This window comes from Myotis yumanensis, unplaced genomic scaffold, assembly GCF_028538775.1.
Source record: "Myotis yumanensis isolate MYYU_CA2020_CCGP unplaced genomic scaffold, mMyoYum1.0.hap1 SCAF_1, whole genome shotgun sequence".
In the NCBI taxonomy this organism is placed as follows: Eukaryota; Metazoa; Chordata; class Mammalia; order Chiroptera; family Vespertilionidae; genus Myotis; species Myotis yumanensis.
In genome coordinates this window covers 93,180,491-93,252,579 of record NW_027223752.1, presented here as the reverse complement: position 1 = coordinate 93,252,579, position 72,089 = coordinate 93,180,491, and the positions used below count along the sequence as shown (strand labels likewise).

Genomic DNA, 72,089 nt, shown 5'->3' with positions numbered 1-72,089 from the left:
TGCATGTTTACAACAAGTCTAAAACAGGAATTAAAGACAAAAACTTCCAACTTGTTTTCAAGAATGGTTTGTCTTGAGAAAACCTGATCTTCTGAGATTACACATTTTCTAACCAAGTGTCAAGGTTCATCAAATGGACATGTATGGCAAAAGTTATGCAACCATAAGTTCAGTGAACAGTTTACTGTCTATTATTACCATTAGTGTCAAAGGACAAATAAAAATAATTGTGAATTTAAAAAATTGGGGCAATTAAAAAAAAAGAACTAAATTCTAAGTGATTGTATATATGGGATGATTTGCTTATAACTAGGCTAGATGAGATTTTGAATAAAATCAAGCCCTGGTATTTTGGTTCATGAGATAATTAACTTTTATGATACCTGCGTCATGTGATATTACAAAACCAATAGTCCTGCCTGCTCCTGAAGGAGCAGGTACAGAAGGGACCCTGTCTGGGTGGTGGTGGAGTGTTTTATGCACAGAGCGTCTATGTATTACTTCAAGAAAAGCACAGAAGACCTTTTGCACTTCCTTCTCGTAGCATTACTCACAAATCCACCAGCTCTGGCTTAGACCGTAAAATGAATGGGAAGAGGTGGTGGGATGTACCGTTTGCATTAAACCATGGTAGGTGGTCCCTTGAGAATTGATTGAATCTGTGCCCCTCATTTGAGGGGTGAGAATCCTGAGACTCAGAGTGGGGAAGTGTCTTACTCTGAGTTTCACACACTTACCAAGTGAGTGGCACACTAAGATGGCTAATAGAGAGTGAGACAAAAGGCGAAGCCTTAAAGGTGGAAGCCTCTTTGAGGGCCTAGTCATAAATCAGCAGGCACTCTCTCATCTTCTATTGGTTTTGGGCATTCTCTAATTCAGGACTTGCATAAGGAATAGTGTTCTGTAAATTTTGTTTTGTTTGAACTTGTTCCATGATAACAGCTTTATAGATATACTTTATGTACCCACTGATAAGAAAAATATAGGGTGTCTCCTAAAATGTATACACACAATTTGAATAATTATTAAGACAGTGTTTATTAAAATACAGTTCATTTTCAAAATTGAGCTATCAGCTGTTAAAGTGTGTATACATTTTTTTGGGAAGGACACCCCATAAATGGTGGGCAGGGACTCATGTGGAATGGATTCATCAATTTCTTAAGAAGCAGAAAACTAACTCCTTTCTGTCATATTTTGGGCTGCTTACCTCTTTTCCCCATTTGCAAATGTTTGGCTTTGTTCTTGTATTTCAATACATTTTATAATGTAAACAGTGAGCAAAATATAAAATTTAGGATTCTTTGTGCTGTGTATCTACTTATACAGCAATGTGTTCGAAGCAGGACCACTTCTCTCTTCAATTATATCCATGGTGGGTAAAAAAAAAACATCTTATTTTTAAATTATTTTAAAAATAATTTTTATTTTCCAATTACAGTTGGTATACAGTGTTATATTAGTTTCAGGATTAAAAAGAGGCATTTTAGGATTTATTTTCCTATTGGATGCTTTCCCTCAGTGTGCAGGATTCTGATTCCAAATTAGTGTGGTTGCTACATGTAGAAGGGAGATGTGTCAAGAGAATGTGGCCTCAGGAAAATGGAAATAACTTGGTGCATCCAAAGTAAGTACATTGATATCTCTTTTTGAGGAAACAAAAGACCAAGATATTATTTGGTTAAAAGATGACCCTAGAACAACCATGATGTTGACTTGGCTGGTGAGAGAAGCCAAGCAAACTTGTCACTGTGGTTCTCTTTTCCTTTCTTCTGCCAAGACCAGAGCATATCTGCTGGTCTAGGTCACCTGGCTGAAGGCACATCCTACACTCACCCGGAGACCTCTCCTTGGGCTGCCCAGGCAATGTCTGTGCCATAAAATGGGAACTTCTTTTCTGGGTGGAGTGAAAGAGGGAGGCCTTAGAAGCAGGAGGGTTAATCCCAGTGCCATCACTTACCAGCTGTGTGACTTTGGGGAAGTCACTCAACTTTACTCAGCCTCGGTTTCCACAACTGTAAAACTAGCATAATAATTTGTAACTTTCAGAGCTGCTGTGAAATTAAATGAGGCACAAGTTGTAAAGCATGTAGCAGTTCTTGGCCTAGCAAAGGCTCTCACTGCTGTAAACTCATCTCTATCCCACCTCCCCAACTCCCCTACTGGGCTGCTTCCATTCTGGCCAGGCTCTGAGAGCAGCCTGCTCTGTCCTCTTTGTCTGGTTTTCTTCCCATATCAGTTTCAGATCCTACCCTGGCATCTCTCCAAATCTAGTACTGTGTAAGAGCATCAGTCTAAAGTTTGAAGATGTTCCTATGCTAGAAATATCGTGGATGTTTTCTATCTTTTCTTGCTTCCAGCACCTTGCCCACTGCATTCTAGTTTAGTGGCTCTATCCATGATGATGGCTTACCTCAAATCCATGTCCTATCTTGGTTCCTTGGACCAGTCATAGTCCTCACTGTTCCTAGATCTCAGCTGTTAAGAGGCAATTAGGCATTTTGCAGAAGCAGCCTGTGAATGCATGTTAACATTACCTGCTTATTGAGCACCTATTGGATCTGTGTCTCTGCACCAGGAGATAGCACAGGAGGGCAAAGATGTAGTTTCCTCCATCAGGGACTCCTGGGTCAAAGAGGGTTCTAGTGCCAGGTACATGCATGTCATAGCTATAAGCAGGTATCACTGAAAATAGAAAGTTATCTTCATGTAAACACTATATCACCTTGGCCTTTAATGCTATCAGAAGAGCCAAGAATAAACCATTGGTGGTACTATCACATGGGAAAGGATAAAAGAAAGAAAGAGAGGAGGGGGGAAAGGAAGGAAGGAAGGAAGGAAGGGAGAAATAAAAATTTAAGAACAGAAAGGGAGAGGAACCATGAGGAAAGAGAAAGCAGAGGTATCCTATATAATAAAGAGGTAATATGCAAAATGACCCTCACACCCTCGCATCACAAGGTGGCCTCCTCCATGTCATCACAAGATGGTCACCCCCACGTCATCACAAGATGGCTGCCCCCATGTTGTCACAAGATGGCCAGCAGGGGAGGGCAGTTGGGGGTGATTGGGCCAGCAGGGGAGCAGTTAGGTGTCAATCAGGCTGGCAGGGGAATAGTTAGGGGCAATCAGGCAGACAGGCAGGTGAGTAGTTAAGAGCCAGCAGTCCACAGGGATTGGGCCTAAACCGGCAATTGGACATCCCCGAGAGGTCCCAGATTGGAGAGGGTGCAGGCTGGGCTGAGGGACACCCCCCCTTCCCCCCAGTGCATGAATTTTGTGCACCGGGCCTCTAGTGTACAATAAATGTCACCTAGTGGAACTCCCATCTAATGCTTGAGTTTCCACTAGTGTTTCCACCCAGCTGTGTTACACTTCTGCCTGAAAAGTTCCAGGGACAGAAACACTGATCAATATTCTTGGAGCACATTCCACACTGGACCAGGATAATTATTAGAATCACCTTTCTATCGTTTTCCCTCATTGATTTTTGGTTCCCTCTGGGCCCTAAAGTTAACGGTCACTTGTTGCCCTGGCCTTCATATGCCTCCCGATTTGGGCGTGTCTGGCTCTCGCACTTCTTGTGCACCGTGCTTGCCGGGGGCCCCCCCCTCTCAGTTCCTCTATCTTCCCCAGACGTGCCTGCCCAGAGCCTGCTGACTAGAGCTCTTGTTGGCTTCTTTTTGCGTGAGACACATGCACAGGCAGATGCACGTGAGAGCTTTCAGGTTTCAGCTCAAGTGCTGCCTTTCTAGAGGCGCTTTGCTGACCACCACTGCTAACATAACCCTCCCTTTGGAGGTAAATTTGATGACATTGAGAAGCGCCTATAACCCAAGTCAGAGATAAAGAATAAAAAACTAGGGGAAAGATTTGTATATTAATAGTACAGGGCTAATTTCCCTAAAATATAAAGGCTTTTTATAATTCAACTAGAGGCCCAGTGCACAAAAATTTATGCACTCGGGGGAGGGGGTCCCTCAGCCCGGCCTGTACCCTCTTGCAGTCTGGGACCCCTCGGGGGATGTTCACCTGCTGGCTTAGGCCCGCTCCACAGGGAATCGGGCCTAAACTGGCAGTCAGATATCCCTCTGGCAGCCCGGGAGCCCTGAGGGGATGTCCACTTGCCAGCGGGGGCAGGCCTAAGCTGCAGTTGGACATCCTTAGTGCTGCTGAGAAGGCGGGAGAGGCTCCCACCACCACTGCTGTACTAGCAGCCATCAGCCTGGCTTGTGGCTGAGCAGAGCTCCCCCTGTGGGAGCGCACTGACCACCAGGGGGCAGCTCCTGCATTGAGTGTCTGCCCCCTGGTGGTCAGTGTGTGTCATAGTGACCAGTTATTCCCAGTCATTATGCTGTTAGGGTCAATTTGCATATTACCCTTTTATTATATAGGATAAGAAAAAGACTAATTGGATTATTGGTCTAACATGAAAAAAAATGGACAAGGGATATGAACAGTTTACCAGAAAAGCAACCCACATATGCTGCCCAAACATATGAAAAAGTGCTTAAACTCACCTACAGGAGTGTGTTTCATCTATCAGATTAACAAAGATGAAACAATAATATTGTATCAGCAAGGGTATGGGAATCAGGCACCCTCATATCCCTCTGATAAGAGTGTAACATGGAACAATTTCTATAGAGAGTAATTGGATAATATTTATCAAAATTATAAACACAAGCCCTTTCACCCAATGATTTTTACTTCTAGAAATTTGCCTTACAGATATTCTTTCAAGCGTGGGAATTGAAATATGGTATGTACAAAGGTACTCTTGGCAGTGTTTTATATAATAACAAGAGTCTGGAAACAGTACACGGGTGTATCAGTAGGGGAATAGATAAATAGATTAGAGTGCCTTCACGCAATAAAGTAGCACCAGTGATTAAGAAGAGTGAGGCAGATTTCTTTGTGGCACTGAAGCACTTAAGGTGCATTTTGTATTGGGTTGCAGGCATTTTATATTTGCCATTTTGTAATATTTCCTTAAAGAGGGCCCCTGTAATTGTATCGGCTTCAGGCTTCACAAAATCTGTGTACACTTTGGGCCCCAACACACCTGGGAGATGGGCACATGCCGTTAGTCACAGTTCATACCCCAGTGAGGGAGGTGGAGGAGGTGTGGAGGGATGTGAGGGGTGAGTAGGATGGGGAACAGGGATGGATCAAATTTGAGAGCTTGGAAAAGTTTCACAGGTGATTCTAATATGCTTTACCTCCAATCCTGCACAGCCCCACAGTCCCCACCTTCTTCTTAAGCCTCCAAAACCACTCTACTCTCACACAAAGACTTACCTCTGCAGCTAGGTCCACGTGGCCTCCGTCCATTTCATGGCGCCCTCTGCCTTTGCCAGAGGGCGCCTAGTGCTCTCAGCCCTGGAGGGGCCTGATGGAGCTCAGAGCAGCCATCCTACCCCAGAGCTGTCCCTTCCCTGGCATTTCTGACCTCCGATTGGAAACACAGGTGTCCGTTTTTAACAAGAAGATGGCAACATAACATGAAGTTCCCAGATCACTCTCTGAGCCAGCGGTTCTCAACCTTGGCTGCACATTAGAATCACCTGGGAATCTTTTTAAAATCCTGATTTCTGGGCCTCATCCTCTGGAAATTCTGTTTCTTTGTTATGGGGTGGGGCCACAACATTAGTAACAAAGAAACAGAATTTCCGGAGGATGAGGCCCAGAAATCAGAATTTTAAAAAGATTCCCAGGTGATTCTAATGTGCAGCCAAGGTTGAGAACCACTGCAGTCTAAACAGTTCTTATCTTTTAAAAAAATCACCTGGGTATTCACCTTCTTTTTGCCAGTTGTCAAACACATGCTGCTTCCGGGAGTGGGGGTGGGGCGTGGGGGGTGGAGAAACTTTGAGGAGGGTGGGGAGTAAACCAGGCTGGCAGGAAAAATTACTGGCACATAATCAAGAAGTTATATGGTGTTTTTTTGTTTTTTTTTTTTTTTTTTTTTTTTTTTAATATATTTTATTGATTTTTCACAGAGAGGAAGGGAGAGAGATAGATAGTCAGAAACATCGATGGGAGAGAAACATCGATCAGCTGCCTCCTGCACACCCCCCACTGGGGATGTGCCCGCAAGCCAGGTACATGCCCTTGACCGGAATCGAACCTGGGACCCTTCAGTCCGCAGGCCAACGCTCTATCCACTGAGCCAAACCGGTTTCGGCTATATGGTGTTTTTTAAATCACTTTTTTAAAAAAAAAAGTAAAGGAGGCAGGGATCTTTGAAAAAGAGGGGGCAGACTGAGGAGTAGCTCCGCTGCATTCCATTTACTCTCATAACCCTTCCTTCCTTCCTTCCTTCCTTCCTTCCTTCCTTCCTTCCTTCCTTCCTTCCTTCCTTCCTCCCTTCCTTTGTTCCTTCCTTCCTTTTTTCCTCTTTCCTTCCTTCTTTTTAAAAAGGTGCTAAAAACACTCTACAAAGGTTTCTTTTTATTAGCATCATTTTGTGGTGACTCTCAGGTTCTGCCATCTGATTTGCCCTCAGACTTATAAAACGAGGCTACTTCGAGCAGTCACATACTGAAGATTCCAACTCAAATCCACGACTAGGATGAAAGCAATTTATTTTTAAAAAGTTGAACTGAACCCTGTATAGTTATATATTGAGAAGCGAACAAAAGAGATAGGGTAAAAACCAGCCATTCTCTGTCAGCCAAGGAAATTTTGTTAGAAACTCCAACCTCCGTCACCATCCACAGCCCCACCCTACTTCCCTTCCCTGGAGGAGCCAGTGCTGGGGAAGAAAGCCGGTGCACAGTGGAAGCAGCCACCAGACAGGCGGCGACTGGAGCTCTCCGGTTAGGGAAAGAGGCCGAGTTGCTATGGGTCACGCTAACATGACACAGGCCTGCTTCGGATAAAGTCTCAGCTCTTGAGCAGGTCAGCCCACGCAGGTAGGCTTATGTTTTGGGGTGGGGCCACAACATTAGTAACAAAGAAACAGAATTTCTGGAGGATGAGGCCCAGAAATCAGGATTTTAAAAAGATCCCCAGGTGATTCTAATGTGCAGCCAAGGTTGAGAACCACTGCTCCAAAGGATGGCAGTTCTGCGGTTATTTTATACATTTGGGATTAAATGAGGGAACGTAAGGAAGATTACATGAATCCATTGCAGTCCATAGAGATGGTGTGCGGGCAACAAGATAATGTGTTCCCTTGGGGGTGGTTACACCTCCAAGGGGCCTAGCATTTCAAAGCTGTTGGTAACCCAGATTCACAAGATGGACAGGGCTCGCTTAAGGCAAAGATAAACCCTCTACCATGGAAGTTATAGGCCTGGGCCGTCACTACCCCCATGATCTGCCCAGTCTGGAATTTATGATCCACTCACCCCATCACTGAGGTTGTCCGATTTATTATATAGCCTCCTTTTCCATCCCCAAACTGCCAGAAGTTCCTACTAAGTCCAGCTATTGGGCAGAAACACATTAAAGGCCTCTCAAATAAGATGATTAATTGGCTGGGAAGGCTCAAAAGGCATCTTTTTCTACTGAAATGAGCTGGACATGGCAAAAGGACACCTAAACCCCTTTAGGAGATAAGTAAGCCTGTGTTGTGGGAACTGCAGAAGGGGTGGCCTTTCAGGAGACTTGATGCTTCCTGCTCCCACACAAGTCCAAGCCCCATCAGTTCTCTGCCATACCCATCCTCCTCCCAACCACTCTCTACACAGCTGCAAAGTCATTGTGGGGGTCCAAAATGGGGCATCCCAAGCCATGCCACAGTGGTATGCTGATTGGTCTGAGCTAAAGGCAACTTTAGCTGCAAGCTCAAGAGAAACTTCTGCCCCTCCCTTTAACTACCTAAAAGAACTTGAATTGGGGGCCTTGTTCATAATAAGAGATTATCAGCAATAACCTTTTGGACCCAAGTCCATGGCAGGGAAACTTGTTTATTAAACATCTGCTCTTCTTACCGCCCTGCAGTGGCCCTTTGAGGCCCCTAGGTGCATTAGCCCAGCCCTAGCTCAGGATGTCTCCTATACGGTACCTCGAGCCCTCTTTCTATCTCTGAACCTCATGGTTATGTGGGGTCTCTGATTCTCTCATGTATGCAGGGTTCCCATACATATGAACGTATTAAATTTGGTTATTTTCTCTTGCTAATCTGCCTCATGTCTATTTAATTTTTAGACCTGTCAGAAGAAAGAACCTTCAGTGTAGAGGAAAGTTTGTTCCTCTCCTACATTATCTTTTTTGAAAGTAAAATAAAACTGTGCTCCCTCCACAGCTGAAAAGTCCACAACAGCTTTTGGTCTTATTTCATAAATAAAAATAAGTAAATAAAATCTAGGGATCAGTAACCTTTTCTGTAATGGGACACATAGTAGGTATGTTAGGCTTTGCCTGGCCTGTGCTGTTGTGCTGTAATGATGGCTGTGCTAGAACCAAGTGAAAGGAGACAGGATCTATAGCAAGCGGGAGAGAAGCCATAGACTACACGTAAAGAATGGGCATGACCATGTTCCATTATCACTGTATTTGGCCCACAGGCTGTATGCACCAAATTCTCATATCAGAGTCATTGCATTTGCCCTTGTCTCTTCTTGGAATGCTCTTTCCTCAGACTTTTGCATCAATGGCTCCAAGTAGTAGATAACTCAGTAAACAGATGAAACATATATTTGGAGAACCAGAAAAGAAAGGGCCCTGAAAATGAGAAAATAATTTGGAACAAATTTGATTTTAAATATTTCCCTCAAAGTATTTAAGCAGTTGTCATGGGTAATAAATCTGGCTTCCTTGATTTCTGCGTACAGTGAACATCTGATTTGTGTCAGGCACTGTGCTGGGCACTGGAAATACTATGAATACGTCCCTGCTCTCAGACCAAAAAAAAGCCAAGTTTTGACAAGAAAATAAACAAGGTGGTAAGGAGGATTTTTTTGAAAAAATAACATAGCAAATGATGAGAAGCTACCCTATAAAGGGTAGGGAAAGTGTATTCCAAGGTGAAGGTGCCACAAGCAATGTCACTGAGGTAGGAGAGAGCTTGGCCCGTTTCAGGAACGGGAAGAAAAGTGATGTGACTGGGTCCCGGAGAGTGAGGACAACAAGGCACAGTGATGAGATGGTCCCTGGGGCCTCATGGACCATGTTGATGAGTTTGGACTTTATATGCAGAGGTTTTGCAAAGGAGAGTGAGGCCACATTTGTTACCTCTAAGGAAGATTGCTCTGGCTTCTGTGTGGAGACTGGACTGATGTGGGGCAAGTGTAAAAGTAGGGAGACTTAAGAGCAGGCTGTTGCAGTAATCCACGTGGGAGAGGATGGTGGTCAGACTGGTGGTGGCAGTGGAGACAGGAGAGGAAAGGCTGGAATTACAATAGGCCGTAGAATTGAAAGGAGTTGTCAGTGAATTCGATGTAGGAACTGACAGTACGTAGGCATATCAGTTAGTGTCCAGTTGGGAAAACAGAAATCATTCTGGATATTTCAAACAGAGGGAATTTATCCTAAGAAAATTAGGTTATCTGTTAGAATGCTTTTAACTTCTAGTACAGTAAACCCTCAATATGGACCTTGATTTAACGGACTTGGAATTTAACGGACAAAATTTCGGGTCCATATGTCTTTTTTTTTTTTTTTTTTTTAATATATTTTATTGATTTTTTACAGAGAGGAAGGGAGAGAGACAGAGAGCTAGAAACATCGATGAGAGAGAAACATCGATCAGCTGCCTCCTGCACATCTCCTACTGGGGATGTGCCCGCAACCAAGGTACATGCCCCTGACCGGAATCGAACCTGGGACCCTTCAGTCCGCAGGCCGACGCTCTATCCACTGAGCCAAACCGGTTTCGGCTGGTCCATATGTCTTATATGAAAATTAACATCCTGTTAATTTAAAAATGCTTTTAACCAAGATTTGCTTATAGTTAAATTAACAGGTTATTTGTTGTTATTATTAATCCACTTTTATTTTTAATAAATTTTAGTGAATAGATCATATGTTGGAAAAAACACTGTAGTAATTTTGCCAATATAAATACATATTATATATCTACAACCATATTCTACATATTTAAACCCAAGAGTCAGGGCACCTAAACAATGCTCAGTGAATTAATAGCACGTGATCACACCACATGGTGCATGGTAATTGGTTCTGTTGTCTCCTGGCATGACTTTCTGCAGCAGTTTTAACACCCGTGGCTGATGTTTCCACGTGGGCTAAGCCATGCCTTGGCCCTGTGTATTTGTTTACTATTGGTGACTGGTGAATGAAAGCATTTACTAGAAGTATTCAGTATAAATTTAAAATTACTTTAATACATATAGAAAACTTGTTTGCGAAATTAAACTTTTCTTTTTTAAAAATTTATATATATATATATATATATATATATATATATATTTACACTAATAAAAGAGAAACATGGTAATTAGCATATGACCGCTACCCTTCCCATTGGCTAATCAGCATATCCTTATGCAAATTAACTGTCAGCCAAGATGGCGGCCGGCAGCCATGCACTGAAGCAAAAAGGGAGGCTTGCTTGCTCCAGTGATGGCGAACTCCAACGTTCCCCGCCTGACTTGCCGGCCTCTCAGCTGCAACTCTAAGCAACTATGTTGCAAATATAGAAGCTAAACAAAACCCCAGAAACCGGCTTTCAGTCAGCGGGGCTTCAGCCAGCCGGACCTCAACATTGTATGAAATACAGAAGGTAAAGGCCAGAAACCTGCTTTCAGCAGCGAGGCCTCAGAGCTAAAGCTGGCCCAGAATAGAAAAAAAAAAAAGAAAAAAAGGAGCAGTTGGGAGCTTCAGTCACCCGCCAGCCTGAAAATGGCCCTCAGCCCCTTAGCCAGACTGGCCAGGCACCCCAGTGGGGACCCCCACCCTGATCCAGGACACCCTTCAGGGTAAACCAGCCAGCCCCCACCCATGCACCAGGCCTCTATTCTATATAGTAAAAGGGTAATATGCCTCCCGGCACCGGGATCAGCGGAGCAGCGAGGCTCCCGGCACCGGGATCAGCGTGACAGGGGGCAGCGCCCAAACCCCCTGATCACCCTGCGGCTCTGTGAGTGACAGGGGGTGGGGCCACAACCTCCCCGTCCAAGACAGGGGAAGGCGCCCCAACCCCTTGATCAGCCCTGCTCTGTGCCTGATAGGGGGGAGCTCCCCAATCCCCTGATCGCCCTGCGGCTCTGTGTTTGACAGGGTGCGGCGCACCAACCCCCTGATCGGCCCTGCTCTGTGTGTGACAGAGTGCGGCGCCCCAGCCGCCCCCCCCCCCCCCACGGGCCCTGCTCTGTGTGTGACAGGGTAGAGCCATAACCTCCCCATTGGCCCTGCCCTGAGTGTGACAGGGTGCAGCACTCCAACCCCCTGATCCGCCCTGCTCTGTGTGTGACAGGGGGCGGTGCCCCAACTCCCCTATTGGCCCTACTCTGTGAGTGACAGGGGGGAGCTCCTCAACCCCCTGATGGGCCCTGCTCTGTGCATGACAGGGGGGAGCTCCCCAACCCCCTGATCGACCCTGATCTGTGTGTGACAGGGTACGGAGCACCAACCCCCCTGATGGGCCCTGCTCTGTGAGTGACAGGGGGCAGTGCCCCAACCCCCTGATTGGCCCTGTTCTGTGAGTGACAGGGGGTGGCGCCGCAACCTCCCCATCAACCCTGCCTTGAGTGTGACAGAGGGCGGTGCCCCAACCCCCCAATCGGCCCCACCCTGAGCGTGACTGGGGGTGGCCTTGCAACCTCCTGATCCGCCCTGCTCTGTGCATGACAGGGGGCAGTGCCCTAACTCCCCAATCGGCCCTGCTCTGAGCTTGACCAGTGGCTGCACCTAGGGATTAGGCGTGCTCTCTGCCACCCGGGAGCAGGCCTAAGCCAGCTGGTCATTATCTCCTGAGGGGTCCCAGACTGCGAGAGGGCACAGGCCGCGCTGGGCCCCCCCCCCACCCCCCCCAGTGCACACCCTCCCCCCCCCCATAGTGCACAAATTTTTGTGCACGGGGCCTCTAGTATATATAAATATATATATATATATATATATATATATATATATATATATATATATACACACACACATATATATATATATAATTTAAATTCTTTAATGCTTAAAGTATTAAATATGTCTCCTTTTCCCCCCATTGACCTCTCCACGCTGTTCCCATCCCCCAACATATGCCCTCACCCCCCTACTGTCTGTGTCCATGGGTTATGCTTATATGCATGCATACAAGTCCTTTGGTTAATCTCTTACCCACCTTCCCCTTCCCCTGCCTTTCCTCTGAGGTTTGACAGTCTTATCGATGCTTCTCTGTCTCTGGATCTACTTTTGTTCATCAGTTTATGTTGTTCATTATATTCCACAAATGAGTGAGATCATGTGATATTTATCTTTCTCCAACTGGCTTATTTCGCTTAGCATAATGCTCTCCAGGTCCATCCATGCTAATGCAAATGGTAAGAGTTCCTTCTTTTTTATAGCAGCATAGTATTCCATTGTGTACATGTACCACAGTTTTCTAATCCACTCATCTGCCGATGGGCACTTGGGCTGTTTCCAAATCTTAGGTATTGTAAATTGTGCTGCTATGAATATATAAGATACATATATCCTTTCTGATTAGTGTTTCTGATTTCTTGGGATATAATCCTAGAAGTGGGATCACTGGGTCAAATGGGAGTTCCATTTTTAATTTTTTTGAGGAAATTCCATACTGTTCTCCACAGTGGCTGCACCAGTCTGCATTCCCACCAGCAGTGCATGAGGGTTCCTTTTTCTTACATCCTCACCAGCACTTGTCATTTGTTGATGGTAGCCATTCTGACAGGTGTGAGATGGTACCTCATTGTTGTTTTGCTTTGCATTTCTAGGGTGATTAGTGATTTTGAGCATGTTTTCATATGTCTCTTGGCCTTCTGTGGGTTCTCTTTCGAAAAGTGTCTATTTAGGTCCTTTGTCCACTTTTTGATTGGATTGTTTATCTTCCTTTCGTTAAGTTGTATAAGTTCCCTATAGATTTTGGAGATTAAGCCCTTATCGGATATAACATTGACAAATATGTTCTCCCATGCAGTGGGCTTTCTTGTTGTTTTGTTGATGGTTTTTTTTGCTGTGCAGAAGCTTTTTTATTTTGATGTAGTCCCATTTGTTTATTTTCTCCTTAGTTTCCATTGTCTCAGGAGATGTGTCGGTAAACATATTGCTAGGACATATGTCTGGTATTTTGCTGCCTATGGATTCTCCTAAGATTTTTATGGTTTCCCATCTTACCTTTAAGTTCTTTTCCCATTTTGAGTTTATTTTTGTGTGTGGTGTAAGTTGGTGATCTGGTTTCATTTTGTTGCATGTATCAGTCCAATTTTCCCAACACCATTTATTGAAGAGACTGTCTTGATTCCATTGTATGCTCTTGCCTCCTTTGTCAAATATTAATTAGGCATAATGGCTTGGGTTGATTTCTGGGTTCTCTGTTCTGTTCCATTGGTCTATATGTTTGTTCCCGTGCTAGTACCAGGCTGTTTTGAGAACAGTGGCTTTGTAATATGGCTTGATATCTGGTATTGTGATCCCTCCAACTTTGTTCTTCCAAAATTATACTTTTCCTACATACTTAATTTTAATTACACAAAATATGTCTATGTAAGTAAAAGCAGGTAAAATAATTTGTTAATTTTTTAACATGTGTATTCAGAAAACCTACTTTATTATATAACAGTATTTCAGCTTTAACGGACACCCCCTTGCCCAATTAGTCCATTATATTGAGGTTTTACTGTAGTTACAAAACTGTTGGAAAGGTGAGAGAAATAGAAAGGGGAAGGTGTGGAAACCGAGAGGTGAGTGTCTGCAGGAAGGCAGGACCACTCCCAAGGCTGGAGGAAAAAAAGTGGTGGTGATGTTATCAGAGCCCAGAAGTGTCTGGCATCTGACACTGTGTGGAGCTGCGGATGCTGCTGGAGCTGGCCACTGCCCCAGCCACCGATGCTGTTGCTGGAACTGCCGAGGCTCCTGGAGCCCACAGCCGCTGTTTGCTACCACAGCCACTGCCAGAAGCTTTTAAAAAAAGGGTCTCTTCCTCATCCAGTTTCCCACCATTGCTTCCCACTGGCAGCATCTAACTGAGCCAGCTGGCAAAGGGGTCTGGGAAACTCAAGTCAGGATTCCAGCCACCTCCAACAGTGCACACAAAGGCGAGAATGGTATTAGCGCCAATAAGCCACTAAATCCCATATTCTTTACAAATACACATTTCTTTTTTTCTACAAAGGCAATATGTTTCCATTAGAGAATAATTAGAAAATACAAACAGGGCATTAAAAACTGCCATATTCATGCCCTGACTGGTTTGGCTCAGTGGATAGAGCGTTGGCCTGCAGACTGAAGGGTCCCGGGTTCGATTCTGGTCAAGGGCATGTACCTTGGTTGTGGGTGCATCCCCAGTGGGGAGTGTGCAGGAGGCAGCTGATCGATGTTTCTAACTCTCTATCCCTCTCTCCTCCTCTCTGTAAAAAATCAATAAAATATATATTTTTTAAAAAAAACAAAACTGCCATATTCCCACTTACCCAGAAACAATCATTAATAGCATCTTGGGGTCTCTCTCTCTCTCTCTCAAAAAGGGACTCTTACTCTACATTCGGTTCTATAACGCACTGTACAAAATTTTTGCTATAAAACACTTGCTGGACATTTACTTTGTTCCAACTAGTTCCCAGTATTGAATATTTATGTTCTACCAACATTTTCCTATTATAAATATAAAAAGGGAATTATTGCTTGAAAACAAATTTGCAATTTATAAAAACAATTTATAAAGAATATAATCATAATCTGTATTTTGACTATTATGAGATTGTTTGCTTAGGTAGAAAGAGAAAACTAACTATTTTAAACATAAGGTAAAATGCCAGGTCGTTTCCTATCCTGTTCATTTCTTTTGTTGGCGAGCAAAAAGCACTGTAGAATTTCCGAGCTGGGAATGCATGCAGGCCAGAGCCGGGGAGGAGCGTGATTTGCAGGCTGTTCTAGAACCGTCCTGCTGCCCTCTCTGTCTCTCTTCATGGAGTCAGACCTCTGATGAGAAAGCTGGTCCTCTGGAGGGTGCAGAAGGGTGACATGGAGACAAGGTACCTTTAAGAGTGGACCCATTACTATGGCCACTTGGCAACCATTTCTCATACGTTATCTGTTAGAATGTTTTTGACTACTAGTGGCTGGACTTCCATTGGCTTTAAAAGTGAAGAAATGTATTATCTCACATAACGAGAAGTCCAGAGGTAGGACAGGCTCCCAGAATAGTGAGATAAGCCATTCAGTGATGTCACCAAGGGCTCAAGTCCTTTCAACACTTGGTCCCGCCTTTCTGGGTGTTGGCTTCATCCCGAGACTGGCTCCCTTCTTGGTGACTAGATGGCTGCCAGAGGCCACAGAGCTGCCTGCTTCCTTTTCCACGTTTGGCAGGATATCAATTCTTTTCAGCTTAAGCAGACCAGTGGTTTCAATACTGTTGTACATTAAGATCACCAGGAGTGTTTTTGAATTATTTATGTATTAATATTATTTCATTTTAATTTTGTTTTATTTATTTATTTATTTATTTGCTATTGTATTTTTTAACTGCCTAGGCCTTATCTTTAATTTTTTAAAAAAATTGATTTGGTTGAGAGAGAGGAAGGTGTGTGTGTGAGAGAGAGAGAGAGAGAGAGAGGAGAGAAACATCGATTGGTTGCCTCCTGTATGCGCCCTGATTGGTGATTAAACATGAAGCCTGAGTATGTGCCCTGACTGGGAATCAAACGTGCCACCTGTTGGTGGTATAGGACGACACTCCAACCACTTGAGCCACACCGGCCAGGACCTTGGCCTTATCTTTAGAAAATTAATTTATTAGTCCAGGGTGGGGCCCAGCTGGAGGTAATTTTTAAAAGCTCCCAAGTGATTCTCAGGTACAGCCAGGACAGAGAACCACTGAATTACACTGGTTTAGGTGACCTGCCTATTGCTAGACTGACAGTCACCAGGATAATACTGATTAGCTTAGGAAAATGGATCTCAGAATATGCTCCCTTTTCCCCTTCTCCTTCGGCACCCCCCCCCCCCCTCCACACACACACACACACACACACACACACACACACACACACACAGCAGAAGCAGCTCCAGGGAGCCTGTCAGAAATGCAAATTATTAGGCACCACCCAGACCTATTAATTCAGAAACTCTGGGGGTGGGATCAGCAATTTGTGTTTTAATAAGCTTTATTCTGATGGACTCCCTGCCTCATACCAGTCAAGCTCCTTCTGTGGAGCTGGGGAGCAGGGAAATGTGTGAGCAAAAGCTGAGCTCTTTTGGGGCAGTGAGTCCTGGGGCACTGGACCCTTGAGCACTCCCTCCTCCCAGCACAGGCCAGAGACAGAAAAAGGGATCAGCACCTGAATCCGGGAGACTCCTGGCTGCGCAGAGAGGGCCCCTGAATGTTGCCACCAAGCCTAAGTCCCTGCAATGGGCTCTTAGGAACAGAAGAAGCCATGTTCTGTTGGTATCCAATCCTTTTATCCCAGGGGACTCTAGAAGTTTCTGCAGGAGCTAAAGGGCTGAAAAGACTGACTTGGCGTACACTTTCTTGAAAACATTGGGAACTAATTTTAACCACAGCGCAATTTCACTAGGGTCCTGGAAAAGAAAAAGACCATTAGGTAAAAACAAAGGAGATCTGCATACAATAAGGACTTTAGTTAATAATATATCAGTATTCATTTATAAACTGTGACATATGTACCATACTCATGTCACATGTCCACAGGGGAAATTGGGTGTGGGGTTTATGGGAACTCTATGAAATCAACTTTCTTTCCTGCAGATCTAAAACTGCAGATCTAAAATAAAAAGGTTCTTTTAAATATGACACGTTAAGAGGTGAAATTCTAACAGATGGAAACACCTTTGTAAAGGGTTTATTAAAATTAAGCATAAATGTCTATTTAAAATGCTCCATATTAATATAACCTTGACACTGTTATATTTTCACGATTGATACCATGCTTTTTTTTTTTTGCCATGTTTTTAGCCAGGGCAAATGCTTGTTGAACATTTTCAGTTTAAACAAGAGCTGAATTTGAAACTATTAATGAAATTCCTGATATGCCACATTCTCAGAATCTGCACATGGCCAGAATTATCAAAGAGCTAATGGGAGAGGCATAACCTTGTCCATGTGCTTAGGAAGAATTACGAACCTATATAAAAAGTCACTTCCTTTCCCCTCAGACCCGGAAAGGAGGAGGGCGGCTGGACTCCACGGGGGATGGGTTATAGTCAAAGGCATCTTACTCAGAACCCAGTTCATAGTGAGCTCAGGCAGACATCCCCCTCAGGCGCTGTCCTGTTGTTCCAGCAGCTCCATTTCAGTTAAATGTGATTCCTGTGTCCTGAGGGGTGACCCATGCAATCCCGTGGACAGAGGGGAGGCTCATTCCCAATGACTCATCTCAGCAGAGTGTACATCAGTGGAATGTGCAATTCCTGGAAACACTGGGCCATATTGGAATGGAGCAAGGAGCAAGGAGCAAATCTTATAGTTTGGAAGGCTCCCTTCAATGTAGTCCGCTGAGTAATTTATGGTAAGTTTTGCTTACAAGTACTAGCAAGGAAACTGATAACTAAGATGGTCCTTGCAGGGTCAGAGTGTTATTATTAAGAGTCATAACAAAAAGAGCACTGAGGGGCAGTTCCGGTGGGGGCGGCATCCCCAGGACAACATGCCTCTCACTAGGCCCTCCTTCACCCCCCTCCAGAAGAGGAGCAGTGGGAACACCAGAAGCACCTGGTGCAGAGGCCCAGTTCCCACTTCGTGCCTGTGACACGCCCAGGACGCTATAAAACCACCACTTGTTGGCCCTGCACAAAAGGCCGTTTCCTGTGTAGGCTGTTCACTGTCCTCTGTCGGTCAACAGGAGGAAAAGCAAGGCTGACAGAAGGATGCTCTTTCAGAAGCAAGCAGCACTGAAAGCACTCCGAATCAAGATGAGTAGGGAACCAGCCCACATTTTGGATAAAAAATAAAGTACTTAAGGGCAAAACTGTTGCCGTGCCAAGCAAGTAGCTTGAAATAATGTTCCCCCCTGATCTTGCTATGTTGGAATCTCTCAGATTTTTTCCATCATTGTTTTACTCTCTCACAATGTGACCTTGAACACATTCCTTAGCATCTCTCTTTCTTTCTCTCTCTCTCTCTCTCTCTCTCTCTCTCCTCCTCATTTTTATCTTCACAATGGGGAATATTAATAGTACCTATTTCTTGTCAGTGTTATATGAATTCATCAAAGTAATGTTTACAACACTTTTAGAAAAGTGCCTAGAATATGGTGTTAACAAAAGTGTTTGTTTAATAAATTAATGAATAAATAAGATAGCCCTTGCTCACACTGAAGTCATTCAATGCAACAATAGACCTCTTGATGATATTGCATGGCAAAAACACAGAAAATAATGCTCAGGGAGGGAGCCTCAGGCATGGCAGGACATTGAAGAAGAAGAAGAAACAGTAAGTTTTCATGAGAAATAAAAGTGAATGTGATGGAAAACTCCCATATTATTGGAGGAAATGTAAAATGATGCAGCCCTTTCGCAAACAGTTTAGCAGTACCTCAAAAAGTTAAACACAGAGTTACCATATGACCCAGCAATTCCACTCTTAGGTCTATACCCTAAAGAATTGAAAGCAGGTACTCAATAACCAAAAGATAGAAACAACCAAATGTTCATTAGCTTATGAGTGAATAAACAAATGTGGTCTATCCATATAATAGACTATTGTTCCGTCATACAAGAGAACAAAGTGCTGATAAATGGTGCAACGTGGATGAACCTGGGAAACAGTTTACTGAGTGAAAGAAACCAAACACAAAAGGTCCCATGTCCCACGATTCTACTTATAGGGACTATCCAGCATTGGTGAATTCATAGCCACTGAAGGCAGGTGGGTGGCTGTTCAGAGCTGGGTAATTGGGGAGTAACTGCTTAATGGGTGGAGGGTTTTCTTTTCTGGTGGTAAACATGTTTGGAACTAGAGAGTGGCAGTGGTTGCACAAGTTTGTGAATGTACTAAATGCCATTGAATTGTTCAGTTTATAAGGGTTCATTTTATGTTTTGTAAGTCTTACATCATAAAAAATCATACATACGTAAGTGGGACCAGCGTGAGTGCTGTGTTTGTTCTAGTTGAGAATACAGAACATTCCAGACTCCTCTTCCACTCACCAGAAACCTTACTTGAGAAAGTTATCTAATGGCCATCCCCTCTGGGCCCTGGTTTCAGTATCTGTAAGAAAATGAAAGTGGACTAGGTGATTATGAGGAGCCCTTTCATTTCAAATTCTAAGGCAGAGAAATTCAACACCCCTCTTTCCTCCCTGTCTCATCCACATGCTTGGAAACAACTGCATCTGAACTGCAGATGTATACTGGAAGACAATGAATGTTGTTGTAATTAAATTACAGGGAAATTAATTTGTTTTAGTTATTCATTGTAACATTAGTTATTACGATGACACAAATTAAAGGGCAAATAACTAAAACAAATGCACGTTAGCAATGAGCTTGGAGTTTGCCACTGTGATACTTAGGCTCGGAGCCCATGCACGGCTCCAGCCTGTCTGTACCCTCCATGTAAGCACACACTGTGCTTTTGCCAGTCACGGTATCTCAAGCTCTCCAGCCAAGTGCAGTGCTGGCAGAATCACGTTGATTGGGAGGCCCTTGATTGATTAATCGGTGCCCTTGCCAAGCAGGATGGTGACGAGGGATTAAATACCCTTCTGAATGGCCCACTCTTTGCAACCAAGTAATCTAGAACAGCTCGAAGCCATCAATTATTAGAACATGCCATAGACCACTGCTCTAATTACAACTAGACTAGTTAGAACTTTACTCTAAAATTATTGAAATGTTATTTGAATAGTAATTTGAATAGTAAGCCAAATTTACCCAGTCCTGGGACTTAAAGTCTGGGAGGTAGGTATGTAATTTTCTGCTTATTACCCATCACAGCATGAGTCCACAAGTTGTTGAGGACAGGCCATTGTGAACATTACTAATTCATGGAGTTGCTAGGAGTCAGAGCCGTCTCAATGGCGAATGGCACACACATCTCCACTACTGCTACTGCAGGTTACCGGTCTTCTGTAAATTCCTTCCTAATGATTCCTAGGAGTCTCAGGTGCATCTACATAGACTTCAGCTGGAAGCATTTCAGCCATCTACCAAGGTTTATCAGTCACCCCCCACCCCTTAAATTCTGGTTTCTTCAGGGATATCTACTTTGGAGGTCTACAACAGTCCCCAAAGCTGCACCAACCGGAAGTCACAGTCTATCCAGGCCCACATTATTAGACAACTATTAGCTGCTAATTTCAGGAGGTCCAAGCATGTGGGCTCCCGGCCTCATGGAGCAGCTGAGAGAATTTAGATAGCGCCTTGAGGCTGGCCAAGTCAAGCCTCCTGAAAGGTCATACCAACGACTTACCCTCTTGGCTGAGAGCCTCTCTCAATATAACTGGAAGTTCCACCAGTTTCCCATTGACTACTCTTCTTGAACGTTCCTTCTATCTACTTCTTTCCATCACGGAGCAGCAGCATCCCCTTCCTCTTCCACTCTTTGTTCTTGGCTTGGACTTCATTCCGTTCCTCCTTTCATATTTCTCCTCTCACATGCAGAGAGGAGAAGGCTATAGGAAAGAGAATAAAAATGAAAACGCTGGAGGGGATTGTGTACAAATTAAGTAATGCCTGTAAACCCTGTACATCCTTCTATTCAACTTAAATGAAGAACCTGAGTGCAAATTAATGTAAAATTAAAAATATGAAAATAGCTTTGCATCCAACTTATGAATCTTGTTTTCCTGATTTTGATCTCTGGTGTTCATTAGGAAATAAATAAAATAAAAAAACCCATAAAGCAGTCAGCTTATCTTTGGGTAACTAAAAACTCTTCTGGTCGTCCTGACCAGTTTGGCTCAGTGGATGGAGCGTCGGCCTGCGGACTGAGGGGTCCCGGGTTCAATTCCGGTCAAGGGCATGTACCTTGGTTGTGGGCACATCCCCAGTGGAGGTGTGCAGGGGGCAGCTGATCGATGTTTCTCTCTCATCGATGTTTCTAACTCTCTATCCCTCTCCCTTCCTCTCTGTAAAAAATCAATAAAATGTATTTTAAAAAAATAAAATAATAAAATAAAAACTCTTCTGGTGATATTTCTCCCTCCCTTCCTGTAGGGAAAGTGAGATGAGAACATAGACTATCTTTTGGGAGATATACCTAAACTGGCTGTTACACAAGCATGTGATTAATTTTGAAGGCTGACTTTCAGAACACCATATTTGAGTAAACTTGAAAGATAAGCCAATGAAAACATCCAGCAAGGCAAAATAGGTATTTTCCCGTTTCAATCAGATATCAGATATGACCCAGCATTTCTTCATCCCGTTTCAATCAGATATCAGATATGACCCAACATTTCTTCATGTTCAACCCTCTGAACACAGAGGGTCTTGAGTACAGTAGAGGTTAGCGAAATGTTTGTTAATTTTAGTTAAAATGGAATTTCTCTCAGTCGCTCAGTGGCTTGAACTTCCTGACTTGAGGAAAAGGGAATAAGGAAAGGCATCATGATGATAAAGCTAGAAAGAGATCACTATTTAACATACAGATAATTTGTTCCTGGGTTTATTACTTTGTTCAAAAGCCTGGGAGGTGAGCAGCCAGAATGTGGCAGTAAACTGTGCTATTATTTCCATTTATATTTTCAGAGCTGGGAGTCAGGTTTTCAAGTTTGTTCTTGGACTTTATGCAAAACATATGCAAATCTATAGCATTCTAAAATCCCGTCTCTTTGCCAGCCCCTCCCCTAGTCACAAACAGCCCGGGCTGCGGAGTGGTGGACCCCGGCGGGGATGATGGGCGGGGATGGGGGGGAGTGGGGGAAGGGCTGTCGGCGAGGCGATCCAGGGGCGGAGCCTGGGCGGGGCCGGTGACGCACCGAGTTGGCCGGCTGCGGGGCTGGACCTCAGCCTTTCCCCGCCTGGGGCTGCCGCCGCACCATTGGTTGCTCCGCGTCTCCAAAAGGGGCCCTTGGACTCCTCACTGGGTCAGTCTGGTGCTGGGTCGTGGAACTCCCCACAACTCCCGCTGGTCCGGAACTGGATCCCTTCTTCCCAGAGTTGCGAGCAACTTTCCCGTCTCCCTGGCGCTGCAGTGGCTCGGGGATCGGGGCAGCCGCTGGTAGCTGAACCCAGGGCCACGCTACCCGCGCCCCGGCTGAGCGCGCGCGTTGGTCTCTCTCTCTCTCGGTGCACGCTGGGGGTCCCGGAGCTCCGCTCTGCCGGGGAGATGCCTCTGGGACACATCATGAGGCTGGATCTGGAGAAAATCGCCCTGGAGTACATCGTGCCCTGTCTGCACGAAGTCGGCTTCTGCTACCTGGACAACTTCCTTGGCGAGGTGGTGGGCGACTGCGTCCTGGAGCGCGTCAAGCAGCTGCACAGCAACGGAGTCCTGCGGGACGGCCAGCTGGCCGGGCCCCGCGCAGGCGTCTCCAAGCGGCACCTGAGGGGCGACCAGATCACGTGGATCGGGGGCAATGAGGAGGGCTGCGAAGCCATCAGCTTTCTCCTGTCCCTCATCGACAGGCTGGTCCTGTACTGCGGGAGCCGGCTGGGCAAATACTACGTCAAGGAGAGGTCCAAGGTAGGACGCGCGCGGGCGCCCCACCGCTGCTGCAGCCCGCAGGGACCGGAGACATGCGGAGTCCGTTGTCTGTCGTCTTCGCAGGGCTACGAGCGAACTTTAGGTTTTAACCAAGAAGCAAGAAAGAAGTCAGTCTGGTCTTCCCATCCCCCAGGGAAAATCCATGCTAAGGGACTTAGGTGTATCATTATAATGACCTTCTGATAACTTTGAAATAATGGCTCTGGTGGGTGGTACAAGCCGGACAAGCTGTGGCTTTTTGGTCTGATTTTAAGACGTGGAGGTTCTCAAAAGTCCATACGAGGGACAGGTTGTTAGAAAGATTGTGTATGATCCGAGACACACGTGAACTCATGATCTTAACTGTCTACTTTAAAGTCACCTAATATTTGCCCTTCATTGATTCCCAAGGGGATTCCCATGACTGCACTTTTAAAGAATGCTGGAGACAGCTGTGATTTTGCAATGTGGCATTTGGTTTGTGGAGTTTGGCAGGTGTGGAAAGAGTTTGCCCTGTGAAAGAGTAAAGCTCCTCTTCACTTTTGAGTGCTGCCCTTGGCTTGTTGCACTCAGGACACTTAGATCATAATGAACTGTTTGACTGAAAATTCTCTCCTGGTGCTGAGCCCACACCACCACCTTCCCTTTCCTAACTTGCAGTTGATGGGGAAATCTACTCAAAACCACTGGTTATGCCCTACCCGGTTTGGCTCAGTGGATAAGAGCGTGGACCTGCGGACTGAAGGGTCCCAGGTTCGATTCCGGTCAAGGGCACATCCCCAGTAGGGGGTGTGCAGGAGGCAGCTGATTGATGTTTCTAACTCTCTATCCCTCTCCCTTTCTCTCTGTAAAAAATCAATAAAATATATATATTTTTAAAAATACACTGGTTATGTGATCAGAATAGGGTAGTCAAGTACCTCTGGAAAGAAATGTTTTCGTTCACAGCCAGAAGTGACTCCCTGGGTAGAAATTTATCTTGGAAACATTGAGAGGTAGGTTGGCAGAAATGTGGGAACATGTAGTGCCATGTACATTCATTTGGGATAGTCTAGCCACTCAGTCTTTTCTACAAATGACAATCCAGCCTGCTTTCCAGTGGCAGTTCTGAGAGTGATCTGCATTTCTTTTATTGTGGACTGGCCAAGGGGCACTCAGAACTGTAGGAAACTTGCACTTTAACACAGCAAGGCTACACATACTAGCGTGAGAAGGAAGGTGAACATTCACCTCTGTTCCATTCTTTAACCGCATAGGTAGTATTTCTCAATTTAAGATCCATCCTGTGATAACATACCTTGTCTCATTTGTTCCATAAGCTGAGAGGAGCACTCTTAACATAGTGCAAGTAGTGAAGACTGGAAATGTATAGAAATGAAGGGGTTGGAGTGGGTGAATGGAGTAGAGGAGAAATAGATTGCTTTCAAACTAGAGGGACATGAATAGAATATCAGAAGACATTGTTATTAATCTGACACAAAAAGTAAATCTTAGAAGAAAATGCTGCTTTCTAACTTTGCTTTGGGGAAAATTCAGAGTTAGCAGGAATCAGTAGATGATTGATGTTATTGTTTCTCTACTCTTCCATCATTTGGGTGGTGGATAAGAAAGCTGTTTGTCTTGATCAGTCTTATAATTGCACCTTGCCCGTCTGGGGCCCGAGGGGGAGGGGAGGGGAGGGAAATGGCTAGCCTCAGTATTGCAGAGGTGCTTGTAGCTTCAACTTGGAAGAGCAGATGGCTTCTTACCAGTTTTTAAAACTTTCTTTTAAACTTAGGCTGAGGAATCCTCCCCTCCCCCCACCTCCCTCGGCATTCTAGGAACAGAATTCGCTTTGAAGGAGGTCAGAATTAATTGGCAGAAAGAGGTCACTAACATGTTTGAATGTTAAGTATTTTTGTTTAGCTTTGACTTAATGAACAGTGGTAGGGTTTTAGGCTAGAATTTAACTCCACAAAGGGAATGAGAAGCACTGAGTATGTCTGGCTGAGGACAAGATTTATAAATATGATTTTTCAATTATGGATTATCTTCTGGGTAGAACAAATAACTTTTCAGTTAACCCTTTCAGTTAACAGAACATGACTGTGAATTGAAAAGAGGAAATACACCTGTTGTCCACGGAAGAGACATCTGTCTGCCCATACCTAGATGTCCAACTCTCCTTTGGCTATTTTGGCACAATACTCTTCACTCCTTCCCTTTAGAAAAATCACCTCCAGATTGGGATATTCCCAACCAATGAGAACCAAATGCAAACCAGGTTTGAGCAAACAGTTGTTATAGTAAATTTTTTTTAAAGTTTGATTTGCTTGTATAAAGAAGTCTCTTTAGTAATGTCTGTGGCGTTTGAAGTTCATTATTAAAGCATTGTAGGAAAAACACATTGCATTTCTACATGATTTATATTAGTTTCATCTTAATTTAACCTATTTACTTCTCTTCCTTCAACTGAGTACCTTACCCTTCTGCTTCCCAGAGTAATGATATAGACCCACTTTTTTCATACCCAGTTTTAGAAAAACTGAATTTTTAAAAAGCAGAACATGTAAATTTATTTTAAAAATTTATTTGTAACTTTTTATGAAAAATTTCAAACATATTAATTTAGAGAGGCTAGTATAATGAACTCCGATCCCCCATTTTCAACATTTGCCAATGCATACATTTATTTTAGACCAATTCTTTTTCAGGTACTTTAAATTTCTGTGCTTATGAGTGTATTGACTCTAATTAAGTACTTTTTCCCCTGGATTTTTAAAGGTCATTGAATAATGTAATAATGCCCTGTATCTCAATGAAGCAATAGCAAAGGCATTGGTAATAAAATAGGAATATAATACTGGAATTGAAATGGAAATTGTGGAAGGATATGGAAATAAATAGTCCAGGATCCCCTCTTCCCTGCCAAAAAGGTTATTACAGGTCAGAATTTATCTACCTCCACTTTGTTGGAGAAAAGTCCTAGGGTGGTGAAAACTCTGGGGCAGTGGTTTCCTATAATGTAGTATAGCAGTATGGTGCCCCCTAACTTCAAGCATGATCATTGCTTTCAGGCTATCAAAAGATTTATCTGTTACTTCCTTTTGGAGACTTTAGACTATGTCCAAGATAAATATTGGTTATAAATTGCTCCTTTTGTTTTGGCTGCCTAGAAATGGCTGTTTTCCAGCGAACATGTAACTTATAGAACTGAATGTTCTGCTTGAAGCATCTCATTATAGACTCACTAGTGAGTAACTAATAACTACACTTTAATGAGCAGTTTGCTCTGTCTGGCATTGTACTAATAAGCACTTTAAAAACACTGTCTGTCTGACTTAGTCTTCAAAACCACAGTCTTCAGCAAATTGAGTGATTAAATCATTTACCAAAGGTCACAAAGTCAGTGGTAAGAAGCAGTTTATCATAAAAGTTAGGACAAACTCACAGATACAGACAATAGCATGAGAATTACCAGAGAGGAAGGGGCTTAGGAGGAGGTAGAAGAGGGTACAGGAAGGAGATTTGACTTGGGGTGGTAAACAGCACAATTTACAGATGATGCATTACAGAACTGTACACCTGAAACCTATATAATTTTATTAATCAATGTCACCCCAATAAAGTTAATAAAAAATTAAAATAAAATAAAAGTTAGGAGCTTATGCCAGGGGTTATTGACCCTGTAGGTAAGTTGCTCAATTTTTACCAAGTGTAAAATGAGGGTTAATAATACCTTAAAGTTTTTCAGGGAGGGAGCATTAGGTAAGATAATGTACATAAAATTCTTAGCAGGATTCTAAGCCTTCATAAATGTTATAGGCTGTCAGTGGAAGACTTGGGATTCTAACCCAGTTCTGTCTGACTCCAGAGTTTGTGTTCTTGACTATGATGCTCCTAGTTTTCATCCTTTCATTTATTCAGCAAGTGCTCCCTCAGCGTGGGATACTGTGCAAGGCTTGAGGTACAAAGGTGAGCAGGCATAATCCCTGCCTCATGGGGCTTAACATTCACTTATGCATTTGAATGCAGGATCCTCTAGTTCACACTTGATTAATTCTCAAGCCTAAAAAAGAAAAAAGACAAAACCCAAACATTGCAGTGGGTCAGCTACATACATTTGAGGAAGAAAATGGAGGGCTGTGCTAATGCTTTCCTACTGTTACTAGCAGGGAGAGTTTGTTAACAAGGTTGCTTGCTAGGATCCCTGACTAGAGGAGTTCTGGCCATGGGGTTATGTGGGTTGTATTGTGCACAGACAGATCAGCTCTCCCGTGGAAACAATGCAGAGAAGTGATGAAACAGCAATAAGTTATGAATAAAAGAAAAAGTGTTGTGAAGTGGTGGGTTTGTTCCTTTGCTATTTAGCAACAAGTTTGGCCCACCCTTCTCATGATGTCAGGAGTATCCCTTACTCAGTGGAGCTTTACATGGTTGCAAACTGCTTTAAGCAAAAATGGGATAATGTATGTTGAAGATCAGGCTCTCTCTCAGGAGCCAAGTGCAGGAAATGCAGTCATGGTTCACAGAAGAGTAGGTGGAGCCATGAACTATGAACCAGAGAGTCCTAATTACCCAGGGAAGCTTGGGTGTTAGTTCTTTTCTCTGGTGCTTTATGGCCTCCATCTTTGCTTCTCTGCTCGTGCCCTTTATTTCTCCCCAGCTCTATGTACCATCCAGCTTTTTCTGCTTTTCCATGTACATGGCTCAAAATGGCGCCCTCCCCCACAGTGGCCACCTCAGCCTCAGTCTGAGATCAGCAAACACATGACCAACTAGAATCTCCTTTTCATCAGCCTTGGTTGGGGAGGTAGAGGGGCATGTGAAATCATAGATCATAACTATGGTTGTCTGGACCCCTGAGAAGTGCAGTTCTTAAAGCATGGGGCTTGAGGACTGGATCCAGAAACGGTGTCTCTGTAATTAAAAATCTTAAAAATCTGTCTGAGCTATTTTAGGGGGAGGAGGCACTGAGTTTGAAAGACTGGAACATTTTTCTGTAAGGATGTGAGGGACTCCTATAAAAGGTTTTGTATTTAAAAATAACTTAGCTCTTGGAGGAAGGAAATTAATCCAAGGAAATAATTTACAGAATTCAGCGTCAGTGACAGTGAAGCCAGTTTCTCCATTGGATAGTTTTCATAGTGTCTTTTGTCTGTTCTGTTGAGTAACACTTGGGAACAAAGAAAAGAAGATAGGCGTGTGTGCATATGTGTGTGTACTTTATAATTTCTTTCGTTCACTTTTGGGCCACTGGCCACTCAACCACAACTTTATCTGCTTGCAGTGAAGTGGGAAGTCAGGGGGTATCAATTTAATTTATCAATTGACAAATTGTTAAGTGTCTTGTACTGTGGGAGACCTGTAAGTGGCTGGGAGAAGGGAGGTGAAAAGTGATTATAAAACCACCTAAAGAAGCTGAAAGTTGAGTGGTGTGAAGTGGTTGTCACCAACTTTGCTTTCTCTTTTCTAATTAAACTGCACTTTTACACTGATTAGTCACTTTTGTTTCTCTTCTTCAGGCTTTCTCCAATTTCTCTATTTAAAGTTAAGTGATCAACATTAGTAACCAAAACTATACCGAACTTTAATGATACAAGTTTTTAGAGCTAAAGAGAAGTATCAGAAATCCCATCTCTCCAGTCATTCAATCATTCAGCAGTTTTAATATCTGGAGAGATGAGGTCTTGCAAGGGATTGGGGTCCTGGGCCTAAGCAAAGGCGCTTTAGTGGAGCGGGGCTAGCCTGGCTGGGGTTGCTCCCTGAGTCAGGTAGACTGCGAGACAGGGTCGCTAGGTTAATTCAGCTGCATGGTCATTTTATTTGTGAATTTCAAATATAATTCTCATTTAAAATGGACAAAGATCCTTTCATGGAGTTATATTAGCCTATCTGTACATTCAACTTTTGGATGTCATGAGTTATTTCCTTTTCTGACCTCACTCAGCCCAGAGCAATTTTGTACATTCTTTTCTTTCTTTCTTTTTTTTTAAAAAATATATTTGTATTGATTTCAGAGAGGAAGGGAGAGGGAGAGATGGAAACATCAATGATGAGAGATAATCATTGATCGGCTGCCTCCTGCACGCCGCCTACTGGAGGTTGAGCCTCCAACCTGGGCATGTGCCCTTGACCAGAATGGAAGCAGGACCCTTCAGTCCACAGACTGATGCTTTATCCACTGAGCCAAACCGGCTAGGACTGTGCGTTCTTTTCTGATTCCTGACTCTGACTAGAAAGATTTCAGATTTTATAAATAACAGGCAGCCTTGCATGTTATGGCTCCATTCTGAAAACACACCCTGTGTGGAAGACATCTCGGATAGCAGATGGGGATAGGGTTTGTCCCATAATGAGCAGGGCACCTCTGAGAAGCATCTCTAAGCACCCCAGCATCGTGCATTTCATTAGAAAGCTTAGAGGGCATCTCCACTGTGGGCGGCCTTTGCTGAGTTTGGCAAGACCTCTCTGCTTTGGACTCACCTTTGTAGCCACAGGTAAATTAAGCGACGTTTTGACCTGTGCCTATTGAATACTAAGGAGCAGCTTGCGGGTTCACACTATGGAGAAGGTTATTAATTCTTTGTTAATTGTTACTGCAACAGACTTGATAATTCCTTTGTAGCACCACTTTGTAACTGTTAACTAATATTGCTCCAAGAAATGGGTGTCATTTTTCTGTAGTGTTTGTCAAATGCACATGTTTTGACAGTAATGATAGTTCAGATGTATTCTGCTGGGCAACTGCCAGGGGTGCCCAGTGGGTAGCTGAATCCAGAGGCACTGGAATTGTAAGTGTGACAGGCAAATCATTTTATGATGCCAGACTAAGGAATTCAGCTTGGCAGATTGCCCGGAGCCGTTGATTTGGCTCAGATTCAGAGCTATGTGTCCATTTGCCAAGAGATTAGTTAGCTCAGCTCATTATACATAGAATTTATACCGCACTTCCCTCCATTATTTCAATCTTCAACCAGTATGCCTCTTACCTTAATTTTGTATCTTTTGATATTGGGATTTGTGGTTGAGTTCCTCTGTTTGTTTTTGGTGAGCTGGTAGTGACTGTTATATTTTTCACCTCCTTCCCCAACCCAGTCCCAGTCTTACAGACACGTGGGTTTGCAGTTGTGTACTGCAGACTTTCAGGTCTTGTGCTGGATTCATTCTGTACCTACTTACTGAGAGTACTCCATGTTCAGTACCATGTCAATACCTCCTTATTAAGTCAAGACAATTTTTGATTCTTTAGGAGATACAATGATCAACATTTCTTAATTTCTGAAGTAAATGTATCAACCTCATATTAAATATTGTTTTCTTCCAACATGAATTTCAAAATGCAAAGAATCAAAGAATCCAACAGCCATCTTGATTATTTGCCAGTGGGAAGAAGACAAAATGGAAAACTCAGTTCCAGGTGTCAGTGACGTCTATTTTTGGTTCTCTAAGGGAACTTGAAGTTGTTCTGGAGTATTCAGGATAATACTCTTCTATTTGAGTATTGCTTGGAAGCAGTAAACATACAGTGTTTTAAACAGTTTGAACATCCTTTGGACCTTGCTCTGTGTTCTCCAGACCCAGAACAAGAATCTGCCTGTGCCCCTCCCTCCAGATCCCCTCCCATTTCTACTCATCTGTCTAGTCCAGGGGTCCTCAAACTTTATAAACAGGGGGCCAGGCCAGTTCACTGTCCCTCAGACCGTTGGAGGGCCGGACTATAGTTTAAAAAAAAACTATGAACAAATTCCTATGCACACTGCACATATCTTATTTTGAAGTAAAAAAACAAAACGGGAACAAATACAATATTTGTATTTGCATGTGGCCCGAGGGCCGTAGTTTGAGGACCCCTGGTCTAGTCAAACCTGAGGGACTATTACTCAGAAATCTCAATACCTTACACAAAATTGACAGTGAGTCTTTTTGTTTGTTTGGTTTTTGGATGGCTTTTTTCCTATTCATATTGTTTTTGAGTGATGGGAGTAGATAAGTAAAGCCTTTTTAAAACACAAAATATTGAAGATTCAGGCAGGAACATGCAATATTATTGGTCAAAGTTTGGCCTATTTTGTGCCATTTTCGCTTTTTATTATGTTTGTTTTTTAGGTTCACTGTGGAGCCTCAAGTTTTGTCTTTTCTTAAAAAACGGAATTTTGTTTTCCTTTCATAGTAGAAATCCTTGAGGAGGAAAGTATTTTAAAGAGACTTAGTTTAACCATAACTCACCTCCCTTTTGTTTTCATTCTCCCTGTAATCCATTTTCATGTGCTTTTGTCAGAGTGTAAACGGCCCCAAACCCATCTCTAATCGTGCAGTCTCTATGCTTAAAAACCCCCAACCGGGCTCTGTCCCTATTGTCCACTCTACGTACTGTGCACTTCCTAGTGTGCCACATAAGGCCTTCCACATCTGACCCCAACTGACCCCATCTGACCCCATTGACCTTTCTATATTTAATCTGCTCACCTCTTTCCTTCTCTCCCAATCCCTGAAATGCTAGGAACTGATTTTGCCAGGCACACGGAGCTTCCCATTGTTTCTACTCTTCAGGATCCATCTTAGTGCCTTCTCCATGAAGTCTTCCCTTCTGCTCCCTAGAACTCTGTGGGTGGCTCAGTCCAGGCTGCCCTAGTACGTTTATTTTTTTGGCTGCTTCCTCTAATCCAGCAGTTACTTAAAAATTCCATGAAGGCAGATATATAAACTTAATATATACTTTCAGTGCCTTGAACAGTCCTTTACAATTCATAGGTGCTTGTTGACTTAATTTCATTTTCAAAAGGAACTTTGATTTCAAAGGATGTCAGGATGTCAAAAAAAATAAAAAGGCTTTGCAGCATGGTCCGTAGTTTGAGGTCATAATGTTTAAGTATTGCATTACATTAACGTGCTACGAGGAACCCTCTGAAAGGAGGGGCTTTAGCTTTGCGAGATTCTTTCCTCTGTTTTGGAATCCCATGCCTGGCCCTGGCTTTGGAAACTCACCATAGAAGTACAGGAAGCAAGACACAATAGAGACGATGAAGATGTCAAGAAGGCAGTGAATGAATATGATGACATCCTGGAGACGTATATTCCTGTATTGATGGCCCAGGCAGAAAATCTACTGGGACCTCGAAAGTTATTCAATGGTAGAGGAGATCTTTCGCAAATCTGTGGAATTCTGCAATGAGCATGATGTGTGGAAGCTGAATGTGGCTCATGTTCTCTTCACAAAAACAAATACAGAGACGCCATCGGTTTTTATGAGCCCGTAGTCAAGAAGCACTATGACAACATCCTGAATGTCAGTGCTACTGTATTGGCTCACCTCTGTGTTTCATACATTATGACAAGTCAAAATGAAGAAGCTGAGGAGTTGATGAGGAAGACTGAAAAGGAGGAAGATCAGCTCTCCTATGATGACCCAGATGAGAAAAACTACCATCTGTGGATTTGCTGATAGGGACACTTTACTGTGCCAAAGGAAATTATGACTTTGGGATTTCTCGAGTTATCAAAAGCTTGGAACCTTATAATAAAAAACTTGGAACTGATACCTGGTATTATGCCAAAAGACGCTTCTTGTCTTTATTACAGAACATGTCATAACACATGATCATGTTTTGTGAGAGTGTTACTCAAGAATGTGTTCAGTTTCTAGAACACTGTGAACTTCATGGCGGGAATGTACCTGCCATTATTGAACAACTCCTAGAAGAGGAAAGAACACATATTGGAAAGAATGCAGTCACATATGAATTCAGACAGTTAAAAGCTTTGATTTATGAGATTATAGGATGGAATATGTAGTCATGTCTGATAATGGTTTGCATCATAATGGCTTTATATCTGTATTTTATACTGTTTTATTTGTATTTAGCCATTGGCATCTTTACTTTGTTACATGTTGAACTTTGTACACTTTACAATTATTTAACTAAAAAAAAGAAGAAGAAAATAAAAGCCCAGCTGGTGTGGTTCAGAGGTTGAGTGTCTATCCATGAACCAGGAGGTCACAGTTCGATTCCCAGTCAGGGGGTTGTGGGCTCAATCCCCAGTAGGGAGTGGGCAGGAGGCAGCCGATCAATGATTGTTTTTATGTTTCTATCTCTTTCTCCCTCTCCCTTCCGATTCTCTGAAATCAATAAAAACATATTTTAAAAAGAAAAAAAATAAAGAAAAGTGAGACTAAATTTTCATCTGAAAGGGCAAATAGGTACTTTCAGTGCCTCTCATTGGATTCCCGAAGAGAGCTGGCTCTACCAACAGTCACACCCCAGGGAGGGTGACTGCCATGACAGTAATCCTCCGAAATTGGACAGAGTTACAATTGCAATGTTTCCTGCCAGCTTGAGGGATCTCACTGCTGAACCTGTGCCAGAAGCTGCCCTAGGAATTCCCCTTGCTCCCTGCTCTCCCCACCACCTCCTGTTCTCCAAATTAATAGTGCAGCTGACTGTTTACCTTTTATCTCTTAGGGGGAGGCATCGCTCCAGAACTCTTGGTTTTGCCACTTTTTGTGTCTGATTCTCATTCTCTATGTTTGTAAAATGGGGCTTGTATCTATCTTGAAGGAACAGGGGGCAATTAAATTAACCATTCCTGCTCCCCAGACTCAGAGGCAGGCACGCCTTTATTTCTAGTCCCCTTTCTGCTCCCCAAAATACTTTACACATTTCTCTTAGACGATCTTTTGACTTTCTACCACTCTTGAGAGGTTTTCTGGATCTCACCCTTCCTGAAAGCCACAGTGGGTCTGTATCCATTGTGTTCTAATTAATGTAATTTTAGCAAGTTCTGTATTCAGTGAATGCTAATTAACGTGGTAGTTGAGGGCGAAGATGTCTCCTAAATAAGTGTTGCACCCAGTGAGGAAAATTTATCCCATCCCGTGTCTTCCCAAGGGAGGCACAATTTTGTATTTACTTGAAAAATTTTTCTTAATTGGTAATTTATCTCCTGACTTTGAAACAAGTCTGAGATGCTTGCCTGCTGTGGACCTGCGCTGACAAGGACAGGTCCTGGAGGAGCTGCTTTCCTCCCATCCAACCTGGCAGGGGCAGAGCAGCCTGCGGCTCAGACTCGAGCTGACTTTTGACCAATTGCATGTGAAGCAGGAATGGGCCCTGCAGGGGCTACGAAAGTACACTGTGGGATGGACCGGGCCCGTCCTGCAGTGAGTAACCGAAGCAAAGACAACTCGGACAACTAGTTAGTGCTTTGCCACAAGATTCAGAGTCAATTTCCTTTGCAAGGATCCTTGCTTTTGTTATACTCCCAACCCTCACCCCCCGAGCATTTAGTGCATAGACTCAATTGAAAGCACACTCATTTTTCATATTTTTGCGTTTTGTGATTTTCTATCATTATGGAAATGATGGTAGGCCAGGGTAAGAGGGAATCAGATACTTCAAGTGGAACTGAAGATCTTAGTTCCCTCAAAAATGGGGTGAATTGATTAATGTTAGACATTAGATAAGCGGTTCTCAACCTGTGGGTCGCGACCCCTTTGGTGGTCGAATGACCCTTTCACAGGGGTTGCCTAAGACCATCCTGCATATCAGATATTTACATTATGATTCATAACAGTAGCAACATTACAGTTATGAAGTAGCAACAAAAATAATTTTATGGTTGGGTCACAACATGAGGAACTGTATTTAAAAGGTCAGAAGGTTGAGAACCACTGCATTAGATAGACTGCCCTGGTAGAATATGATTTGGTTATTAAGGCCTCCCACTCTGCAGCCAGGCTGACTGGGTTCAGAAAGACAAGTTACCTAACCTCCTTCTGCCTCAGTTTCTTCATCTGTAAAGTGGAGGCAGTAATGGTTCCTGCCACATGAATATCGAATGAGTTAAGATTTGGGAAGCACAGCACTACACAAATGTTTGTTCGGTAAGTAAATATGCTTACTGGATTTCATGAGTTCTAATTCTAACTGATTTGCTGTATGTCATTTCTTTCAGTCAGCAGAAATATTTTTCCAAATGCTGAAATGCAAATGTAAACGTAAGATTTGGTTTTCTAAAAAGTTTTTTGCCTTTATTTTTTTCTAGCAGTTTTAGTGTTTAGTGTTTAGTTTAAAATTCACTGGGAATTGTAGGCAAAGTGTTTTCCTGATTTCTCTTTAAATTATTGCTTCCAGGCTTTTTTCAGGGCATGTTTTGATTGGTAACTATATTTTTGGTGGATTACCCATTAATAAAATCCTGTCTTAACATTTGTATTTAAGTTATAATCGATTCCCTAAAGTATTTCAGGATTTTCTTCAGATGAGAATTTAAAGACAACCGTACTCTGACATTCCGACAGCCACAAACTTCCTTTTTTTCTGTTACACTTGGAGCCTTTAGAGAGCTACAGGTACAGTTTTCTTTTTCAGAGAGGGCGGTTTCTCACATCAAAGGAAGTTAAATATTTTGACTCCCTATCCCCATGTATTTTAAGAATTACTCAGGAATTTGTTTTTCTATAGAAATAAGATAACTTCTAGGTCCATATAACTTCCAGGGTTAATGACTTCTGAGAAATGAGCAGTGACTCATGCAGATGACTGCTGCTCACTCCTGCCCCTCCCCCGTCACTCCCCCACCGCTGTAACCAGGAAATTAAATGAGGTGAGATGTGTAAAGCACCACCTAAAGTACTGCCTGGTTCCATGGGTCCTCAGGAAATGGCAGCTGTTCCGATTTGGGGAAAGGTATCAGAATGGATGTGGTTAAATGCCTGCTAATGTCCTTAACCCTGAGCCTGGCTTTTACCGATTTCATAATTGCAAGGAAGCCCTTATTCAAAACATGTCTCTGGTGACTGTGGTAGTGGCAGGGGGAGGGACGGGGGATGCTCTCCTATGCTTGTTCCCTCCCTGGTCCCGGGCTGTGTGCTCGGGTGTGGGCTGGCTGCCACCCTCACGAAGCGCACGTAGCCCTGTCACTCAGCCGTCACCCAGCTGGCTGGGAGCCAGGCCGCCACGGGAAGGGCTGCCTTCCCCAACCCAAGCAGCCTGCATTGATAGGTGGATGTTCCCGGGCCTGTTTACTGCGCTTAATTGCAGGGCTCTGGCTGAATCCCCTCCAAGAGGAAGAATTAATCACAATTCAGGGAGGAATGACAATAGTCTCTCACATTCCTGGCCTCTGAGCGCTTCAGCGGCTTCTTGGGGAAGGGTGATTTACTTAAGTGCCTGCACAGAGTGCAGGAGCCCTGGAATAGAATCTTGATCTAAAGCAGTTAGACTTTAAGGACCTATGAGCCCTCTGTGACTGCGTGTATGTGTGCACATTTCCAGGGGTGGGGGTGGGAGCCCAGCTCTTTAATGTAAGAGTCTCATGGCACTGTTTTCACTGAGCTAGGAGAACTACATAGAAGGTTCCAGAGTCTTGGCAATTGTTTATGGTTGTGTGGATGACCCTGGATCTAGGACCCAGTTCACAGTAGAGTCAAACAAGGGCACCGATGAGAAGGTCTACCTGGGGACAGGTCTTCAAGTAAAGATGGTACAGTCCCTGCCAGGATGCTCTGGCCTGACCAGGGGGCCGGCAGACCCACTTCACCAGAGCCACTGGCTGTAATGTCTTACTTTTCATTTTCACAATTACTGAAGGTCCTGCCTTCCAACAACATTCAGGAGTGGGGCATGGTGATGATTGTTCTGACTTGGAGATGAGGTTATGCGTGTCAATCGGTGTTGTGGGTATTTGGGTTCAAAGGCATTTGTGGCGTGGAGGTGGGCAAATGAGGGGGCAGAAGTAGTTCTCAGTGTAGAAACAGAAGAGTAGAAAGTACTTCAGTAAGTAACTTGGGGTTTGCTGAAAGGATTACAGTAAGTCCTCAATGTTGTCAATAGGTTCTGCCACTTTAAACAAAACCATGTATAATGAAACCAATTTTATCTCATCAATGTTAAAACAAAACGATGCTAGTCAAGCGGCTGCTGTACTTACCTGCCCGGTATTTGACTGGTGTTCTCAGTCTCCGGAAACTTCTAGTCAGATGCTGAAACGTTGGGAAGGGGAATGTGGGGACTGGACTCAGCTCATGTTGTTGCCCCCTGAAAGCATATTTCCTATTCCCTCCTCATTTTGTTACATTCATCTTTAACTAGAGGGACTAGGAAGAAATAGTGAGGCCTCTCTTAACCAGCAAGAGAGATGACAAACAAGATGCCAAGAGAGCTAATGACAGTTTGCACAAAGTTCCCTGCTTTTTTTCTCTGAAGTACCTACATTGCCTACTGCTAATTTCTTTAGGCCAAGCTAGATGCAGTGAGGATGAATATGTACAAATTGTACGGCACTTTTGAAGCTTATGAGTTGTTTGTCATCACATTGAGAGCTCGCGTTTTTGTTTAACTTCGCATAAAGGAGGTGGCTGGCAGCAATGTGAACTTTGTTTAAGGACATCTCCTTGAAACTCCCGGAGAAAGCTTTGCACAGTTGTCATCAGCTTGTGACGATGCCCTGTGAATATTGTGCTGAAGTAATTTAATTTAAGTGGCAACAACGGGCCCCACAAGGTGTCCTTGAAGAGGACATACCCCTGGACAAGGAGGATGGGGAGAGGCCTCTGCCTTCCAGTCACTGCCCTTGCAGAGGATTTGTGGAGTTTTCCTCACTCCTTGTCACAGTCAAATGGAAAAGAATGGAAAATGACATTTTGGCTTAATTTATCTTTAGTGTTATGTTAAATTTATTGTTGAAAGTATTACATATGCTCCCTTTGTTTTTTTTTCCCCCATTGACCCCCTCAACCCTGCACCTGACCCTCCCAGGCCTTCACCAAGCTATTTATTGTCTGTGTCGGTGGGCTGTGCATATCAGGATATAAGTTCCTCGGTTGATCTCTACCCTGGCCCTCTCCCAACACCTTCTTTAGTTTTTCTGTTTGTTACAGACCAAAACTTGCGAAGATCATGCCCCTTCCCATTTCTCTCCCACACCAGCCTTTCCCGTGGTGCCTGCACTTAGCACTTTGAATACGCAAAGATTTTTTAATTTTTTGTTTTCTATTAAACTAAGAAAATTTCAGTTTTAGAGCAGCTGCCAGCACATGCAGTGCCTTTGTTTCAGTTCTTAACACCTCCCCACAATGAATTACCAAATGAGGCCCCTTCCCCAGCAGGTGCCTTAATGAATATAGGACGTAAAGTGTACAACCACGGGCTGCCCTGCATACTGTCCACTTTAAATGTACGTGTTAAAATAAAATATGTGCTGAACACAAACCACCCTGAAAAATGGCCCCAGGAATATAGCCTTTGGCACCTCCACCCACAGCTGACTAGAAACATTGGCAAGTTTGTCACCTAGGCTGTTGTCACCCGAATATAAATTATACCCACTTCTGGCCAGGAAACCTCCGCTATTACTTTCCCTACTAGGATAAGTTGCTTGGCTGTTTTTCCAAGCTAAAGCATGTGCATAGCCCTGTGTATTTCTTCTCAACTCTCTCCACATCTAATTCTCCAGGTAGTTAGTGCCTTTTGGTGGAGTGGGAAGGATCCTGGGTCCTTCTCTTTGTTCAGAGTGGACACGGGGGAAGGACTTGAGGGGAAAGGGGTGTGGAGGAGGCATGTGGACTGTGAATGGCACTGAGGGGCAAGGCTGTGCCTTTGAACAGCAAACATCTGAACCTGGTGAAGAGAGCGGGGAAGGTGCCATGGACAGCCCAGGAGCTAGTGCAGGGTGGCTCGATTTCTTAGGAGATCTCAGACCGTGATCTCCAAATATAGCCCGATGTATTTTTTTGAGGCCCTAGTTTAAAAATTGGGATAAAAATATTCAGGAGTGTTAACCCACAAATCCAGTTTGGTTGTCTCTGGCTACCCTAGAATGTGAGGATTTTGTAATACTGGGCCCTCATTGCAAAGGAAGGTAAATTCCGTGGTGCAGGTAGCATAGCATGCACTCCAGAGTTCTGACACATACATATATACGTGATTGGCTTCAATTATTTGTGCTACTCACACGCTCTGAAAGCTGTTTGAATCTGCCAGCTCTGGATTTGAAGCTACAAATCCCTTAAGTAGGATCAGATCCCTGAAGGAGACATACTGAAGCCGCAGTTGAGGGAACAGAAGCATGCATATCATCAGCTTTAAAAATAGCGAACATTAGGCAGCATAAGGAGTATCTCCTTCGAGCCTCATAAACCCATTTTACAGATGAGAAAACTGAGAGGTTACGTACAGGTTATTTTGTACTTAGGTTGCATTTTATTCAAAGTACGCTGTCTTCAAGACCATTCATAATTCAAAACAAACCCTTACAAAGATTGGCGGTATTTCTGCATAGCAGCTAGATGGGTCTTAGCATTTGGCAATGGACCAAGATGCCAGTTTAAAGGTCACTCGGCCAGACAGCTTTGAAGTTATGCTATTTTTTGACACAATTTAAGAAATTGATTCCCATTTATTAAAAATTTTGCAAATAAAGTGAGACTTGATTAATATTTCAATGTGTGGAGCTAAAATTTACATAAAATGCCACTTTACTATAACTTGTTCAAGATCAAGTCATACTATTGAATCCGACTCCAAACTTATATGTGATGTAAAATACATTTCTATAAAATTCTGTGTTGTTGCTTGTTATTGGAGAACTAGTGAGCCTAACTGGAGGTTGGGGTGGGGCAGATATACCCCCTTGCCACCCGTGAGTCTAAAATGATCAGCATTGCTGAATGGACAGTGGAGGTTGCCAGCGCCAATTTTTGAAATGGTTTATCCGTGGAATCAAGCTGTAGTTGGTTTCAATCAAGAACACTCTATTTAGACATTGGAGTGGAAATCCTGGACTTTCATTTTTCAACTTTATCTTTGGGATTGATGGGATCTGGTTGTTTATGAAGTCAGCTTACCAATAACTCTAATAGAGCAACTGTTTTCTTTTCCGCTTGTAGCATTTGGGGAGCACATTGTGTTACTTGTATTTGGCTGTTAAAGTTTATATATCTGTGTATATCTTCAAAGAACATACACATTTCCTGCCTGAACGTGACCGCCACAGTGTCTAGAGTACATTTCTTTGGTCTGGAGCCAGCCTGGGAGCCTGGGAGAGGTTCATCCCTCAGCTAATTTTCTTTTGGCTACAGAGCTGTGGAGAGGCCTCTAAGGTTGGTGGGAGGGGGTCCACACTGGGATCAGAGGAAGGAATGGGGATGCATAAGGGGATATGTGGATTAATGTGCACATCCAACAATAGAACCATCAGGCAGTCAGGGGAGGGCATTGGGGGCAACCAGGCTGGCAGGGCAGTTGGGGGCAAGATCAGGCCTGCAGGGGAGGGCCATTGGGGGTGAGATCAGGTCAGCATGGAGGGCAGTTAGGAGCAATCAGGCAGGCAGAGGCAGTTAGGGGTGAGATCAGGCCAGCAGGGGAGGGCAGTTGGAGGTGAGATCAGGCCAGCAGGGGAGGGCAGTTGGGGGCAACAAAGCCAGGAGGGGAGAGTAGTTGGGGGCGAGATCAGGCAGGCAGGCAGAGGCAGTTTGGGGCCATCAGGCAGGCAGGCAAATGAGTGGTTAGAAGCCAATGGTCCCAGATTGCGAGAGGGTTGTCTGACTGCCAGTTTAGGCCCGATGCCACCCCCTCCCCCTGTATGAATTTCGTGCACGGGGCCACTAGTAGAACCATAAGACTATGTAGTATATGGGTTAGTAGATCACACTGACATTTCAAATATTAATCCAGTTAGGAAGTTTTGACAAATACACAGTCTTTAATAAATGAGACATCTTCCTGATTTGTGTCAGTGTCATTGCTGGCCTATTTGTCACATGATAATTAAAGTGCTTTAGCTCTGTTGGTCTGAAGCATTCTCCTCCTTTACATACTCTAAATCCTTTCCCTAGCTTGATGAGGTTTAGATAGCAGCTCAGTTGACCCAATCAGTTTCCGGGGTTTGTTCCTGCCCCGTGCACAAATTGGCACAGAAATGAGTGACTCGTTAATTACGTGATTCTTTAGAATGCATCCTAAGCCTCCTGGTTTTAGACTGTGCCAAAGACCAGCAAATAGCTAGGAATGTGTGCAAGCCAAGACCCATCTCCTATGGCTGTTATCCAGAAAACACTGATAAAATTGGCTGTATGAAGTTTCAACAGGCCCACTGAGGCCCACAGTGATTTCCTTCCATTGTTTTGGACTTGATACAGTGGCTGCAGGAACCAGGAGAAAGGGTGAAGATTCACAGCTCAACTCCAGGGCATCCAGACTATTGACCTTTGCCCTGGAGTTGAGCTGTTTGAGAATAGAAGTTTATGTAGCATTGATGGAGCACTTTTTCTTTTCAGGGCTTCATGGTGGGGAGATGCTGAGATGGTAGGGAATGCAGCTTATAATTATTTGTAGCTTAAATGACTTTCATTTTTGGCTCAGTGGTGGCTCTTATAATCCTAATAGCTGCTTCCAGGGATGGGTAATTCCCTTGTCATTATTGGTGAGTTCATTTATCTCTCCTTCCCCAGTGAGGCCCATCGTTTCTGTTTGCTGCCAGCCACCTTCTCCCAAGCCATTCTTTGCTTGGTGGTACCATCATTTGTTAAATCTTGATTGGAGTAGCCTCAAAATTTCACCTTCTGAAAGATGTTCAAGCTAACAGCCTAACTTCTTTATCTCTAAGATGACATTGCATTGACCTTTTATTTATTTTTTTTTCTTTTATTTTTTTTATTTTTTATTTTTTATTTTTTATTTTTTTATTTTTCGCTTAAAGTATTACAAAGGGTATTACATAAGTGTCCTTTTTTCCCCCCCACCCTTGACAAACCCCTACCCTCCCTTACCCCCCAGTGTCTTATGTCCATTAGTTATGCTTATATGCATGCATACAAGTCCTTCGGTTGATCTCTTACTCCCCTCCCTCCTGCCCCCCAACTCTCTCTGGCCTTCCCACTGCAGTTTGACAATCAGTTTGAGACAGCTCTGCCTCTGTATCTATTATTGTTCAAAAGTTTGTAATGGTCTTTATTATCCATGAATGAGTGAGATCATGTGGTATTTTTCCTTCATTGACTGGCTTGTTTCACTTAGCATAATGCTCTCCAGTTCCATCCATGATGTTGCAAATGGTAGGAGTTCCTTCTTTTTAACAGCAGCATAGTATTCCATCGTGTAGATGTACCACAGTTTTCTAATCCATTCATCTACTGATGGGCACTTAGGCTGTTTCCAGATCTTAGCTATGGTGAATTGTGCTGCTATGAACATCTGGGTGCATATATCCTTTCTGATTGGTGTTTCTGGTTTCTTGGGATATATTCCTAGAAGTGGGATCACAGGGTCAAATGGGAGTTCCATTTCCAATTTTTTGAGGAACCTCCATACTGCCTTCCATAGTGGCTGCACCAGTCTGCATTCCCACCAGCAGTGCACAAGTGTTCCTTTTTCTCCACATCCTCTCCAGCACTTGTCGTTTGTTGATTTGTTGATGATGGCCATTCTGACAGGTGTGAGATGGTACCTCATTGTTGTTTTGATTTGCATCTCTTGGATGATTAGTGACTTTGAGCATGTTTTCATATGTCTCTTGGCTTTCTGAATGTCCTCTTTTGAAAGGTGTCTATTTAGATCCTTTGCCCATTTTTTGATTGGATTGTTTATCTTCTTTTTGTTAAGTTGTATGAGTTCCCTATAAATTTTGGAGATTAAGCCCTTATCAGATATGACGTTGGCAAATATGTTTTCCCAAGAGGTGGGTTTTCTTGTTGTTTTGTTGATGGTTTCTTTTGCTGTGCAGAAGCTTTTTATTTTGATGTAGTCCCATTTGTTCATTTTCTCTTTAGTTTCAACTGCCCTAGGAGCTGTATCAGTGAAGAAATTGTTTTGGCATATGTCTGAGATTTTGTTGCCTTTGTATTCTTCTAGAATTTTTATGGTTTCCTGTCGTACATTTAAGTCCTTTATCCATTTTGAGTTTATTCTTGTGTATGGTGTAAGTTGGTGGTCTAGTTTCATTTTCTTGCATATGTCTGTCCAATTTTCCCAACACCATTTATTGAAGAGACTATCTTGGCTCCATTGTATGTTCATGCCTCCTTTGTCAAAAATTAATTGAGCATATTGGTTCGGGCTAATTTCTGGACTCTCTATTCTATTCCACTGATCTACATGTCTGTTCTTGTGCCAGTACCAGGCAATTTTGAGAACAGTGGCTTTGTAATACAGCTTGATATCTGGCATTGAGATCCCACCTACTTTGTTCTTTCTCAGGATCGTTGCAGCTATTCGGGGTCTTTTTTTATTCCAGATGAAGTTTTGGAGAGTTCGTTCTAGATCTTTGAAGAAGGCCATTGGTATTTTAATGGGAAGTGCGTTGAAGGTATAGATTGCTTTGGGTAGTATGGACATTTTAATGATGTTGATTCTACCAATCCAAGAACATGGTATGTTCTTCCATCTGTTTATGTCTTCCTCTATCTCTTTTTTCAACGTCCTGTAGTTTTCTGAGTAGAGGTCTTTAACCTCTTTAGTTAAGTTTATTCCTAGGTATCTTAATTTTTTTGGTGCGATGGTAAATGGGATTGTTTTTCTGATCTCCCTTTCTGAAGGTTCACTATTGGTGTATAGAAATGCCTCAGATTTCTTGGGGTTAATTTTGTATCCTGCTACATTGCCAAATTCATGTATTAAGTCTAGTAGCTTTTTGATGGAGTCTCTAGGGTTTTGTATGTATAATATCATGTCATCTGCAAATAAGGACAGTTTTACTTCCTCTTTTCCAATTTGGATGCCTTTTATTTCTTCTTCTTGCCTAATTGCAATGGCTAATACTTCCAGTACTATGTTGAACAGGAGTGGTGAGAGTGGGCATCCCTGTCTTGTTCCTGTTCTTAGGGGAAATGGTGTTAGTTTTTGTCCATTGAGTATGATGTTGGCTGTGGGCCTGTCATATATGGCTTTTATTATGTTGAGGTATGATCCTTCTATTCCCACCTTTCTGAGAGTTTTTATCAAAAATGGGTGTTGGATTTTGTCGAATGCTTTTTCTGCATCAATTGATATGACCATGTGGTTTTTTCTTTCAATTTGTTTATGTGATGTATCACATTTATTGATTTACGGATGTTGTACCATCCTTGCATCTCTGGGATAAATCCTACTTGGTCATGGTGTATGATCCTTCTGATGTACTGCTGGATCCGATTTGCTAAGATTTTGTTGAGGATTTTGGCATCTATGTTCATGAGGGATATTGGCCTGTAATTCTCTTTCATTGTGATGTCTTTACCTGGTTTTGGTATTAGGGTGATGCTGGCTTCATAGAATGAGCTTGGAAGCGTTCCTTCCTCTTGAATTTTTTGTAGTAGTCTGAGGAGGGTAGGTTTTAGTTCTTCCTTGAATGTTTGGTAGAACTCCCCTGTGAAGCCGTCTGGCCCTGGGCTTTTGTTTGCTGGAAGCTTTCTGATGACTGCTTCAATTTCTTCCATAGTTATTGGCCTATTGAGGTTTTTAGATTCTTCCTGATTGAGTTTTGGAATGTTGTATTTTTCTAGGAATTTGTCCATTTCCTCCAGGTTGTCTAGTTTGTTGGAGTAGAGTTGCCCTTAGTATTGTTTAACAATCATTTGTATTTCTGTGGGGTCTGTTGTTATTTCGCCTCTATCATTTCTGATTTGGTTTATTTGGGACCTCTCTCTTTGCTTCTTGGTGAGCCTGGCTAGGGGTTTGTCAATCTTGTTTATCCTTTCAAAGAACCAGCTCTTGGTTTCATTGATTTTCTGTATTGTTTTTTTGGTCTCTATTTCATTGATTTCTGCTCTAATCTTTATTATCTCCTTCCTTCTGCTCACTCTGGGGTTTTCTTGTTGCTCTCGTTCTAATTCTTTGAGTTGTAGAGTTAGATGATTAACTACCATTTTTTCTTGTTTTTTGAGATAGGCCTGTAGAGCTATAAACTTTCCTCTCAGGACTGCTTTCATTGTGTCCCAGAGGTTTTGGATTGTTGTGTTTTCATTGTCATTAGTGTCCAGGGTGTTTTTAATTTCTTCTTTGATGTCATCGGTAACCCAATCAATATTTAATAACATGCTATTCAGCTTCCAAGTGTTTGAGTATTTTGGGTTGTTTTTATTGTAGTTTATTTCTAACATTATGCCATCGTGGTCTGCGAAGAAGCTTTTTATGATTTCAATCTTCTTGAATTTGTGGAGACTTTGCTTGTGACCCAATATGTGGTCTATTTTTGAATATGTCCCATGAGCACCTGAGAGGAATGTATATTCCGCAGCTGTGGGGTGAAGTGTTCTGAAGATGTCAATTAAGTCCATCTGATCTAGTGAGTCATTTAGGATTGCTGTTTCTTTGCTGAGTTTTTGTCTAGCGGATTTATCCAGTGATGTCAGTGGTGTATTAAAGTCCTCTACTATGATTGTATCGTTGTCGATCTCTCCCCTGATATCTTCCAGAAGTTTTCTTATGTATGTGGGTGCTCCTGCATTGGGTGCATATATGTTTACCAGGGTTATATCTTCTTGTTGTATTGATCCCTTTAGTATTATGAAGTGGCCTTCCTTATCTCTGGTTATGGCCTTCACTTTGAGATGTATTTTGTCAGATATAAGTATTGCTACCCCAGCTTTCTTTTCCTTTCCATTTGCGTGAAAGATATTTTTCCATCCCTTCACTTTCAGTCTGTGTGAGTCCCTTCTAATGAGGTGGGTCTCTTGTAGACAGCAGATGTATGGGTCATGTTTTTTTATCCATTCAGCCACTCGATGTCTTTTGGTTGGAGCATTTAGTCCATTTACATTTAAAGTTATTATTGAAAGGTACTTGTTTGTAGCCATTTCTTTTTGTGTGTGTGTGTGTGGCTGTTTTCTTTCTGAGCTTGATATTTCTTCTTTTTACACCAGTCCCTTTAGCATTTCTTGCATGGCTGGCTTGGTGGTGATAAACTCCCTTAGCCCTTTTTTGTCTGTGAAGCTTCTTATTTCCCCTTCAATTTTGAATGATAGCCTTGCTGGATAGAGTATTCTTGGATTCAGTCCTTTGCTTTGCATCACTTTGTAGATTTCCGTCCATTCTTTTCTGGCCTGATGTGTTTCTGTTGAGAAATCATTTGATAATCTAATGGGAGATCCCTTGTATGTTACTTTCCGTCTCTCTCTTGCAGCCTGTAAGATTCTCTCTTTATCCTGAACATTTGCCATGGTAATTATGATGTGTCTTGGTGTGGGTCTTTTCGGGTTCACCTTGTTTGGGACTCTCTGGGCTTGTGTGACTTTTTTCTTCCCCACCTCAGGGAAGTTTTCTGATATTATTTCTTCGAATAGGTTTTCTAATCCATGTTCGTCTTTCTGTTGTTCTGGCACCCCTATTATTCGTATGTTGTTTCGTTTCATGTTGTCCCAAAGCTCCCTTAGGCTCTCCTCCTGTCTTTTAATTTTTTTCTCCATTTGCCGTACAGTTTGAGTGTGTTTTGCTTCCTTGTCTTCTAATTCACTAATTCGGTCCTCCGCTTCTCCCAGTCTACTGTTGATACTTTCAATGGAGTTTTTTATTGAAGCTATGTCGCTCTTCATTTCTTCTTGGGACTTACTTAAGTTGTTGATTTTTTCATCTGTTTCTTCTAGCTTCTTGCATAAGTAGTTGAGTTTTTCATCTGTTTCTTCTTGCTTCTTGAACATCTGGTGCATGTACTCTAGGAACCTTATTCTGAATTCTTTTTCCGTCATGTTGCATATCTCTGTCTCACTTAGCTGCTTTTCTGGCGAGTCCTCCTTTTCTTTCCTTTGGGGGTTTCTTTGCCTACCCATGTTTGATCTCGCTGACGTATGTAGATGTTGAGATGTTCAGTGGCTGCTCCCTGGGTGGCAGGGGCTCCTTGGGTTGTGGTTGCTGCTCAGACGGTTGCGGTAGCAGCTGCTTTCCAGTTGGCAGCAGCTCCTCTGGTGGGTGTTGTTCACAGCTGTGTTGGCTCTTCTGGCTGGTGGGGGGAGGCTTCATGTACAGCTGCTGTTCCACAGACAGAGGGTGTGGTGATCAGGAGGCTGTGGTGATCAGGAGGCTGCGGTGATCAGGGGGCTGCTGTTGCTTGGATCTGCGGTCTGGGAAACGCTCCTCTCTTACCAGCACTGCATGATCTGGGAAACGCTCCTCTCTTATGGGCACTGCATGGTCTGATCAGTTCCTCAGGATGCCCCCTTTAGTCTCAGTTCTCCGCAATCACAAAATCCAAATCTCAAATCTCCTGGCGCCAGCAAACCCGCGGAACTCCTTACCCCGGTCAGGGTCTGTGTCTGTCCCAAGAGACGCGGCTGTCTGCCATGCGGTCTCCCTCCGACCCTCTGGGCTCAGGTCTGGCAAACTTTCCTGCCCAGATCCCTGGTTTTTAACCTTTCCAGGGGAGGTCTGCCCTTCCCGGCTGCAAACCGTCTCACCAGCTGAGTAAATTTGCCAATTTGGGGTGGGTGTTATTAGTTTCAGCTGCTTACTCCGTTTGTTCCGGGACAAGACCTGGGACGCGTCTGCCTATATCGCCGCCATCTTGCTTCTCCGCATTGACCTTTTAGATGTTCAAAGGGTAGGGCATGGGGATCACTAGCTGCATAAGGATATAAAGTTTGATAGATATGGTGATTTAAGCTTTAAGATCACCATAAAGCCAAGTTACCTTCAGTCTTATTATTGTCCCAGAGGTATGTTTTTTATTAAGTCAGTATGCAATGTGTGCGAAGTCTTTAAAGCTACATGCCTAGTTCATGCCTTCATGTTACCACTGGTAGTGACTTGGCACCCACAGCATTGAAACTGATTCATTGAGTGCACTAGCACATTAGTTTGGGCCTCTATCCAACAGATTATTTTAGCAATATAACAATCCTGCCATTTATAAGAGAAAGTATGAACTGGATTGCTATATGTATATTGGAAGATAGGTTTTAAAAATGACAGAAATTTATAATGATTCAGGTAAAATGCATACATACTCTTTGGAGGAAAGAGTCATTCACTAATTCATTCATTTATTTATATCTGCTTTTAAACAGACACTTCTGTGTATCAGGCACTGTTCTAGGCACTAAAAATACATCAGTGACCGAAACAGGAAAAATATCCCTTTTCTCATCTTATGTTGCCAGCTCCAGTATCTTCTCTGCATCTATCTCATCTCTATAAAATATTTTAGGAATATGTCAGTGTCTGTGAAAAGAACTAGCTTTTTGCACTTTGCCTATGTTTTTCTACTCCTTGCTATAATTTCTCCATAGAACAATTAGAGGTTTGTTACCCTCTTAACAGTAATCCTCAGGAGAATTTATAGTAACTTAATAGTAACTTTCAATAAAGTTTTTAGTATGACTTTCTGCTTTATTCCCACACTTGGTTGATACAGGTAGCACTTGGGAAAAGGAAGAGAACTTAAGGTTATCATCTGATTTGGTAATTATCAGTAGAAAGAAGACAAACATTGAGAAACATAAGCTGGGTGTCTGTGGCTTTTTCTAGGAAACAGGCCGACTGGTTCTATGCTAACAAGATAGGACACAGCTTCCCATTGACCCTTCCCTTTTCCTTTTGTCCTAAGCATTTTATTGAGCAAGACTGACCCTTTATTCCAAGATATTTATAAATACAAATATCTTTTAAAAAATATATATTTTATTGATTTTTTTACAGAGAGAAAGGGAGAAGGATAGAGAGTTAGAAACATTGATGAGAGAGAAACATCGATCAGCTGCCTCCTACGCACTCCCTTCTGGGTATGTGCCCATAACCACCTACGCACTCCCTACTGGGTATGTGCCTATAACCAAGGTACATGCCCTTGACTGGAATCGAACCTGGGACTCTTGAATCTGCAGGCCGATGCTCTATCCACTGAGCCAAACCAGTTAGGGCAATAAAAATACCTTGAGCCCTAGTTCTAAAATCTGTGTGAATCAGGGGCACTTGCTAAACAGGCATAATCCCTACATTCCATACCTAGTGATTCCGATTTTGTGGGTCTAGGGGGGAAACTGCTATTTTAAAATGGATTGAAGAAAGGTGGGCATCCTAATGAGATGTATATGGGTTACATTCTACAACCATGGAAATATTGTTGAACCACTTTCTACTGGGCTGAGCCATAGGGATGACTTGGCCTTTAAATCTTGTATGCTGAAAGTCCAAATGTGTGTACTGTGTGTGCACTTAAGAAGCCAGCAGCCACCTATCGATGTCACATAGTACCCAAGGAGACTGTGTTACTCAACTGCTCACTAGTGGGAGAAGATTGTCTCAGCTTTGTTAACCATCTTTCTCGGGGTTTCTTTGTAGGCAATGGTGGCTTGCTACCCAGGAAATGGAACAGGTTATGTTCGACATGTAGACAACCCCAACGGTGACGGCCGCTGCATCACCTGCATCTACTATCTGAACAAGAATTGGGATTCTAAGGTACTTGGAATAATGGGAATAGAGTGTGGGGCTAGAAACTAAAGGAAAAGAAGGGGGAGAGATCAACCAAAGGACTTACATGCTAGCATATAGGCCTAACCAATGGACACAGACAACAGGGGGTAAGGGCATGAGTGGGGGTGGGGTGGGGGGTAATATGGGGATAAGGACACAAATGTAATAACTTAATCAATAAAAAAATTTTTTAAAAAAAGAAAAGAAGGCAGATGACTTAGAGGAGAGTTTGGAGTTCATAATTCCCACAGATGCATCTTTTCTTTTTCAATCCCCTCCCATACCCCAGGGTACTAAAGTTGAGATAAAAATAACGGATATCAAGTTAATGTTACGGGAGTAGGTAGAGTCATTATTAGGATATGGAAGGAGTGCTTGATGAAGAGAGGGTAATTTGTTATTTTAGGGATCGATGTTTTTAGTGTAATCAGAACTGATGGGACTCTCAATGCAGAATAAGATGTACACTTTTCTCTTCTAGCAGCAACATTGAGAGAATTTCACAAAAATAGAGCTGTGGGATAGAAACCTTCCCAAGCGAGGCTTCCCACACAGTCCTCTCTTGGGGTGATACATCTTATTGGTGGCTGCCTGCCATGGCTTACTGCGGTTTGGGAATGCCAAAGGCTTTATGGTTTATTTTTGTTTTTCTGAACATATAGATAGAAAGAGATAGGAAGTCTGGTTCCACACGTACAAACATTTGTCTGGAATGTGTATGCCTTCTGAGAGTTAAGGATGATTTAGGAGTCTGAGAAGTCAGAACTTTTTAAGCTTGTTTAGCTTTTGTACCTTCTGCACCTCCATGTCCTGCTCATTAGGGCAGCTGCTGGCTGTCGCTGGGCTAGGACATTTTATCTGGGGTCAGAAAAACCAAACCTGGGAAACAGTGGCTCAGTGGCAAGGCTCATCTCGTCTCCCTGTTGGGAAACATGATTAGAATTCACCCCTTGATTGTCCTTTAAAAACTTGAAAGGTGGTGTTACTGGCAAGCAAGTGAAGTTGTCAGGTCAGTGATAATAAATTGTGAAATATGAAATCATTCAACAAATAGTGGAGTGCCTGCTAGTGCCAGGCATTGTGTTGTGGGAAACGCTGAAGTATGAGGCCTGCATTCTACCCTGCTTTGGTTATCCTAGTCGGACAGATTGGGCATACACGTAAAATGAAAAAGTAATTCAATGAAAAGAGAGATACATGTAATAAAAGGTACAGATAAGGCGATCTGAGAGTTTAGGGAAAAAAAGCATGTCACTTCCAACTAACAAAGTCATATAGGAGCAGAGGAAAGCTGTAAATTCTAATTGAAGGGGAATGATTATTATGTGGGATGACTATCCTAGGAAGCTGTTAATATTAGATTGAACCATACGAAATTGCTGGGGGTATTTTTGTAGGTCAAAATCTGTCGCATATTGGTGATCTGTATGATTGAACCCAGTAGAATTCCATTTTGTGTCCATGGGCTTCATGAGTAGGGGGTGGGAAGGCTTCCTTTGGCATGAGGTCAATAAGGAAATAGCTCTCGCCAAATTTGAAATAAACTTTAATACAAAGTATGAGGCCGAAGTAAAAATGTAGGAGTCATATATTCTTAGAGTGGAGATTGGAAGATGGCTTTGTTTTTAAACAAGTCTTCAATATCATTGTTAAGTAACGATGTATGAGGCCAGAAAATAATCCTCCTTCTTTGTGGCCCTTAGCTACACGGTGGGGTCCTGCGGATATTTCCAGAAGGGAAGTCATTCGTAGCAGATGTGGAGCCCATTTTTGACAGACTCTTGTTCTTCTGGTCAGACCGCAGGAACCCACATGAAGTCCAGCCTTCCTATGCAACTAGGTAAGAGCCAGGGCCACGAGTCCGCGTGAGTAGTTTCTTGTACAAACACCAGTTCCTGGAGAATTCTCTAAACTGGTGTCCTATGCAGATGAGGGAGTAACCACACCCCAAAGCTGATAGCAAACCTGTTTGGAGTCCATTTTAATTTTTCTTAAAGTGAAAGCTTTGGATTCTTTTTTAAAAAAAAATACTTTTATTGATTTCAGAGAGGAAGGGAGAGGGAGAGAGATATAGAAACATCAATGATGAGAGAGAATCACTGATAGGCTGCCTCCCGTATGCCATCCACTGGGGATTGAGCCTGCAACCTGAACTGAGCATGTGCCCTTGACCAGAATCAAACCCGGGAACCTTTAGTCCACAGGCCAATGCTCTATCCACTGAGCCAAACTGGCTAGGGCACTTTGAATTCTTTAGTATGCAAAACCTAACGTGGGTTTGAACTATTAACAAATTGTTTTCCATTAGGTGAGCATATTGGATTCTAAATTTCCCAGAGTGTTTGTCTCTTCTGTCCTTTCTCCCCCACTCCTTTCAAAAACCTAATGTTGAACTGCTCCCCGAGAATGTTGGCTCTCACACCCAGGAATTCTGTGTGGTCAACTCTGGATGAGTTTATGAGTTGCCAGTTAAAAGCAGAGGAAGACTCTTGTGAAAAGAAAGAGGAATTTGTTTTGACTTATATTCTTTTTTTAAATTATTTTCTTAGCATAAAATTGGTTTGGGCTCACTGTTCCGATCAGATCCCAACAATTGGATGTAAAATATTAAAATAATCATGTCCTTAGATCATACATGGGAAGATTTTCAGAGTAACTGAACAACTTAGTACTGTTTAGTATTAATCTAGAAACTCTTGATACAATCTTAATTTTGGATTCTGCCTTTCATTTGCTGTTGTTTTATGGTTGACACTGTAAATCAGGCAGTACTAGAGTGCTGTGAGTTGCAGCTTGAATTGGGAATAGCAGCTCTGGGCAAGGGGTGAGAACATAGGTAGAAGGATAAACCTTAATGAGCCTAATTAAATGAAATTCATTGAATTAAATTCACACAAGTAAAGTTCTTAAGATTTATGTGTCCCCCACCAGAAGTCACAGAGCTGAGCCCCACACAGGGTCACATATTAAATGTCAAAGTGGAATGTGCCCTAGGTGAGCAGGTAACTAATTCTACCACCAAAGCCTGCTTGTGGCTTGTTTAATGGGTACAATAATTGGACCCTGTGGTTTGTGCCAGAATTCCCTTGTTATTCCACAATCCCTTGATGGTTGGAGTCATAGGGAACATTAGTGAACGTTGATGGGAAGCCCTTGAAGAAAATCAAGTGCTATAGAAATTTGAGTAGCTAATAATAGCTATAAAATGAAACTTTGAAAACTCATGCATGAAGCAACTCCTATTCCAGTCTAGCCCATAGATGGGATAAAGCTTATTAATGAGAATGCAGTAGAAAGCTTGAGGGCATCATTATTCCATTGCATCTTTGCCTCGGTGTCCAAAACTAAAGAAAGACAGCCAAGAGTTTTAGGTGTCTTGTCATTTAAATGAGTTATTTTTCAAAGCTTCACTCAGATGTCACCTCCTCTTCTCCGTGCTCTCCCCACCAAGTTGGGTCTCTCAGTCTTTAGCAGGATGATTCCTTTCTAGTCCTTTCTGTGTAGATCATTACACAGCCTGTTACAGTATTTGTTAATTGCCTGTCTCCCCTCTAGGGGCTGAGTTCCTTGAGGAAGAAGCAGATATATTCACATGATCATTTGAACTCCCATTGCCCACATTGATGCCTGGTGCATACTTGGAATTCCTTACACGTTTTATTACATTTAAATAGAATTGAAACCAGAGAAGTTTATTTTAAATTAAAATTGGAATGGATTTCTAAAAATAGGGGACATTTTAAATGTTGGCTTTATAAATGACTCTGAAGGGGGATTGTACTATGCATTTTTATTTTTTGGTAGTAATTTTAAATCTCTTTTCTTATATCTGCTTATCTTTCACAGATACGCTATGACTGTTTGGTACTTTGATGCTGATGAAAGAGCAGAAGCCAAAAAGAAATTCAGGAATTTAACTAGTATGTATTTGATAATTTTCTGTGACTTTTGATCAAGTCAATCTTTGACTTTAATTTTTAAAAAAATATTCTCATCTACTCTGTTCATTCTCAGCTGTGCCTTAGCTTTATATATAATGACATCTTGATGGGCTTAATCTTGAAACCCTAGCCTTAGCTCTGCTGGGAAAATCAGAAAAATGCAAAGGACATCCTTTGTGAATGCCTACTTTTGCATGAGAGGTTATAATTGATGGGAAATTGTTAACTTTTTATTATTAATGTCCACCCATCCAACATAACATTAAATGTTGTCCATGATTTTGTCACATTGCAAAGGAAACATGATGGAACCCAGTAGAATGGTTCATTTATTGGTGTGAGACTGTGACTCCCAATATAGAAACTGGGCTCATATAATATAAACTGAATATGACTTAAGAACTGTCCCCTCAGTACTGTAAAGCAGCATTTCCCCAAATACATTGTACAGAAACACTAATCCTGCTAGTCTTGCCAAGGTGGTTTATGAGAAGGTAAATTCTTGGGCCCTACAATATGGGAAATGTTACATATCGTATTCCTCTCTTAAAGAGTCACAGTGCCATTGGCATATTAACCAAGAAAAAGTAATCTAAGAAATCCTGCAGTAAAGGCATATTGCCTAACTCATGACCCATTTGGACTATATGCCTATCAAATACCTAAGAGAACACATTTTGCTAAACTCTATCAGGAGGCACTCTGCTCAATTTTGTTCTGTAAGATGGGAAGTATTTACTAGAGCTTTTTGGATGACATTTTTGATATTAAACTCATCGGATCTGACTCCTTACCCTCTTCATTTTCTTTTTTGTCCCTAATCCAGGGAAAACAGAGTCTGCCCTCACTGAAGACTGACTGTGTGCTCTGAATCCGCTGGCCTCATTCATTTTAGCAATGGTCTCTGAATTCTCTTTAAGAGTTGAGACCCAAAGAAGGCCTCTTCAGTGAATTGGTGATGTGCAACCCCCTCCTGCTTGCATCATTCACATCCCTGTCTTGCGAATGGTACTTTGTGTTTTCTTGCCAAGACTGCATCCATCTTCAGACACTCTCTTTGCCAGATGAACTCATTGTCTAACTCTGAAAACACCTGCAGACGACCTCTCTTGCCAGCGGTTTAACTGATAGATTTGGTAATACTGTCTATCAAACAGGAGCCCAGAAGCATGGGCGAGGGAATAAATCTTATTTGCACTTTATGTACACTTCCTGATTTGAAAGGAGGAGGCTTACAACGAAGAAAAAATGGTGACAGGTGCCACAGAGAGGCATCATTGAAGCCTTTGACAGCAAGAAACAGGAATCTGTGCCACCTGAACAATTTCCAGATGTTTCTAATCCAGGGCTGTTGGTGTTTCTGGAGAATTATCACAACCTAATGACATTCTTACCTCTACAAAGGGCTGCTGTCTCATTCACCCATTTATAAGTGTCCTGTGGGTAGATACTCCTTTTTCCTTGTCCTACAACCTGGACTTTTGGGTTCTGCCTCATTTTACTGATCATATGACTTTCTGATAAAAAAAAAATGGCAAACCAGGTGTTTCCTATTTTCACTTCTTACTTGGGGAACCTAGTTCCTCAGAGGCAAAATCTAGACATTAATTGTTTGATTGCTTTGTTGAAATGGAATTTGAATTTAAAGCAAAGGGGAAAGATGTACCTGGTAGTTTAGCGTCAGCAACCTCTGATACTGGTGTTGAAAGATCTGGGCCTACAGATATACAACAAATGTGTGTGCATCGTGAACGTTTTGAGAGCGAGATAGAGTTAGAAATGTGGACATTCTCATTCTTCAGTTTCCTTTTAAATGAGCTCACCCTTCTTTAACAAAATAAAATAATTTTTAGAAACAGGGTGCTGTATTTAAAAAAAGGAAATGGAAATAAAACAAACGTCCTGAAAAGCTTGGTTGAGTTCTTTCATGGTTTCTGTCCCGAGTTGCCTTTTCCAACAGACTGGACTCTGCAGACCCACTGCGGTGGGCAGTGTGGGGAGTCATGGGACTCGCTGGAACTGCTGCAGTAAGCACTGACCCTTGAAGGACTTTGCATCGAGTGTCTGCTCTATGAAAGTCACTCTTCCTAGTTTTCAATTCCATTTTCATAATTTAAAAATCTTATTCAATTATTTGCTTGAAAATCCCATGAACTTTAAAGGGCCAGGAATATTTTCTTTGGCCATTTACAGACTTAGCAAGAAACAAGCTTATTTTTTTTTTCTTTTCTGGTTTTAGAAAATTTCTAGCTAAGACGTGTCTTCATTCTCACAACTGCTCCTTTTTTTGATGGTACTAACCACCTTCAAACTTACTATGTAATTTTCTTATTTATTGTGTTTATTATCTTGTATCCTTCCTCTAGAGCAGTGGTTCTCAACCTTCTGACTCTTTAAATACAGTTCCTCATGTTGTGACCCAACCATAAAATTATTTTCGTTGCTACTTCATAACTGTAATGTTGCTATTGTTATGAATCATAATGTAAATATCTGATATGCAGGATGGTCTTAGGCGACCCCCGTGAAAGGGTCGTTCGACCGCCAAAGGGATCTTTACCCACAGGTTGAGATCCCCTGCTCTAGAGTGTAAGCACAAAGAAGACAGGGATTTTTGTATGTTTTAAATCAACGGGATATATTCCCAGCACCTAAAATAGTGCCTGACGCACAGCAGGACTCTGAATAAACTCGTTCTCCTACCTTCGCACGTCAATGGTCTGATTAATTTCCTTCATCTTTGGCAAGAAGGACTCGCTAGAATTTTTGGACATACATCTCTCATTGTTGACTTATAAATCTAGGCTAAGAGTTTTAGAAAGCTTTGGTCATCGTGTCATTTCATATTTGTTTACCTATTTGGACAGGTCATTGACCACTACGCAGCTGAAAACTGAATGAAGGATTATACCCTTTTGGTAACTTCCACTAATAGCTTCAGACAGGGCAGAACACATTCCTCCTTTGAAACAGTTTTGAAAAATGTCATTAAGAGAGAAAGAAAGAAGGTTGTTTCTTAGGAATTCATAATCTATAAAATTGTAACTAAGATTTTTCCCCATGATTACTAATGTCATGGGAATGACAGACTATTCTGAAGGAATACCATGTTTCAATAAAATGCCTTAGATCTTTCATTTTGCTCAATATTTTGACTTATCAAAATATCGAACCTTTTAGGCCTTGCTTACTCCTTCCAGACGAAGGTCCTATAAACTAATAAACTATGTATCAAATCAACTTTTAATGCACTGAGTTTTTCCTGGATGAATTTGAGTTCTGGAAGACTAACCTGGAAAACACAGCTATAATAGTGTCTGCTATTTAGCTTCACTGACAGCCCACTTAGGGGAGGACTTAGCCTTGCTAAAGCAATATTATTTGGCAAATAACCTGATCAATTTCCTTTATATTCTTGGCAATGAAATATTAAGAACCTACCTTAGTGTTACATCATCTATATAGTGCAGAGTCCTTGGCAGGAGATTAAATTTTGAACCAAATATCCAATTTCGTGGCTATAAGAGGTCTTACTAAGTGCATTAAATAGATCTTCAGTAGAGTAGTTAATACCAATTAAATGCTAGGCTGTCTGAATCATGAGTTATCCATTCAGACATGATTTTGTTTTTCCTTCTTTAAATAACTCAGATTTTTTAGAGGCTGGGCCATCCTAATTTACTTTGGCCATTCAGTCTTCAAATTTCCTGTGTTTCAGAAAGCAATGATGAGAAATGCCATGCTGGGTCAGCAGTTTGTGTAAAATGGGATTTTGGACATGTCAGGTACTTTTATATTTGATAACTATGAGGACAAGCATAAGGGATGTTCTTAGTAAAGTTATTTCAAATGAAAATAGTACAAAATTGACAGTTTTAGTCTTGAATATTTTGAGTGGCATGACAAGAATACTGAATAGCTAGTTGGTTAGAGACTATTGTCAAAACAATGGAAATAAATAGTTATTTTTCAAAGGGAAGCTGGCTATAGTTGAACTCTTTTGGATAATATATGCTCCTTTATATTAAAGACCCACTGTACTTTTAGACTCAGTCTACTGTCCAAATGTGATTTTTTTTTTTTTTAACATGCTGCTGTTTCACCGTGTTGGCAGTGTAGACCCTTTGAGAGACTGGATTACCATAGCCTGTCTCCTTTACGTTTACAAGACCAAGTTCAGTAGCTAAACAATTGATATAAAACAATTGGTAAGATAATTCTTAAGCACTCAGAGAATACCCGTATGCCATGCCTGTTCTACATGCTGTCACATGTTATTCTTTGCAGCCTCAGAGACAGTTCTTCCTCTTTACAGATAAGAAAGTGTACTCCGAGTGGTTAGGTGGCATGTCAAAGGTTACACAGTGATGAGGTAACACATCAGGATTGACTCAAGACTTCTAACTTCCCCAGTATTGCCTTTGCTGTCTCCTACCTGCAGAAGAGATGCCAAACAAAAGAGTGAATGGAATTGGCAGAGAGGGAGCTTTAAATAAATGATTGTTACTTGATATTTTTATATAATACTAGAGGCCTGGTGCACAAAATTTGTGCATGGGGGGAGGGGTCCCTTAGCCCGGCCCTCGCCCTCTCGCAATTAGGGACCACTGGCTCCTAACCGCTCTGCCTGCCTGCCTGATCACCTCTAACCGCCTCTGCCTTGGCCCCCACTGCCGCAGCTTCATCCAGAAGGATGTCCAGAATGACATCCGGAAGGTCGTTCAGCTGTCTGGTCTAATTAGCATATTACACTTTTATTATTATAGATTTTAATTATCAACAAGGGTCTCATGCCAAACATCCTAAAGGAATGTCAAGCTTTCAATATAAACCACGTGAACAGAAAACACCAAGTTCATATTTGAATTCTCTCTCAACTTTGCAAAGGGATCTTTCCTGCCTGCATAACAGACGGTGGAGGAACTTTGGGTATATGTCCAACATTGTCCCCTCGGGCTAATGCTGGGCTTGAGCATATGGGGCGTGCTGTCACCAGTGCAGCAGAGTTGAGCAGTGTGGGCCATCTGGAAGTGAAAACAGATTTGGATTTCCTGGGTGCAATTTGGAGACCTCCGAGCGGGCCGCAGTGCATTGGGACATTTAGACAATGCATAAGCTGCCACCCTTATGCCCTTATTGGTGGAAGTGGGGTATTCCTTTCCCCGCTGAGTGCTAGGGTTGGGTTCCTTACAATATCTCTGATAGATCCTCCCTTCCCCCAACTGGTGGGCAGAGTAACAGCAAACATGACTTAACCTGCAGCCCAGAAGTACCTGAGTGCCTAACCATGTACCTTATATGGACTATACATTAAGCCACCAATCAGCACCTGCCAAATACCCTAAGCCCTTGTTCTTATATGGACCATATTAAGCCACCAATCAGCGTGCACCGAGTACCCTAAGCCCCCATTCCACCCCTCAAAAGGAGTGCCCACCTCTGCACGGGTTGCTGCTCTCTCATTGTGAGACAACTCAGCAGGTCTTTCTCCTAATAAAGCCTGAGGTCTTGGTTTTCAGCTCCTGACTGGTCTTTCATTCTTGAGAAAAAGATTTTCTGAGACTTGCACAAGAGGATAAGTGACTTTTATTTGTGTGGAATTACATTTCTGGGTTTCCAAAGTCCCATTTCCGTAATCCAGTCTTGGAAGAAGTGCAGCTGGGGATTCAGTAGAGCTAGAAGAAAAGCAGGGTCCAGGGTTTCCATTCCATCTTGGAAATGGGTCTGGCTTAGCATCAGGCTGCTTGCAGTCCATTGTCCATTGTGTGGGGAGCAAACGCAGGAGCATGAGAGCACAACCAAGAGCAACCAAGTGGGCCAAGAGGGAAAGAGAATGAACTCTTTTGTTTAGGAGATTAAATAACCCAACCTCCCCCCCCCCCCCCCCCCCCCGCCCACCGACACACACACACACACACACACACACACACACACACAACTACTCTGGCCAATGATCTGTTCCCAGGTTGAAGTACCTTCCCCATTTCACCCAGACTTTATTAGGCATGTGTGTCTATTCTCTTTCTGTCCAGTTCCTCGCTCCACCTCCCGAGATCCCTGTGGAATAGACCGGTGGCCCCCTGGGGAGTGTTAAACTGCAGCTTCCGGGCAAAACTGCCCAAGTGACAAGCCTACAATATTTGGCCTTCCCTTTGCTCCTTTCCTGTTATTAATAACTAGGTTAATTACTACGGGATGCACTCTGAGGGGGAGGAAAGGAAACATTTCTTTCTATTCCTGATACATCTAACATTCCAGCTTGGGCTTGAGGTAGAGCTGTCAGTGGAGTTCTGTTACTGACAAATGCTTGTATGTGATACATGGAAACTAAGAGAAGAGACTGAGCAAGGCCCTGCGATCTCAGGGAGTACTTTTATCACCTCTGAGTGATATTGAGAGGAGATTTACAAACATTGTTGAATTCTCAAAGGCACTTGAGTGATCGCTACCTAATCTTTCTAAAGTGGCTTGTAGAAGGATGTCATTTTAATTTCTTTAAAACACAGCGCTTTTGCTTAAATACTATGAAAGACTGAGAGTTGAAGAAGCATCCGACTTCTTTCTTGAATCCTGTTTGTTTGACCTTTGATAAACTTAGCACTTAGAAAAGTCAGCTTTTTTTTTGCAAATAGTTGCTGCTCATGCTCCTGAGTGCTGAAAATTTTCAGAAAATTTATAAAGACCATTTTGTGATTCATTTTTTTAAAGTTAGAAAAACATCTCAGCTGTTGTGTTTTATTGTCACAATTTTGCATACAGATTTAAGGAGTTGTGGAGAGAAATTCATTATTTTAGGAGCAGATAAACACTGGGTCATTAGAAATTAATTTAACAAGTAGTCTGTTTTTGGCTAATTAGGGGGAAATGGTATACCCCTTATGATGGATGTCTGGTGGGTGTAGATGTAGAAGTTGACTTGGGACTGAGGAATGGAAGAGCATTTATCACTCCACAGCTTCCAGGGGAATGGAAGTTAACACCGGGTCTGGGTGCAAAATCAGGTCAGATCTCAGAAGCGCTGTTGGAGAAGGTGGTGATGGTGGTGGTGGTGGTGGGGGGGGGTTAGGAGTGGGCAGCTACCTGGCCAGGATGAAGGGAACAGTAGCGAGCAGTAGGGAAGTAGTTGCTCACTTTCTGCATTCTGAAGCATTCATTGGGCCCAGGTTATCTGCTATAAAAATGCTGGGAAGCAGGAATTCCCAAGAATCTTTTCCAAAGACCTTTATTTATTTATTTATTTATTTATTTATTTATTTATTTTTAAGATAATAAATGCACTTGGAAAACCAAAAGCAAAGAGTTTGAAAAATGTATAGGGGGGAAAGGTCTCTTTCCCCAAGGTTATCTGCCTAATCCTGAAAAGTTAGCACCTCAAGAAAGGCCCTTCCCCTGCCTGTTGGCACGTTTGCTTGGTCATTTCCTCCTATTTTTATGCTTATTCATCCTGTGGCCTGTGTTCTCCGTGACATGCCTATTTTTTTTTTCCACCCTCCTGTGGGGAGAGATAACATTCTCAGGACTTAATTCTCATCTGATACGTTTTATTTTTAACCAGCCTCTACATCCTTTCCTCTTTGCTTCTTATTTTCATGAGTCTTTTCTGCCTTTTTTCTCTGCCTTTTCTGGCTTCCTCAGAAGGTGTGAGCAGAACATCCGGTTATAATATATTGCGCCAGGGTTTGGGGTCCAGAGCAGCTACTCAGGGTACTGGGAACCTGGCTCAGCTTCTGAGGGCAGGGAAACTTTCTCCTCTGCCCACATTCCTTCCTGTTTTAAATTGGGCAATTCACTCTTATCTCCTCCTCCCGCTCTGGGCTATCTGTGAATTTCCTTTTGTCTGTGAAGTTATCTTATCTTGATGAAGGAAACACGCTTTTAAAAAACAAGACAGCTGTGGCTTGCAGTGATTAGAAGGGACTGAATGTCCCCTTGGCAGTGGCCTTGCAGCCACTGAGGGCTCCGCAGGGTGACTGAGCCTTGACTTGACATGATGTTTCTAGGATTGAGATGAATGAAAGCAGCCAGTGTCCACCCAAGTGAAGGGAAGGGGTTTTGTTTGTCTTGTTTGTCATGTGACCTCTGACTGCGGCTTTCCCAGACAAGTATGTTAGGAGTAAGCTGACCTCAGCTAGGTTAAGTACATATACATTCTTTTTTTTTTTTCTTTTTTGTCTTTGCCCTGACACGCCCCTTCCCCAAATATGACTAAATATGGTTATGGCTGAAAGTTCTCCAACTAACACTGGGGTAAAGAGAAATCTTTTAACCTGAGAGTGGCGTGGGGTTTGCAGTGACTGGCTGCATTCCCCAGAGAGGGTTGTGCATGGGAACGTGCTCGAGACTTGAACTTCATGGCCTCCAACTGCATTTAGTTCTCAGTGGACCGGTCTTCTCTCAAGTATCACTTAGTGTTGTCATGCATCCCATATACAGTTGCTATGCATTTCCTATAACACTGTGATAGGTACTTGGAAACAAAAGCTATAAACAAAAAGAGATCCATGGTGTAGCTTCACAGCATGGCAGACTAATATCAGAGGGTCTAAGAATAATATCGCTAAGATGTAAGCACTTGGTCATGTACCAACCAGGGTCCTGGGAAGAAATAGATGATGTACAAATTAGGGTAATTGGAGGGGAGTTAAATAAAGGGACGTTTTAACCAAGGTCAGGAGGGTAAACCATCAGAGACAGCGAGCATAGAACCTCCCCAGCCATGAAGGGGTGGCCAGGTGTGAACCAGTGCTGTGGATGGGGGTGGGGAAAGGCAGCGCATCACCTAGTTCCCCACCAGCTGTTGGGGCTGTTTCTCTGGGAAGGGGATGTGGGCGGGGCAGGCCCCTCTAGATCACACAGGGTCTCATTCACTGTTCTGGTCCTTGTTAAAAATAGAAGTGAAACAATTGCACGTAGTCTCACTTAACAAAAGGTGAAAGCTGTGTTTTACTAAAACACGTACTGAAACAGTGGTAGGCTGCTTACTTGCTTCCTCACATGTGCACTGATTTGTGAGTCAGATTTACCATTGGACATCCTGGCTCTAAGTGCCTGAGACACAGGAAATAAGTTTCAGAAGGAGGTGAAGGTGGAGTAGAAGGAGGCTGGGGAGCTTGGGGGGGGAGGTAGGGGGGGGGTAGCGGGTAGGGGGGTGGGTGGGTGGAGGGAATGGCACCCTGCTGGGTGGCAGCAGCCTAAGGCACTTTTCCCTCATTTCCCAAGGTGGGCTCTGCCTCTGGTAAAGTGAAGGGAGTGGATGAGTAATGGCCGGACTGAGCCTTGAGCTGTACAAATTAGATCATGTCTAAAACCCACATCGGAGCTGGTCTTGGGAGTGACCTGTACAAATGAAAGTAATATTATTATGAAGTTTCAGCTTCAAGGAGAGTAATTATATCATGGTCATTTCTTTCCTTATTAGATTATGGCCAGGGGCTTCTTAGGGGGGAAAACTACTCTGTATTTACCGGACGTACTAGTTAGCATTTCCCCCAAATCCCAGCCATGTGCTCTCCTGCTCCCCTCGTGCGCCCTGGAGGCAGCCTCTTCATAAAATCCAGCGATTACAAGGCGGTTAGCCACAACCCCACCTCTCAAAGCAGAGGCGTTAGTGACCTGCAACCACCTGAAGGGCTGAGCTCCTTCACAGCTGCTGCTCCTTTAACAAAACAGCCCAGCTCAGACTTGGAGGCTTCCTTAAAGGTCAGCTGTTCCTCCCCCAGAAGCTTGAGCTCCTCCCCACCAGTTACGCCTTTTTGGGCAAGACCACACTGAGCCCAACTCTGCCCCTGCCCACAGGGTAGGAAGTGTGGTCGTGCACTGCGGAGGGTCTGGACCAAGGAACTGGTTCTCGTAGTGTTTTCAAGCTTGGAAAAGGTGCAGCTCTGAAATAAGGGAAGGAAACTAGCTACACAGGTGAGACACTGGACATTCTTGGGTAAATGGTGCTGCTTTGGGGGAATTAAACAGCAGGAACAGGCAGGGAATGTTGCGAGCAGCTAAGCACAACTCCTGGTGTGTCTGTGAGATGTGGGTGATTCTCTTAGAGCAGTGGTTCTCAACCTTGGCTGCACATTAGAATCACCTCGGAATCTTTTTTTAAAAAATATATTTTATTGATTTTTTACAGAGAGGAAGGGAGAAGGATAGAGAGTTAGAAACATCGATGAGAGAGAAACATCTATCACCTGCCTCCTGCACACCCCCCACTGGGGATGTGCCTGCAACCAAGGTACATGCCCTTGACCGGAATCGAACCTGGGACTCTTCAGTTCACAGGCCTATGCTCTATCCCAGTGATGGCGAACCTTTTGAGCTCGGCATGTCAGCATTTTGAAAAACCCTAACTTAACTCTGGTGCCGTGTCACATATAGAAATTTTTTGATATTTGCAACCATAGTAAAACAAAGACTTATATTTTTGATATTTATTTTATATATTTAAATGCCATTTAACAAAGAAAAATCAACCAAAAAAATGAGTTCACATGTCACCTCTGACACGCGTGTCATAGGTTTGCCATCACTGCTCTATCCACTGAGCCAAACTGGTTAGGGCACCTGGGAATCTTTTTAAAATCCTGATTTCTGGGCCTCATCCTCCAGAAATTCTGTTTCTTTGTTACTAATGTTGTGGCCCCACCCCATAACAAAGAAACAGAATTTCCGGAGGATGAGGCCCAGAAATCAGGATTTCAAAAAGACTCCCAGGTGATTCTAATGTGCAGCCAAGGTTGAGAACCGCTGTCTTGGAGCACTGGTTGCTTGGGGTGTGACACTCCATCCCCTGAACCTCGCAGCAGCTCGGCAGATGGTAGGGAAGCACCATGGTTTACTGGAAACAACACGGACTTTGGAGTCAGGTCTGGTTTTGAATTTCAGTTCAGCTGTTTTTAACTGTGCACCTGTGTAAGTGTCTGTGCCTCGGTTTTCTCTATAACTTTGCTTAATAATTATATGATAACTCACTCACACAACGTTTCCTGTCCCACCTGAATCTGGGTTCTGCTAACTCAGAGTTCTTTGTGCCTGAAGGACAAATGCAAGTCTATTGAATTTGGATGTTGAGAGAGCTGCCTGGCCATTGTGGCCTCAGGAGTTGCTACCGGGTAAATGGGCAAGAATGAATGACAACAGCACAGCCCAAGGTAGGCTGGAATGATTGCTGAAGCTGCCCAAGGAATATTCAGAGAAATATGGATGGCACACAGCAGGGCTTCCCCGGGGGTCTGTCCTAGGACCACCATGCCCGGAATAAAAGGTAACAAGCAGCTGTAGCGGCACTCCTTAGGCGGCACTGCCTGGGGCTCAGCTCCACCGGGAATGAAGGTTTAGGGTACTGTTCCAGGTAAAGAGCCCCGGACAGCTGTGGAGCTGGTTGAAAGAAAAGGAGGTGCGATAGGGAATGATGAAGTTAGTTACTAATGTACTGCCTCTCAGCTCCAAATCCTCCCTTCATTGCCTTGATCATGGAGCTTACACTGTAGACATGTCTCTGCCATTGGGCACATGCTAAGCTTCCTTAGAGGATGCTGGAGGGGCACCGCGGGAGGAAAGGGGAGCCTTCCCGTTTGCAGTGTGCTCCTGTTCTGCTTGCCCAGCGTCGCCTGTGGAATATGTTAAAGGACTCTGAGTGGCCTTATCCTCCTGTAATCTAAAAAAATGTATATTTTTATTGATTTCAGAGAGAGGAAGGGAGAGGGAGAGAAACATCAATGATGAGAGAGAATCATTGATTGGCTGCCTCTTGCACATCCTTCCCCGAGGATCTAGCCTGCAAACCAGGCATGTGCCCTGACCTGGAATTGAACCCCGACCTCCTGATTCATGGGTCTACCAGCCGTGGGCAAACTACGGCCCGCGGGCCGGATCCAGCCCGTTTGAAATGAATAAAACTAAAAAAAAAAAAGACCGTACCATTTTATGTAATGATGTTTACTTTGAATTTATATTAGTTCACACAAACACTCCATCCATGCTTTTGTTCTGGCCCTCCGGTCCAGTTTAAGAACCCATTGTGGCCCTCGAGTCAAAAAGTTTGCCCACCCCTGGCACTCAACTACCAAACCACACCGCCTGGGCCTCCTGTAAGTTTCATGCCAGCCCCCAGCCCAGTGCTCGGCCTGAGGCTCCCAGTGGGAAGCTTCCTGACCAACAACCTGCCCTCCACCCACTTTGGACCAGCACCTCCCTGGGCACCTGAAGCGCTTCTCCATCATCCCGTGGGCTGCAGCCTCGTTCTCTGGAAGGATGTGAATCTCTACCTGGGGAAGGAGTCAGCCTTCCCAGTTTGTTCTTCCTTTGTTACTCTTCCTCCGCTCTAGGCTGCTCTTTACCTCTCTGTACAGACTCCCCGTGAATGGTTCTTCTTGTTCACCTTCCATGTTGAAATTCCTATGTAGTTTCTATCTCCCACCTGGACCCTGACTGACTAGAATTGGTGCGAGGAGTGGTCCCCGAAGATAGACTCTCTGTTCCCCCCCACCCCACACAAATGGTGTTTTGGGATTAGTCTCGGTTTAAGTGCAGGGCTCCGCTCCTTGCCAGTGGGAAATGGGGTGCTGGTAGTCTATGGTGTGCATCAGCATCACAGCGAATGAAGCTATCAACTGTGGTTAACTGTGATGCAACGCCAATGGAAACATATGCCTCAGAACCCCAAGCAACTGCTGGGCTTGACTGTTACGGCAGTAATGATGACTACAGACTGAGACTCGGGGTGGGCATTGCTGCGTATACTTGAGTATTTACAGAGAGAAAATGACAAGCTTGAACCCTCTAATATAGCTTACCTCATGGTGTGACTGTAGAACGTCAGTAGCCACAGGCCTGATGTTGCTGAAATCAGATACAAAATTTAATTGTGTGGGTTGTCAAATTATGATTGGGAAATTCACTGTGTGGCCAAGTGTTTTATGTTAAAGTTGAGGTTACTGACTGGGAAAGAATGAAAATCTGAAACTTGAAATGAGAATTTCTGGTTAGATTTTGATAAAATTAACCATCTTGAGAACCACCCTCCCAACCCCCCAGCTCACCTCGAGCTTCCCTGCCCAGTAGAAGGGTTTGCCTCATATCAGAAGAGACAAGCCCTCCTTTGCTTGAAAACCCCATGATAAGCTTATTTGGGAGCAGATTCCTTGACAGGGATGCTCACTCTTCTCAAGGCCCGCCACAGCCATCCCTTGTTACCAGTAATTAGCCCTATAAGTAGAGTCAATTCCCAGCATGCTCCAGGGACAGGAATCTCCTGTGACCTGAGAAGAAATCACTTCCACACTGAACGAATGGTAACACTTTGCTACTATATCGGGAGACACCTGGAGAATATGTATGGGAGTGGATTCCAAGAGTGTTAGACTTACTGAGGTTATGGGTTTTCCTCTTATGTTTCTACAAATATCCTAGACAATAAAAGCATAATATGCAAATCAACTGTATGGCCAAACAGTGGAGTGACCATCCAGACGACCATCCGGACAACCATCCAGGACCACGCTATGACACCCACTGGCGCCAGGCCAGCCAAGGAGGGTGTGATGCGATTGGTCAGGGGCCCAGCCATCATCCCATGAATGCCCTGCAGAGGGAGGCCCAGACTACCGACCAGTGGGCTGCAGCGGGTGGATGGGGCCTCCCTCTGCAAGGGAAGCCCAGGTCCTGGATGCCGGAGGGAAGCTGGTGCTGGCAGCCGGGGGAAGGAAGGCCTACTCTTGCATGAATTTTGTGCATCGGGCCTCTAGTAAAATATACAGCTCTCTGCTTTATGCACTACTCTTTGCGACTATAATGATTTTTGTGGATTGTAACTTTTCAGAAGTAAAAGTATCTCTCTTCGATTTCTCTTAGTGATTGTAACCTTGAATTCTGTTTTGTCTGAGATTGATAGTAGTCTATTCATCATCCTTCAGTTAACATTTTTCTGCTATATGTTTTTTCATCTCTTTATTTTCAACATTTTGGTGCCATTTCATTTTAGGGTTATCTTTTGTAAATAGCCCATAACTTTGCTTTCCATATACAAACTATCTGCTGTAGCCACTGAAATGTTTAGCTGGCATGCCATGTTTTACATGCTTTTTGTTTTCTTGTTTGCTTTGTTCCTTTCCTGTCTTTGATCAAATTTTTGCTTGCTTTTGTTCTTATTCCTGTTTTTGTTTTTTTGTGCTTTTTTTCCTCTCTCTAGTGGTTCAGAAACAATACACTGTATTTTTTTAGTGGTTAACCTTAAATTTTTTATGTGTATGTATTCTCTGGAGGTAATCAGAATCTGTAGCTCCCTCCTGCACAAAATAATCATGTTTGCAGTTTCTTCTTCCTCTATTCCATTCCCCTTTCACATGAAGATAATCTTAGATATTTGTTCTAAGGTTGTTTTCCTGTAGTAATGAATTTTTAGAGGTCTTTTGTTTTAATGGTTTCCTTGGTTGCCATTGTTTTTTTGTATTTCAGGTCCTTCTTTTGGATTCATTTTTTGTTTTTTTCTTTAGCATGAGAAGACCCTATAGTATTTCAGAAGGTGTTCATGGTGCTAAATTCAGGTCTTCCCATGTCTGGATTTTTCCTTCTCTATTTTGAATGCTACCTTGGCTGCTTGGTTTATCAATAACTGAGATTTAGGTTAAAATCTCTCACTATGAATGTGGATTCTTCTATTTCTCTTGGTAGTTATATCAGTTTTGGTTTATATATTGAAGCCATTTTATTAGATATACACAATTTTGGAAATTTATTTATTTATTTTAATCATATATATATATATATATATATATATATATATATATATATAAATAAATTGATTTCAGAGAGGAAGGGAAAGGGAGAGAGTGATAGAAACATCAATGATGAGAGAGAATCATTGATCGACTGCCTCTAGCACATCCCTTACTGACAATTGAGCCCACAACCCAGGCATGTGCCCTGAGTGGAAATCGGACCATGACCTCCTGGTTCATAGGTCAACGCTCAACTACTGAGCCATTCTGGCCAGGCAGAAGTTTAAATACCTTCTTTGTGAGTTGAAGGTTTTGAAAAATCATTAAGAGAACTCTTTCTGGTAATGCTTCTGGTTAAAATTTGTCTTGTCTAATGTTTATAGAGCCACCTGAGCTTTTTTTTTTTAGAACTTTATTTCCAATCTTTTAGTATGTGGGACTTTTTTTTTTTAATCTAGTATAATAATCTTTGTCTTTTAAATGACTGCGTTTCAGTTAAAATTTTTTTACAACTTTTTGTTTTGAAAAATTTCAAATGTACAGAAAAATTTCGAGAATAATAAAGTTATTAGACTCACAATCATTAATAGTCTGCTACATTCTCACTCTATGAATATATTTATATACAAATGCATATGTATACATATATACATAAAATTCATAAGTATATGTATGTACAGTGGTGGCAAAATTACAGTTCTTTGTGTGGAAAAATATATAATGCAAGAATATATAATAATACAAGAATAAACTTTTTCACATACTCACAATTGTAAAGCTACTTTTGCCCAACACACACACACACACACACACACACACACCTTTTTGAACTGGATGAAAGTTAATTGAGCATGTATGTCAAGAACACGGACATTCTCCTACCACACTGCAATCATCCACTGTGAAATTTTAACAATGATACAATATTATCATCTAATATATATATATATATACACTGAGTGGCCAGATTATTATGACTGGCCAGATTATTATGACCACCCCATCAGTACAATGAAGTTAATTAGTTATGCAAACAATAATAATAATAATAAAACCTTGAGAGTATTTGCTTAGGAAGTTTACAATATTCAGTATTTTTGTAAGTGTCAATGAAATACTGATGGGGTGGTCATAATAATCTGGCCACTCAGTGTATAGTCCACATTCCGATAGTTCAAATTGTTCCAATAAGGTCTTTAAAAAAATTTACTCCTGCTCAGGATCCAACCAAGGGTCATGAACTGCATTTAATTTTCACTATAAAGTAGAACAAGTCCTCAGCCTCTTTTTAAATTATTTTTAATTTTTAGAGAAAGAGAGAAACATCAATTTGTTTGTTGCTCCACTTATCTGTGTATTCATTGGTTGATTCTTGTATGTGCCCAAACCAGGTATTGAACCCACAACCTTGGCATATTGGAATGCCTCTCTAACCAACATAGCTACCTGGCCAGGGCCCCAGCCTATTTTTTTCTCTTTTAAAGAATCCAGCTCAGCTGTTTACAGGATCTCTATTTGTATTTGTCTGACTCTTTCCCTGTTCACAATTAGGTCAGGTAAACATTTCTGTCAGTGCTGCACAGATGGGCAATGTTGTGTTCACTTCAGTGTATATTAGGGGTGCATGATGGAGCTTGTCCCATTACTGTATTACTGATACTTTTGATCACTTGGTTAAGGTGGGTGTCTGTCACATTTCTCCACAATCTGCTCCCCAACAATTTCTTACCCAATATTTTATCCATTTGTGATTTTTCCTGTTGTGAAATAATGATTTTCTATCTCTGTCATTTCTTCTACTCTTATTAGTAAGCATTCTACTTTAAGGGGAAGCTTGTCCTCCTGTCTTCTCTTGCCCATCCTTTCAAAATAAAATTTTCAGATCAGGGTGGATTCATTTAAGATCAGGGTGGTTTATTCAAAATAATAAATAATTACATTGTTTATTCAGTGTTATAATCTACTAGAGGCCCGTTGCACGAAGAGATTCATGCAAAAGGCCTTCCCTTCCCCTGGCTGCCGGCACCGGTTTTCCTCCGGCACCTGGGATCCAGGCCTTCACGGCTCTGGCTGGAGCCTTCAGTCTTCAATCCGCCGCTTTGCGCCTACATATGCAAATTAACTGCCATCTTTGTTGGGTTAATTTGCATACTCTCCTGATTGGACTGGTAAGCATAGCGGAGGGACGGTCAATTTACATGTTTTCTATTATTAGGTAAGAAAGATTCCTGTTACTAGTCATTTTGAGGTTTAAATATATCCCTGATGGCCACCGAGAGCTATCACACTCCCGTGCCCTTATACTAGACCCACTGGCTTTTGAGCACTTATTTACCTTCTGGTACAGCAAGCCCTTCCAGGCTTCCTTTTTATTTTCCCTGTCTCAGTCCTGAAATCAGTCATTTCTCCAATACATCATAATGTCTCATTATAGTGGGGAATAGTATTCAATACTAGGATCTGGATGCTCGGTGTACTTGTTGGCACAGAGATCTAATTGCTTCCAGGCCTTTTCTGTGGAAAGAGCTGAGAAATAGCGAGCTTATAGTGATGGTCTCTAATTCCACTCTAACACCACAAGGTTTTTCTCTAATTCCACTCTAACACCACAAGGTTTTTCTCTCTCCAGTCCACATTCGATGTTTGTATCTCTGTTCTCCTGCAGTGAGAACCTGAAGTTCCAACCGAGTATTTGCTCAGTCCTACAATACATTTCAGAATATTTCATAATCCCTTTATCAACAAAACACTTACTAAGTCAAGTTTAAGGTTTCTTTGCTTTTTTATCCCCTTAGACAAAACTGTATTCCATTGAGGGTGTATTGTCAGAGACAGTGTTTAGAAACTTAGATTAAATTTTTCTTCTGGGTAATTATGTATCAATGTGAATGAAACTATGGTTGGTTTCTTTTGTTTCTATTTACATTCAGTTTTAGAGTTTTCCCCATTCTTGTTTCAGTTTAATTTTGCATGCATAAACATTAACATGGTTCAAAAGTCAAAACTTAGGAGTCCCATTCCCTTCTCTGTCTCTTCCATCCACAGATACCAGCCCTCCACCACATAGGCCACCGATTTTATTTCTTCTTTATACTTTCTGTTTAATTTTACAAAAATAAATGTGTATATTCCTATTTTTATTTTCTTACATAAAAGATGACATACAAAATTTTGTGTGTTGCTTTTTCACTTAAAAGCAATCCTGAAAATCACCCTACATCATTAGCTCATAGAGATTTCCCTCATTCTTGTGTATATTTCAATTAAATTAAGTGTGGTTTTTTTGGACTTAAATCTAAGATGTTATTTTGTGCTTTGTACTTACCCTGTTTTGTTGCACTCTTTCCTTTCTTGCAATCTTAAATTTGTTTTTATAATTCCATTTTCCCTGCTAGTTTAACTTTATACATTCTTTTTTCTACTCCTTTCTAGATGTTATCCTAAAAACTACACCATGTATCAAGGTCTAAAGTTAACTTTACCTTTCTGGGAAATGCAATGATCTTTCTATATTTAACCTGGCAAGACCTAGTTTATGCATCCAGTGTTTATTTAGATGAACTCACATGTCCTTCTCATATCTCCGAGCTTTCACGTTGTATCATATTTGCTTCTCCCGGAAGGCATCTGTTAGTTTTCTGTATTTTCTAATTTTGTTTTCTGAAAATGTCTTTATTTTACCTTGACTGCAATAATAGTTTCACTGGGAATGGAATTCTAGGTGGACAGTGATCTTTAACATGCTACAAAAAAAAAGAAATCATTCTATTGTTTTTTGCCTTGTTGCTGTCAGTCTGACACTCTTTTTAGGAAAATCTGTTCATTTTTCCCAGGTTTCATCTAGGAGTATCCTCCTTGTCTTTGGTTTTCAGCAATTTTATTATGAAATAGGGGCCTGGTGCATGAAATTCGTGCACTCAGGGGGAGTGGGGTTCCTCGACCCAGCCTGTGCCCTCTCACAGTATGGAAGCCCTTGGGGGAGTGGGCCTAAGCCATCAGTCAGACATCCTTAGTGCTGCTGCAGAGGCGGGAGAGGCTCCCGCCACCACTGCTGCACTCACCAGCCGTGAGCCCAGCTTTTGGCTGAGCAGCACTCCTCCTGTGGGAGCGCACTGACCACCTGGAAGCAGCTCCTGCATTGAACGTCTGTCCCCTGGTGGTCAGTGCATGTCATAATGACCGGTCATTCTGCTGTTCAGTCAATTTACATATTAGCTTTTTATTATATAGGATTGCTTAGGTATGGACTTATTTTTATTTATTCTGAATTTTGGAATTCATTAAGCTTCTTGAATATGGATTGCTTATGTAAAATTCTCACCCATTATCTCTTCAAATGTGGTCTCTG

At 42.6% G+C, this 72,089-nt stretch overlaps 1 protein-coding gene across 1 annotated transcript; it reads left to right on the top strand.

Moving 5' to 3' along the window:
- Positions 1-22,114: 22,114 nt before the first annotated feature.
- EGLN3 (egl-9 family hypoxia inducible factor 3) lies at positions 22,115-55,746 on the top strand. The gene is made up of 5 exons (XM_070427826.1): positions 22,115-22,729; positions 48,955-49,074; positions 50,793-50,929; positions 52,936-53,009; positions 53,857-55,746. The coding sequence occupies exons 1-5, from the start codon at positions 22,373-22,375 to the stop codon at positions 53,886-53,888; spliced, it is 720 nt and encodes a 239-aa protein (XP_070283927.1). The 5' UTR covers positions 22,115-22,372; the 3' UTR covers positions 53,889-55,746.
- Positions 55,747-72,089: the final 16,343 nt, after the last annotated feature.

Excerpts from the sequence above, each read along its gene's own strand:
- EGLN3 (XM_070427826.1), top strand. The coding sequence starts at position 22,373 with ATGCCTCTGGGACACATCATGAGGCTGGATCTGGAGAAAATCGCCCTG. Across the intron at positions 50,930-52,935 it reads CAGCCTTCCTATGCAACTAG|ATACGCTATGACTGTTTGGT; the intron begins GTAAGAGCCAGG and ends TATCTTTCACAG. Across the intron at positions 53,010-53,856 it reads GAAATTCAGGAATTTAACTA|GGAAAACAGAGTCTGCCCTC; the intron begins GTATGTATTTGA and ends TCCCTAATCCAG.